The 69198-nt window shown below is 42.8% G+C and overlaps 4 protein-coding genes and 2 long non-coding RNA genes across 9 annotated transcripts in view; 2 read left to right on the top strand and 4 right to left on the bottom strand.

Annotated features, from left to right (window-relative positions):
• The window catches only part of manf (mesencephalic astrocyte-derived neurotrophic factor), a 4374-nt gene extending 912 nt beyond the window's left edge, over nucleotides 1-3462 (bottom strand). Inside the window, exons 1-2 of the mRNA XM_044123502.1 lie at nucleotides 3235-3462; nucleotides 1409-1530 (exon numbers count right to left, since the gene is read on the bottom strand). Of these exons, the coding sequence (XP_043979437.1) occupies nucleotides 1409-1530; nucleotides 3235-3322 (210 nt within the window). The 5' untranslated portion in view covers nucleotides 3323-3462. The remainder of the gene's footprint in view (nucleotides 1-1408; nucleotides 1531-3234) is intronic.
• Nucleotides 3463-4289: 827 nt separating this feature from the next.
• oser1 (oxidative stress responsive serine-rich 1) lies at nucleotides 4290-8044 on the bottom strand. Its single transcript, XM_044121197.1, has 4 exons — nucleotides 7707-8044; nucleotides 6097-6206; nucleotides 5740-5859; nucleotides 4290-5410 (listed from the first exon to the last, which is right to left on the bottom strand). Exons 2-4 carry the CDS (start codon nucleotides 6171-6173, stop codon nucleotides 4588-4590), a joined length of 1020 nt encoding a protein of 339 aa, XP_043977132.1. The 5' UTR covers nucleotides 6174-6206; nucleotides 7707-8044; the 3' UTR covers nucleotides 4290-4587.
• Nucleotides 8045-10734: 2690 nt separating this feature from the next.
• LOC122833541 lies at nucleotides 10735-17960 on the bottom strand. Of its 2 annotated transcripts, none has more exons than XR_006370992.1 (3): nucleotides 17028-17959; nucleotides 16503-16596; nucleotides 10735-15409 (listed from the first exon to the last, which is right to left on the bottom strand). It is a non-coding gene; the product is annotated as an uncharacterized LOC122833541 (long non-coding RNA). The 2 variants fall into 2 exon arrangements; XR_006370991.1 differs by having other exon boundaries at nucleotides 10751-13292; nucleotides 17028-17960.
• A 16597-nt stretch (nucleotides 17961-34557) lies between these two features.
• sdc4 (syndecan 4) lies at nucleotides 34558-45813 on the bottom strand. 2 transcript variants are annotated; one of them, XM_044121124.1, is made up of 5 exons: nucleotides 45520-45813; nucleotides 37463-37646; nucleotides 37354-37379; nucleotides 37086-37281; nucleotides 34558-36566 (listed from the first exon to the last, which is right to left on the bottom strand). In XM_044121124.1, exons 1-5 carry the CDS (start codon nucleotides 45574-45576, stop codon nucleotides 36415-36417), a joined length of 615 nt encoding a protein of 204 aa, XP_043977059.1. In that variant the 5' UTR covers nucleotides 45577-45813; the 3' UTR covers nucleotides 34558-36414. The 2 variants fall into 2 exon arrangements, with proteins under 2 accessions (XP_043977059.1, XP_043977060.1); XM_044121125.1 differs by having other exon boundaries at nucleotides 37463-37643; nucleotides 45520-45808.
• Nucleotides 45814-54738: 8925 nt separating this feature from the next.
• Nucleotides 54739-56340, top strand: LOC122834015. Of its 2 annotated transcripts, XR_006371108.1 has the most exons (4): nucleotides 54739-55068; nucleotides 55511-55670; nucleotides 55763-56009; nucleotides 56110-56340. It is a non-coding gene; the product is annotated as an uncharacterized LOC122834015 (long non-coding RNA). The 2 variants fall into 2 exon arrangements; XR_006371109.1 differs by lacking the exon at nucleotides 56110-56340 and having other exon boundaries at nucleotides 55763-56039.
• Nucleotides 56341-67811: 11471 nt separating this feature from the next.
• gdf5 (growth differentiation factor 5) overlaps nucleotides 67812-69198 on the top strand; it is a 10417-nt gene continuing 9030 nt past the window's right edge. Inside the window, exon 1 of the mRNA XM_044123002.1 lies at nucleotides 67812-68888. Within this exon, the coding sequence (XP_043978937.1) occupies nucleotides 68222-68888 (667 nt within the window). The 5' untranslated portion in view covers nucleotides 67812-68221. The remainder of the gene's footprint in view (nucleotides 68889-69198) is intronic.

Here is a 69198-nt window from a genome sequence, read left to right on the forward strand (position 1 = left end):
TGCCAGAGCATCGCATGTGGCCCTCTAGAGGAGGAGGTCCAAAACTTTTAACCTCTGACCCCGTTAGCAAACCCACAGACGATGTTACAAAATACATAAACAGAGTTTAGAATTTTCTTTTAAATTTTCATTACATTCAGCAAAACCATTGACTCATTTAACTGGCTGTGTTCTGTGGTGGAAATGTTTTACCAGATCATATTATGACTTTACTACCAGATAATACAACTTTGCCACAATACTCTCTTTTTATAAAAAAATATGTAATTTGTCTTATCGCAAATTTTTCTTTATTCCCACATTTCTCATGTTTTGTTTCTTTAATCTGAATGTCAGAAATAACATCTGAATTATTATTATTATTATTTTATTTATCTATTTTTTTTCCCACCAGGGGGTCTTTTTGTGGCTCTAGTGTCCCTTATTCAACAGCAGGCTGACAGGAAGGGAGGAAGGAGAGGGGGGAAGACATGCGGCGAGTGTCGTCGGGTCCGGGAATCGAACCCGCGACGGCCGCGTCGAGGGCTGGGGGCCTCCGGGCGTGGGGTGCGCTGCCCTCTACGCCACCGGAGCACGCCCCACATCTGAATTATTTTAACTCATTTTATTTCAAAAAACAGAAAAAACATTTAAGATTAAAAAGTTGGAGGTTAATTTTTATTCATGTTTTTTCTCATCCCTCCAACATTTTGAGGCTCCAACAGCGCCCCCTGGTGGAAACCTCTCTGAAAACCACGGATCTAGATGAAGCATATTTCTAGCAATTAACTAATTTCATGATAAAGTTTAGTGAGCTCAATAATTTCCATTCTGATTAATATTTTTTGAAGGGAAATTTTGTTTAAATACTGCAAAGCTCCTAGCACATATTTATAATCAGCAGTACAAAATCAGTGCATCTAATTGCAAAACAAAAGAAAATTTTTAAATCACTGATCAGTATGAAAAGATGTTCAGTCATTAATTTTAAGAAGAACTCATCGAATGCAGAGACAGCGATTGATTGATATCTATAGTGATGCACAATATAAAGTATCGGCCAATATTAGATATTTTCTAACATAACATGATAAGATGATCTTGGGCCGATATCAGCCAAAATTTATTTTCATTTTGTTTCTGACCTTTTTTTCCTAAGCTGTCAAAATGGGTGTGTGTGTGTATATATATATATATATATAGATATATATAGATATAATTGCTAAATATTAGTTATTGGCCCAAATTCTCTTACTGGTGTATCCCTACATATTTTAACTGCTAATAATGGGTTTCATCAATACATTCTGGCACAACGTTTATGATGTTGATGTGGCCCAAAATGAAAATGAGTTTGACACTCTAATCTAAAAACAGAACCTGAAGACAAACATCTGACATTTAACTCCCAGAGCAGCGATTTACTCACAAATCGGTTCTCTTTTCCTTTGGTGTCACTGCAGCTCTTCAGCAGCTCCTTCTCAACATCGGCACTGTTGGGGTTGGAGTCCTTCAGCGACTCGTAAAACTTCCCCAGGAAGGAGACGCACACTGGAACAGACGGGAGATGAACACGGTCAATCTAACAGAAGATTGACGAGTCCAGAACCTGAAGACTGAGATTAGGATTATCACTGGAAAACTACGAAGATTAGTCAGGAATATTGGACTAAAACGACCTGGGCTTTATTAACATAATAACACTTATGATTTGAGATTTCTTTAATGCAGGGGAGCCCAAAGTGGCCCCTGCATTAAAGGCATCCTGCACGTTTTATCCTCTCCCTGGTGCTAACAACCTTTTCAGGAAGTCAATCTTCTTTTTGGCCTGTTAATGAGCCATCATTCGGTCCAGGTGCGTTAAACCAGGGAGAGAACTAAAACATGCAGGATGCCGGCCCTCAGGGGCCACTTTGGGCATCCCTGCCTTAATGTTTTCAGAAAACAGCAATGAGGTTGTCCCAGCCTGGAAAAAGATCCGAAGCCTGAAAGTTTTGATCCATTTGAATAAAATCTGCCTGCAGACAAATTCACTGCAGAACCAACTGATTTCACTCGGGTATTTTTCCCTCTGATTGGGGAAATTTTCTCAACTGCACACAATTTGATCAACATGAAGGTTTTCAGAACATTTTTGGGATCATATTCTAAAAGTTGATCACTTTGGTCACATCTTCCTCCGAACTTTGTTCCATAGATTATGGTTTTAAATCAGCTGAATAAATTTTAATGCAGCAAGAGCTAGTAAGCTGGTTTAGTTATTAATAACAATAATAAAAAAGATCATTCTTAGGCGTGTTTTCAGATTTCTGAACATTTCCCCTGATTATTTTACTTCTGATCATCTTTGCATCACGCAGAAACATTTTTTAAATGCTACTAAAATGCTAACTAACTATTTATAACCAGGAGCACAAACATGAAGTTCTCGTTCCTCCAGGCCAAAGACGGATTTGCTTCATTCCTGGTCCATCAGGTTCTGGATTTGTCCAGAACATTTCAGATATTCTAGATCAGATTCTGCTGCAACAGAGTTCTGCAGAATCGTTGGACCCAGAGCCTTGCAGCAAAACTTTGTCCAAAGTCATCTAATCTTCTCATCCTGATGACCATCCACCTGATGATGCATTGGTCCAGTTCTGGTTCTGTGATCTTTAATGGGTCCGCAGAAGGGATCAGCAGCTCCATCTCTGTTCTTAAACCAGGACAGTTCCAACATCCACTCCCAGAACGGAATGTTCACATCTAAACCTCAGAAACATGGCTGCTCAGTTGGTGATGCATTCACTGACTGATTTGTAAATTATTGGCCCTAATTTCAGACCTATTAGCAGCCTTCCGTTAAAGTAGGGGGGGGGATCTTAACTATTAAACATGTTTTACTTTATTTGCTTAATTCTTTTTATTTTTCGTCCTCCATCCCATTTATAATTTTCTATGAAAACTATAAAACGTCCTGCCTGCGATGAACACGTTGAGAAATGTGGTGGAGGAATTAAGATTTCCTCCCTGGTGTCTTCTGAATTTAATTGGTGCATTTCGTCACCAAACTTCGTTCAGATAACATCACTTAGGAAGGTATTGATTTATCCTCTTTGATAAAGAAAAACGTGTACACAAAAATGTAGGATATAGTCAAACACCTCAAAATCAACAAATCGGGTAAAGTTTGAATCATTTTCTCTGCTGCTGGAAAGTTTCTGGAGCTCAAAGCTGGTTTAGCGATCGCTAACAGCAGCTAGCGCCTCGTCCTACCTTCACATTCTCCTTCCTTCAGGCCTTCAACAGGTCCCAGTAAGAAGGCGAGGGCCAGAACCACTGACAACCCGCTCAAACGCAACATTTTTCGGCTTCAATAAAGTCAGAAGGACGTCCGTGGAACCGCTGTTGGACACCGACAATCTGAACTCATGAGTCTCCACCGCTTCGGAGCTGACGGACGCCGGTAAAACTGGTGGAGTGTCGGCTCCCGCACACGCGCCTCCTGATTGGTCACAGCATCCACAAACCTACACGCACTTTCCTCTGATTGGATAGCGGCACCACTTTCCGGGGACAACGTCCAGTTGTCGTGCTCTGATTGGTCCACAGTGACACTGCGTTGTTAAAATGACAGGATCTTCCTAGAGGAAAAATATACCTAAAAAATAAAGTTTAAACCCACTTTGAGAAAGAAAAGCAAACACATTCTTTGAGATAAACATGGCTATAACCAGATTCAATTCGCTGAGATAAAACCTGCTATAGTGTAGCGACATAAAGGAGGAACAAGCTGAGTGCTCTTATTTATTCTTCATAAATATATTTAAAATATTGTTTTTTTACATCTATTTGTATAATTTTATTACATCCACTCAGTCATGAATCAATTTAATTACAAAGGCAAGAAGACCAAACTAGGAAATTGTTTAAATTTAAATTTTACAGTTATGGCTGAAAATAACTGTATTCAACAGTTCTGATGTTTTTATGATTTTAAAACATATTTCAGATGCTACACAATGTAAAATCACAATCAAATTATGGAGTGTTATACTTTATATCAGGTTTCATCTGCACTCAGGACTTCCTGTTCTTTAGTGTTGGATAAAAGTGAAGAAATAATTCCATAACTTCCGAGCTGAGGCGATGAAAGAGTCCTGTGATCCGGACCACGCTCTGCTGTTTTAGAGGAACATTTGAACTTTGACCTTCAGGTGCAAGAATCCTACTGAACCTGCAGGAAGAGGCGGCGCTGTCGAGAGATTTAACTGTAAAGTCTCAGGTAACCCTGAAATCAGCAGATTCTTTTCTGAAGAAAAACAACAACATTCCCAGTGGATCATTCAGCTTCTTTATTCACCCAGGAACCACAGACAGAATCCCAGCTGGGATTAAAACTCCCACGAGTTTTTATCCCAGCTGGGATTAAAACTCCCACGAGTTTTGGCAACTTCATTTGTAAACTTGAAATCTGGAAAACAGAGTGATTGACAGAAGACACAGAAACCAGATGAAACCTACAGAGACGCTCGGCTGAGGCGCGATCCAGTCAGTCTGAAGGGATTATAATCCAGATTAAAACAGCTTTAATCTAACCCACACCTCTCCTCTGTGACTGCTGAAGGTCTAGGTGTACATCATCTCAGCCATGTGCGACATCTTCTTGGGGATGTAGAGGTAGTACTCCATATAGCCGGAGAGGTCCTCTATCGTGATGTCATCGACGTAGGCGCGCGCCTGTTCCGAGCAGGACCGGGGAGAGCCAGAGGCCAGCGGCGACGCAGCGCAGGGGGCGGAGCTACCGGACGCCAGCGGCGACGTGGCGGAGCTGCCGCTGAGAGTTCTGGCCTCGTCCTGCTGGGCGCTGCGCAGCCCTGTGAAGGAGTAAACCTCCACGCCGTTCCAGCCGGGCCCTTGCTGCCTGCAGCTGCAGCCGGATCCGGCTTCGCGCTCGCCGCCGTCCTGTGAGCCGGCGGCAGCATGGAGGGGGCAGCCGCAGGGGGATTGCGTTCCCTCCGTGCAGTGAAGCTCAGATAGAGCCCGAAAATCTGCGGCATCGGACCTCAGCGGCGCCGAGGCTCCATCGGGGGAAACCTTCTCCTCTCCAGAGTGCCCGCCTTCCCACCGTGGGGGCGCTGCTGCCGTGGCAACCTCTGGCGACAAGCCCACCCCCCCCACCCGGGTCTCATAACTCGGACTGACTCCGAACAGAACAGGTGAGCAGCGGCCCGGCACAGCAGAGCAACGCTGCTCCGCCTGGACCGGAATGTCGTCGGCTGCCGGGTCGGACACGGCCAGTCGCTGCTGCTTCAGGCCGCCGCCAGGAGGCGCCAGAGCCGAGGCGGCGCTGCTGCAGTAGGTGAACCTGGGCGGGTGTAGGATGGGGGACTTCGACCGCCGACGGCGCTGGCTCCTCGATGACGTTCCTCTGGAGGTTTTCCTCGTGCAGCTGAAGGAGAAAAGACGGGAAGGATGGGAATATCTGCCGGTTCTGGTTCTGATCAGATGGATTAGTGCAGATGATACAGGAGCTCATTGCATGATCTGTCTCTTATTAAACAGTCACAACATGGAGATCATTTTAACAAATATGTAGAAACATATTTTTATAAAGATTACAAACTGCAGCTTCATAGAAGCTCTGAGTTGAGATGGTGAGAACCTTCCTGATGTTCTCTGGTCCAGCAGAACCCAGACTGATATGGAATCATGTGATGAACTGACTTTATGCTAAGACTGCCTGCCGTATCGCTGCAGCTCCGGGCCGGGTCCACCTACCAGTGCCAGGTGTCCTTGGTGTTGCTGAGTTTGGCCTTCGCTCCGCTGGTGCCGTCCAGACCGACCCGGGCCGGCGCTCTGGGCGTCAACGCATCGGAAACGCTCTCAGCTCCGGACAAACTGGACAAACAGAAGAGAAATCGTCTTGATCCAAAATGTTTCCACAGACTGCAGAGAGGAACATTAAAGCAAAAACTAATTTTCACATCTGGTTCTGATCCAGATCGCATGAGGGAATCATCAGCAGGAACCAATCAGGAGCCTCCGCTGGCTTTCCTGATCCGTTTAGGAAAAGCTGAGACGAAAAACCTGAAACTAAAGTAACAACATCACACTCCAGGGTCAAAGGTCACCTACCTCTCAGCGTCGACCCTGAGCTTCTTGAAGGCCGTCTGCAGCGTCTCCTCCTCGCAGTCGTTCCCTCCGGCCTCCATGGTGGGAGGAGGCTGCTCCGACCAGCCCCCCAGCTGCAACACAAACGTCTCGTCAAAACGCTTCATATTTTCACTTTCTACTGGGATCGAACCCTCGACCCGCTCAGCTTTAATCCCACAACGACTAAACGCTTCCACTTTCTCAACTGTGACCCTTGAACCCATCATATAAGTTATGATTCACCCACCACATGGTGGCGCTGTTTAGATAATTGTTGTATTCCAGTCTTCTTTTTCTCTCACTGGGAGCAGTTACTGGCTGTTGCTATGACAACAGACTATTGTCAGTTATTAGAATATCTCTATCACACCATTTTCTAAAATCTTAAAGATTTGACCACTTTACCCAATCTGGTCTGAGTTTTAATCTGCACAATAAAACATTTGAAAAGCTTTCTATAAAATATTTCAAGGTTTTCCGATTAAAATCTGAACAAGAAGGCCTTGAAATCTTTTTTTTTTTGTCTTTTTTTTCCAAATATAATACATTTCCAAAATTCTACTTTATGTCTAAAGTAGATTGTGGAATATTTCATCCTGATCTGAATGATCCAGGTCACTGTTGGAAACATTTTCCTCTCTGTTCTGCTGAATAAAACCTGCTTAGAGCCACTAACATGAACCAGCATTTAAAAGAAAAGACAACTTATCATTTCTGATAAAGATCTACTGAAACACATTTTTTATGTTTTTAGGTTTAATAGAAGAGGACGGACAACATTTGTTCCATGGGATGTTGATCCAAATCAGCATTCCTGCCACTTTTAGTGTCGTTCTGTCAGAAAAAGTCAATGTAATTAACCCATGAAAGGCTGACAAACTTGCATTTAAAAAAATAATATCTATGAAAGACAGATATTCATTGTATCTTTATGAAGAAGAAAAAATCTTATTGGGATAAGAATTTTGATTTATCAGGACAATAAATACTAACTAAAAAAATTCAAAACCTCCCAAAATGCCAGAATAGTTATATATACTACTAGTCTCATTAAAGTATCAATAGATATGAGAATATTAGTGATAAGAATCACACTTTCCATGTCACTGGTGTCCGTTTGAAAATGAGTTTGTCTTTATTGTCAATTTTATTGTTATTTTCAATAAATATAAAAAAATATTGTGATAAGATTATAAGACAATATAATCCACCTCTTTTATTTATAATTAAAAACATTCTTTAGTTCTTTATAATATTTGCTAACGCTGAAGGTGCCACTGTTGAAGCAACATCTCTGGTCTTTTAAACTGAATTTTTTGTGCTTTCATACTTGAACTAAAAGATTCTCTAAACAATAATTAGGTTTTAAAGAATCTATTAGAAAATGCTGAATAATTCAGTTCCGGATCAACTAGTATAGGTAGTTAGATCTGATCAAATGTTGTCTAAATCTGTGAAATGTGCTTTTAGTTTGGCTAACTTTAGCGCCCGTTAGCATGCTAATGAAGCAGCTAACTGATTAGACGGAACCTTTGCGGTTCTGAACAGCTTTAAACTCTGAATTGGTAGACGGGTAGAACCCCAGCACTCACGGCTCAGGTTGTCCGGGCCACGCCAAGCACAAGTCCAGAAGAGTCCAGAAAATTCTGGCTGGTTCCAAAGAGGCTAAAGGGCAGAAGCTAATGCTAGCTCTGTCTCCGCCAAAACACAATCCAAAAAAAACAAAAAACACGGCAGACTCAAAACCCGGAGCAGGTTCTACAGAACTGCTAATGGACCGACACCAGCGCTAAATATATGCAGCAGCCAAATACTCGGGGTTTTCGAACCGGATCGGGACTTTTCTCCGTCAGAAGCGTCTTGTTTACAGTCGAACCGTCTGCAGTGACTCTGCAACAACTGACGTCACTAGCCCAGAAACCAACCCGACGAGCTGTATGGAAGTCCCGTAGTGTCGTTAAAATGTGCTTGGATTTTAAGCCTTATGTATTAATTAGCATTAAAAATATTTTATTCATCCTGTTTGTTTTACCCTGTACTGTGATTATCGTGTTCTTTGTTTTATTATTATACATTCATAGACCTGAAAAAAAACTAGTATGGTGCTCTACAGGTGCCTACTTTATGTTTAAAATATATTTAGTTTTATCATTTTAATCAAAATTGAACCTATTGTAACATTGATGAATAATGTACAGAATATATTAAGTATTCTATCGTTCAATCTCCACTTCACTTATACTTAAGTAATGGCTGCAGCAAACAATTATTGTAGTTATTTTATTATTCTATTGAGTATTCATAAAAGCATCACTTTTGTGTAATATTTCGAAGGTTTCTTGACAAATACAACAGTATTGTCTGATTATATGTTAGTCAATAATATTACAAACCATCCTTCAGATCTACAAATACACAGAGTTTCTGTCTTTCTCTCTTAAGTTCCTTCAGATACAAAATATAGGACATTTTTAAATCAGCTTGTCATTTCATGTATTATTTTTAGAGCTAAATATTCTTCTTATTGTTGTTAAAACTTAAAATATAAAAATAACTGTCTGACGTTCAGAAAACTTAATAACTCCTTATAAAGATTATTTCAAGTAAATATAGAAATTTGGTTCAATCAATTGAACCAAAAATATAAGTTTTAAATAGATGCAAATAAATCTGTGTGTGAGATCAGGACTTTTGGAAGTGGAATTTGGTCTTTGTACATTTGAGTACTAACCCGGAATGCTTCTCCACCTTTTAACTTCCACCCTTCCCCTAATAAATCCCCACTCCCACTTCAATCATCTAAATAATTGAAAAATAAACACTTTTAAACACTTGAATTTTTCATGTAATTGTGTTATCTTCAATTACTCTTTGAAAAATATAAATTAATGAGTTTCAACAACATTTAATTTTCCTTTGGGATAAATAAAGTATTTTTGAATTGAATTAACTTTGAAACATTAAGTGTATTATAGTAAAACAACAACAACAACAACAACAACAGCAACAACAACAACAACAACAGCAACAACAAAAACAGCTGTCCACAACACAACTCATCACAGATTAAAAAAAGAAACCTTTCATGCATCTTTGCCAATGCTGTTGATCATGTTGCCATGGAAACAATAGAAGCACGCCAGTTTCCAAGATTATTGCTATAAATAACAGCATCTTTAAAAATTATTTGCAGTAGTAATTTTGCCCTCCGGAGAAGAACCTAAATGTTATTTTTTCCTTCTTTCTTTTTTTGCTGCGCACCACTAAAAATGGCCACCAGGAGGCAGCACCTGCTCAGGTTTTTCCTACTGGAGCTGCTCTGTTTGCGCTGCAGGGTTACAGAGTTAACTTTTTTTTGAGAATGGCCCAGAATGCTTCGGCAGGGTGTGCCTGTTTTCCCTCCGGGATCAGAAACAGAATCAGCAAACAGTGAAAGAACTTACAGTAAGTCGCCAAACCTGTTCCATCCTCAGAGAACCGTGAAGAAGAAGAGGAAGAAGAAGTAAACAAAAGGTGGAGAACTGTTCTCATGTTTATCTAACAGAGATTTCTCAATCTCTGTGCCGTCTCTGGGGGATTGATTATGTCCCAGAGGAAAAACCTTCCAGGAAGAAACTCATGTCTGCATTCCCAAAGTGACTCTTTTTATCCAAAAAGGAAACAACTGAAAATGTTCAGATCTGACAAAACAAAAATTAATTCAGCTGCTTTCCAATTAGTTCATGTCCTCATCAAATGGAAATTACATTTCCATCTTACGGTGAAAAAAATGGTTAAGTGTCAATAGGTGGCGCTGTTCTGTGTAAAACAAAGCCCCAAACCCAAAAGAGCCCTGGAGGTTCTCTCTGGTCTCTGATCAAAGCTTCTGGTTTCGTTTTAAATCTGCTTCATCTTCTGGCTGCTGCCTCTAGGGGGCGCTCCAGAGGATCAACTACCACCATCTCAACCACAGCATCTCTGCAAATCCTGAGTCATTCATGAACTTCCTCTTCCCTCTGCCAGGTCCATATTAGAGCTCTGCTGTCTCATTGTCTCTGCCTCACTGTGGTGTCTTCTGGGAAATGTAGTTCCCTGGGGACTTAGGTGTCCCCTCATTGGTCGATCCTAGAACCCTTCCACACACCTCACCACTGTCTCACTGCCACAGCCCTGTTAGCACAGCTAGCTAACAATCTCTACTCTGTTTATTAAAGTGAGACTCACTTTCAAATCAACTCTTTTTGCTTGACAAACTGTCTAAATATGGTACTTAGATTTCAGTCTTTTTGACAATTTTTTTATTTGTTATATTCTGAAAAGAAAGTCACCAGGTCTGAAAAGTCACTAAATGTAGCAGCAAAGTTGCTAAGATGGCAACCATTCTTTCCCGCGACGTGACCACGCCCACTCATCCCAAACTGACCACGCCCCAAACGTATTTGCTCCGCCCTCTTTTGTTAACATTTTTGACATTTGTCAGGGGGCGGGGCTAGGCTCTCTTTAAAGTCACAGTATAAAAAACCTCAACATTTCCGCCTGCTGGCTAAATGAGCCGGCTTGTTGTGTTTTCAGAGTCAGAGGAAGTTTTGCCTGTGAGGGGAATCATTTTTTAGTTTGGAATTTGCTGAGAAATAATCCAGACGGCCAGATGGAGAAATAAGGGAAATACAAGTTTAACAACAGGGGAATTCCCTCTTTATGATGATGGGAATCCCAGTTTATTGTGTTTTTACAGCTGCTGTATCATCATAACTGTGGTTTTCCATGTTTGGCTCATAACTCTGGAAAAAAAAAAAAAATGATGCACCAATAAATAATCCAGAAGTGGAAACTTTCAGTTTCTTTTAATAAAACAAAACGATTTTCATGTTTTAGTCCTGAGTTTTATTCACATAAACCAAAGGGTGATAATGTGTTGAATAACACAATAAGTAACAATAATATTGTTGTTTTGAGTAGATTAACATAATTATAATGGCACCATAACGCAAGAACACATTCTCAAAGATCAATAAACTTTACATTCATTTAATGCAGGAACCTGAAGACATTTTAAATATCCCAAATAAATAAATGAAACAACACAAACAACAAATAAAATTAATTACAAAATTTCTAGAAACAAAGCAGTCATTTAAAAAAAGAGCAGGTTGTGACCAAAATATCATCCAGTTTTTGGAAGAAAGAGAGAAAACATAAATCAAGCAAATGGAAATCATTGAACTCGTTTTAATTTATTATGCGATTTATTGATTTTCGACAAGTTTAGATTAAACTTCAAAAACCTTGAAAAGCGTGCAGAACCATCAGGCCTGTTTATGAACCAACAGGTGATTTACTGAAACGAAGTCTGTGGATCTGGAAGCAAAATGTGCAGAGCAGCATCTTACAGTCGGTTAGTTTCCTGTCAGCAGCTGCAGGAAATCACCTGCTGACGATCTGACGGCTGCTGCTGCAGCAGGTTTCCTCCTGCAGCTGTTTGTCTCCGCGCAGCCACAGAGGAGGAGAAGAAGAAGAGGGGAACTCCGCCCCTGAAGCCCACCGAGGAGCAAACATCCTGACTGATGAGAAAACGTCAGGACTTTCTCTGCCTCAGACTTTCATGTCGCTGCAGCTCTCAGAAAACAAAGCCAGGCGTGAAGCTGGTGGGATTTTTGGCACCGCTGAAGAGAGTCTCAGAGAAACCAAACAGATGCTGCCGTGGTTCCCCAGAAACATCCGGCCGCTTGATGTGGGCCTCGTTTATCATAATGAGTGGACGGGGAAGTACTCAGAGCTTAGCTAGAGTTAAAATTCCTCGAAGTGAAAGGTGTGGACTGAAGCGCGGTACTTTCACAGCGGGTTTTGCTCTGACTGGGCCGTTGATGTGGTTCCTCTCTGACTCGGGTCTGTCTGGATGCTGGTTCTCTGGCTGCAGATGAAACCCGACCCATTAACCACTTTCTGCCTCCTTCTACTAGTTCCTGGTTTTGGTTTCTGTTTTAAAGTGTTTGAGATCCAAAATGTTTTTCTTTCTTTAATCAGTGTGAGGAACAGAAAAGAAGTTCAGCTGTTTGACTCCAGGTCAGATTTATGGGTGAACTACAAACATGTAACTTTTTCACTCCACAAAAGAGAAAAATAACTTTCCCTTCACTCTGATAGTAAACAAGAACTAGAAATGAGCACGAAGTTTGTGATGTCATCTTTATCAATTTGATTAATTTATCGCCGTATTTCTGTTGTCAGTTTTTGATGAAATAAACTGACAAACTGAACAAACTGCTTTGACATGCAGATGTTGTCAAAGTCTTCATGAAATGTGAAAAACAAAACGGTTCTAAATATCGTCATATATTTGCTGAAAGGCCCTCTACAGGTGATGTTTGTATTTCTGTAAGACTCAGGTGACCTATTGACCTCTGCCTGATCAACCTGGTCTGGAACAGAACAGGATGGACCCGAAGGTTCTGGCTCTCATCCTGAAATATTTACTGAAGTTCACAATGTCCTCGACAGTCCAGACAACGAAAGAGCAGCTTCCCTCCGATCATCGACTGCAGCAGGAATGATGGAACATCCAAGGAAAGAGAAACGGAGTCATTAAAGAAACACGGAGCATTTTACAATCTGGTCAACAAGTTTAGAGGGTTTCTAAATCATGCTTTGCATCATGGGACGTCGTAGTGAAAAAAACCTTTTGGATTATTTAGCTGGTTAAAGAGATTAAATGGAAATTTATAAGTGTCACAGTTCCAGATGATCAAAATTTATATTTAGTTTGCAAGCTAGACATTTATTTAGTGACTATATTTCTTGCTAACCAAATATTTAACTTCTTAAACTTACTATTCAGTTTGTAAACTAAGTATTTTGCTCCAAATTAAATATTTAGTTTGCTAGCTGAATATGTTTAGCTTGCTAACTAAATATTTAGCTCATTACTAAATGTAAGTAAACTAAATGTTAAATGCAAACTAAACATCTAGTTAGCTAAATGTTTAGCTGGGAGCTAAACATTTAGTTTTCAAATTAAATATTCAGTTTAGAACTGTGACATTTGAACTGCTGAGTTTTTGACTGCAGAACTTTAAATAGACCATTCTGCCAGCGTGTTCTGGTTCTGATCCTGTTGGAAACGTCCAGAAACCTCCAGAGGAAAAGTCCCAGAGCGAATCCGTTTCAAATGGACGAACGTTGAAGCTTCATCTTCCAGTTTCCTTAAAGCAGAACAAGAACTTTTTCATCAAAGTGAATTAATTGTCCACTTAAAACAAGCTTCTATTGTATTTACACTAAAAACTAGACAAAAATACTTGGTGAGATTTTGTATTTTTGCAGTGCAGCTGGAAATCAGACGTCTTAAACTTATTAAAATATTGTGTTGTGTTAGTTGTATGGTGATGGCCTGACCAGACACAGCAAGACGTCTTCAGCTCTCCTTACCTCAGAATAAATCAAAAATAAAAACTCTTGCAGAATGGATTAAATTATCTGAGAATATTTCCCTGAATTCCCATCATTCCTGCTCTCATTTCTAATTGGCTGAACAGTTTCCAGACTGTCCTCCCTCTGTTCCTTTGTTTGCAGGAATGCAGCTTGTTTCAATGTGATGGATGAAAACAGGAGTCGGGTTCTGTTACCAGACCCGACTCAAAAAGACACAAAGACACCAGCGACAGAAAACGCATGCCGACTCCTGAAGCGCCGCGTTGACGTGAGAGCTCTGCAGGCAGCCAATCAGAGAGCTGTTTACTTAGCTCACGTAATTAGCTCGTTGTTTTGACATGTGGTCGGATTGTGTGGAGGTTTGAGGTCAGAGGAGCAGAACTGAAGCCGAGGAGTCGGCCATATTAACCCCAGAAAAATGTGTTGTTGCAGCAGAGCCTTAATGCCAACATTCGACTGGCGGAGCAGAAATGAAGACCAGCTGAGCCAGGAGAGTCAGTTAGCTTCAGCAGCAAAGCTGCACTGTTCTGTCTGTTCATTTATATTCATAGGAAATGAACTGAGATAAACCATAAAGCTGCAAAATCACAACATATTAAGCAGCAATGTTTCTGCACTTCGCTTAAAGAGCTTTGGCTCATGCAGTCCAGCCTGAACTCGGCTCACACTGTAAAAAACACCAGAAAACACAACTAGAGTCACTAAAGGTGGGCAATCATGTGACCAGGCAGTAACTGGAGCCTCCAACAGTCAGTCAGAGCATTGAGGGAAGAGCTTTAGCCCTCTGTGAATTTCACACCATTGATCCCAATCAGCATGCATTATTCCAACATGAATACATCAAGACAGAACCCGACTTTTTATAAAATTCCTTCATTTCCTGACATCTGGACCCTCGTATCAAACGTTTTCTGATCCCAAGACGGTTGATCAGGAAACCGCAGATTTAGAAAAAGGATGTTGGAATTAATGCAGGAAGTTACGTTTTACGTTACATTCACACGGCTCGTTGTTTTGATGCTTGAAAAGGTCAAACCTGCTAGATTTTACACTGAAAAACACAAAATCTTAACAAAAAGGTTTGGTCCAGTATCTCAGCAAACTGGAAATAAGATAAAACTAACTTGAAAATAACATTTCAGCAAGATAGGAGCTTGATTTAGTCAATAATTCCTTAATATTGATGAAAACGTTCTTGCTCCATTAATTTACTTGTAATATGGAAAATAATAATAATCTGCAGTAGAACAAGATTCTTGGTGAAACAATATTTCTAAGGTAGATTTTTCTTATTATATTTGCACTGGGAACTAGAGAGGAATACTTTGTAATATAAAATATTTTGTATTTTTGGAAATCAGACTTCTTTAAGTTATTAAAATATTGTGTCTGTTAGTTGTGCAGATAAAAATGAAACTTTTGGCTTTTTTCTCAACTTTTAAATGACAGATTTTAAAATATCCGTTACTTTCAGGTTGACAGTTTTGGCTCAGGAGGTAAAGAGTTTGGACCTGAACGGCATCAGCCCACATCCTGCCTGAATCGTGCTGCGCCCGGGACCAGAACTCCGGGCCGGAACTCCGGGCCGGACCAGCCTCTGAGCCGGAGGCCGGGCTGCCCGGTCCAGAGGCCTGCGGTCCGGAGGCCTGCGGTCCGGAGGCCTGCGGTCCGGAGGCCTGCGGTCCGGAGGCCAGCCGGCCGTCCACCCTGGATCTCGGCCTCGTCGCCGCTGACCTATGGTCTGTCGGCGCGGGGACACGGCCCTCTCAGGGCGGTGTCGGGTGACACGCTGATCGGAGGCTGCCGTCTTTAAACGGTTCCACATGTTCTGGCCCGGTGTGTGGGAAACGTTGGGGGGTCGTGGATCCAGTCATGCGCTCTGAGGATTCTGCTCTCGTTTTCCATAAACCAGAAAAATGATCCAATCAGAGCAGAAAACATGAAGACAAACAGTTTTGCTTTCACTGGATAATTTCCTAAAAATACAAATAAACCGTTAAACTAATCAGCTATTTGGAATGATAGAAATATGAGAACAAATAATGATAATAATTATAATAAAAACATGGGAGGAACATTTTTATTCCTCCCAGTTGGTGGGACTGGTTAACCAGTTAGTGGGACTGGTTAACCAGTTAGTAGGACTGGTTAACCAGTTAGTGGGACTGGTTGCCTCTCTGCATCAGAGGCATTTTCATTTTATGGTTGGTCCTGAACCTTCAGCAGCCAGAATTATCCAGAATTATCCAGAATCATCCCCTGCAACGTCCAACCCGACTGGTCATAACTGATGACATCACTGTTGCCATGTCAACTGGAAAACTCAGAAAGATCTGGAAATATAATTGTTTCTTTTGACACTTTTTGTAGATTTGGGAAATTTCTGGAGCCAAAGTTTAACACCCACCAGGGGGCGCTGCAGGTGGAGGCTAACCATTAAAAGTTGAGTCACAACAGAAGCAGATGTTTTGAATTTCCTTCATTTTTGGGCTGAAAATCTGCAAAGTTTTGCAGATCGGAGCGGGTCGTTAGTTAGAAACGGGTCGTTAGTTAGAAACGGGTCGTTAGTTAGAAGCGGGTCGACGGCGCTCTGACTCAACCGCCTTCCTCCTCTCACAGCAGGGAGTCAATCACTTCCTGTTATCAGGGCCGAGTGAGGGTCAGAGGTCAGGGCTGAGGGTGGAGAACAGACGCAGCGTTGACAGGAAGCCTCCGTCTCCTCAATGATAGGAGGAATCATGGAGGAATGACTGGAATTTCCCGACAGATTCAAACCAAATGTTTCCGATTTCTCTTCTTCTCCTCTTTCTGTTTCTCTGATGACCCAAATTATTGCTGTTCATGTTTGACTGTAACTTTATAACCTCTTACCTTCTACATCAGCTGTTGATGGATTAGTATTTCTGCTAGGTAATAAGAGTTACTAATGCTGCAGTAAACCCTTTCTGGGTCGCCATGGTAACCCAGTTTGAGCTTCTCACCTGTCTGTCTGTAAGAAGCCCCACCTGTTCGCCGAATCTTTTCTGCAGATCCCAGGTGAATGCTGGTAACCCATGGCGACCGGTTTCCCAGCAGCTGATTGGTCAGAAAAAAAGATCATATTAAATGAAATCCTTCCAGTTTGTGTCACATCTAGAGAAATGTTGAACTCTTTCTCCACAGAAACAGTTCAACATGTTGAAAGCCCTGATCCAAAGTCACTGTCCCACATTATTGCAATCAATGATTATATTGTTGTTTTTGAGACTATTTTCATGGCATCATAATGCAGGAACACATTCTGAAATATCAATAAACTTTTAAATCCAATCAACATTTAACACTAAAACAGGAAGACATTTAAAATAACCTAAATAAATCCATACAAAATAAAAAACAATAAATAAAATGAGCTATGGAGTTCCTGTAAATAAAATTGTTCTCCAGAAAAGGTTTAATTAAGATCAAAACACCAGATTGAAAACTTTTATCATTCAGTTTTTGGTAGAAAGAGAAAATTAACGAACCTGTTAAACTGTTCAGTTATGGAGCAATTTATTGATTTACTGGGACCTAAATATCTGTAGTCATAATTCCAGATATCTGGAATGTGAGGAAGCAGCCTGCCATACACCTGGAGGCCCGGCCCGGGTCGGGTTCGATCCTGACCCGCCCGGACCTTAGAGGTCCAGTCCAAGGAGAACCATGGCAGAGTTCCTGCTGAAGGTTCTGCTCCGGTTCTGAACTTGATGTTTCGCATTAAATCCACTCGTCGTGCTTCAGCCCAAAGCCGCTCGGCTCTGCCTGGAGGTGTTTCCGTGAAACTGGATCAGGTTCTGATCCTCTCCAGCAGCGTGTTCGGGCCGTCAGAAACAATGTGGATGAGTTACACCTCCTGCATTGTTCCCCAAATCAGCCCGAGCTGCGGGCGGATCCGGTTTCACGCCGCCGGCTCGACCCGCCAAGTCCGGCACAAAGAACAGACGGCAGACATGGAGCCGAGCAGAAACAAGATGGAGCCGCGCCATCAAACACACCGGGTTTCCATGACGTCATCTGCGGTTCTGGAGGCGTAAAACAGAACCAGTCCGAGTTAACGAGCTGGTTGAAAACTATTTCTCACACCTCCTGTTTGTTCAGCACCAGGACCGAAGTCCAAAGTTCAGGTGTGACGTCACTCCTCCACCAGCGGCACCCAGAACCAGAGCTGGGTCCAGATCCACCAGAACCGGTCCAGATCCACCAGAACCGGTCCAGATCCTCCACAGGGGCGCGAACAGAACCAGTGAACTTTTTAAAATTCTCATCATCTGTTTGCTTGTAGACGGATTCCGGTCCAACTTCCTTCCGGTTTGTCCTTCAGCCTCCAGGAGAAAACTCAAACGTCTCTCTGCATCCAATCATTCATCAGAACAGTCAGACTCACAGACACAAGAACCAATCAGCATTAGAGTTCCTTTATGGGGAATCATGCGGAGTTAAATTGAGGCCATAAAGTTTGTTTGAAAGAAAAAACTAAAACTAAACTAAAAAAGGTTTGAATCTGAAAAGCTGTTCTCAACATTTTTTTCTTAAGTTTAAATAATTTTTCAGTTCCATTTTTCCAGTTTCAAACTTAAATTTTAGTTTCATTTTAGTTTTCAGCTTTGAAATTATTTTCAGTTTAAATAATATTTTTTTTCAATTTCAAATTGTTTTTTTACTCGTTTGTTTTACTTTTGAACAAACTTTATGTATAACAAACAGGAACATTGACCAACATTTTTGTGTATTGATTTTGATGATGGTAATTGATCAACTGTAACGTTTATTACAGTTTATTGGTTTCTCAGTTGATAACTGTTTGATGTTTTTATGGCTTTTTATTTTTGTATTTTTATGATGTAAAGCGCTTTCAACTGGTTTGTTGCTGAAATGTGTTGCTCTGGACAGCTTGACTCGACATTGCTGGTGTGGGAAGCTGGGCTTTCCGAAAGCTGACAGAATAATCAAGATCAGCAAAATAAACCAAAGAAACCAGAACCTGTTTCTGGAGGCAGAGACGTTTCTTCTTCTGTCCTGCCTGAACGTTTCTGCCAGGAAGAGGGATTCCAGGGTTGGGTCATGATTTCGCTTCGCCCTGGAGAGGAGCTGAAAGCAGAAAGGTTTAATTTTTTATGTCCATCTATAGTTGAATCATCGGGTTGAGCAGGCGGTGAGTCACTCAGGTGCAACAGGCTGCAGGTTGCTGCGTCATTCTCCCGTCATTCTTTCCAACGCTATAAAGTTTGACGAGAGAGACCAGCTGTGTCACCATGGCAACAAGCAGCTGGGGTTGGGTACCGCCTTCCTGAGATGACCGTCATCCGAACCGAAGTGATTCTTGAACACCTTTTTCATATCACAGGAGTCATGTGATCACCGGCCGAATGTTACTACTGGCAAAAATACAGAAGAAGACAACAGGAAGTAGTTTTCCTCACGGCTGGTTTTAGTTTTGTTTTTTCAGACATTGTGCATCAGGCGCCACCAGAGCTCACAGCTTCCCAGTTCATCAAGTCATGTTGAATCCATTACCAACTACAATTTCCCCAAAACCCAAGTAGGCGGGGCTTGTCGCTCCTGAATGAGATGCTGACGTCTCTGATGGATGAATTATGGACATACTTCATGTTTAGATACGTTGCTGCCATCAATTTTAATGATTTATCATGTGAACAAGTTTATTCATGTGTGATTTTCATTTCATGTCCTATTTAATGGAAACAGAGCAATTACAAAATAGTGATTTTTTAACTTTAACAGAACAGACAAAGATTTGTCCACATTTTTAAAGGAATGCAGTTATAAAGATCTTGCTGGAACATTAGTCCTTTAGTCCTGGAAATGTTCTTCAGGTGATGGAAGGCCGACTTTCTAACCATTTTTATGTGAGTCTGGATGTTCAGGTCAGAGTTCATCACATTGAGTCAAAGTCATGTAACATGTTTGGTTGAAGGTTTGTGGGTGGCTGCAGTGACACAAACTGCTTCTCCTCGTGGTTTTATCGTCTCCAGATCGAGTTACTGCCGGCAAAGTTCAAAGCCTGAGCAGCATGAAGGGCGACATGCAGTCGGCCACCGGGATGCAGCTGCAGCAGCTCTCTGCTCTGCTGCAGCTCTGTGCTGCAGTGTCCAGGTTACCTGAAGCAGCTTTTATCTGAAGGAGCTTTTTGTGAGAGTGGACGCTGAGATTTCAAACACTTCTCAGGTGTCCTGTGGTCCAAAGAGCTGCTCTTTGTTCCTGCTGCTGTAAAACAGAAATATGGAGGTGCTGATTGGAGCTCTGGGATGCCGACTGTAAACGTTTTATTGGGTGGTGCAGCAGCAAGGGGGTCAGCTGGCAGGAGATTACTTGACATAGAAGCTCAGGAAAGGTAAAAATGTTCCCTAGATGCATAAATTAAGCACATTAGTATACTTAACTACATATTCTTTGACCACAAAATGCAAATGTATTATATTCTCTGATATTTTTCACTTTGTCATTTCTGCCTCTTTGTGAAGTATTTTGAATTGTTGGTTGTAATTAAATTCCTTTCATGTAATGAATAAAAACAATCTGATCTGGTGGTGGAGTTCATTGACAAACACTTGAAATCATGAACACACATGTTTACGCATTAACAAAATACTTTTGCATGTTTTTGGCCTTCTTGGTGTTCCGTACCTGAGGAGACCGGAGTGGAACGAGTGTTTATGTGAGATATAAATACTTAACAGCATAAATAGTTTCACTGTGACACAAACACAGCGTCTCCTCCCAGCTGGGGGTCTGGTGCCTCTGGTAAGGCACAGACCAGATCTGTTTGCTAGCGTTTAGCACATTTACTCTGTTTCAAAACAGCTAAAAACCACCTGAAGTGAACATAAAGATTATTTTATTTATTTGTTTCAAACTGGTTTTAAAACAAACAAAACAAGTCACAAAATCATGTTCATACATAACCAAGAACAAAATAACCGGCCGGTCCTTAGTAACACTCATCTGAATTTAATGACATGTTATTAATCCACTCAATAATTATCGGACATTTATCATTAAAAACATGTTGTTCAGTTTACTGAAGTAAAGAACCAAAAAATAAATCACATCATAAAAATCTCAATTATTACAAACTGACTCTGATGTGATATTTCAAAATGTGCTGTTTGTTACTGCGCAATAGCCAGCCCCGCCCTCTCCTCACAACTCCTCGGGCTGACTACTGAACCAGTTCTCTGTCTAACAGGTCCGGAGAATCTCTAAGACCTGGGTCTTACCCTGAACAAGATCTATAAGAGATAATCTATTTAAACTGGTGGCGAAAGGGATTCGTCTAGCTCTGACTACCTCCTTATCCAGAAGTTATGACCCTTCCCAGTTAAGGAACAATCAACCGAGTAGCCCTCACAGCCGCATAGTTCCAATAACCACTTCTGTTAACGGTAGTTCCCTTTCTAAAATTGTAACGTGCACTTGGTAACGGCTAGATAATTTTTAGTGACTAAGACTAAGATAATCACAGGGTCATTATTTTTCTCTCACCAAAGGAAAGTCTGAAGCCACCACATTACTAGAATCATGAATACTGATTTTACTATAAATAGAAGAACTTTAATTCAAATGACTCGATTAATTTCAATGTCCACAACCTAATCAGAATTTTTAAAATATATGAATTTATTAAGCAAGCTTTAGCAGGGAAAATGACAGGCATACATACAAAGAAAATCAATATAGTTTAGATCAATTCAACCTTTACCTAACAACCTCCCTACACTGTCATCTATCTATCAAATAAGGCTTTGGGGTGTGGCACAACTCATACCCATCGATGGTATCGGATCTTGGCAACAGGAGTCCTTGTAGTCCTTGGTCAGAGTCTTTGACTTTGAATCATAAATCCTCTTTGGAACCGAAACAAAATGAACTGTCTGCTTCATCCAGCCGAACAGCCCTTAGTCGATACTTTGACTTTTGATCAGTTCCCCAAGTCTGTTGCGATGTGGTTTTGAGATCGTTGGGTCGAGAGCAGAGTGTGGAAATCCAATGAGGAACCAAGGCAGTGGGTCGGTGGATCTCGCCCTTTGGTCCGGCGTGAGGAGCTCCGTTGTCCTCCTTGTGAGGCGCTTTTCTTGGTTCCAGGGCGTAGTCCTCTGCTGGTCTTCTTACCACACTTGTGTAGAGTCTCAGCGCCGGCGACGAAGAACATCGTATCACCTCGGTCTCACATTTTTATACGTTTCTGCACTTGTGGGCATGTACCCCAGATAGAGAGAGAGAGAGCAGGGGTGCTGCTTGCGTTTGCCCGCCTCTACACTCAGGCCCCAACCGTTGTGGGAGATTGCACACCACTCTGGTGACATTCGTGACTTGGGTCATATTGACCCTGTTGCGAGATAACGTGCTTTTGACACCTGCGACTATTGGAAACTTTCTCAAGTGGCAGGCATACTTGTGACCTGGCAGTTGCACAACTAAACCCACTCTCATGTTCTGACATTTGCAGTTTGCACCCACCTCAGCCTTCCTTCTCTTTCTTTGATTCTATACTCTTATCCATATAATTAACTTTAATCAATAAAGTTTGTTTTATATAAAACATCAATTCATTACATTAGATTATTTGATTTTGGTTCATCGTTACAGAAAACATACTAAAATACAGAGATTACACATTAAGCAATCACTATTAATCAACACACAAAGCTGTAGCAGTCTCCTAGGCATTTTTATAGAAAAAGAACATCTGTAAGCACATCCTCATGACTGCGCAACCAGGCCCCAACTCTTAGCTCAGGCCTTCGCCCTGGTTACTGTTGAAGGTTGCGAAATAATGCACCTGTGACACTTGTGACCTGGGTCACTTTGACCCAGGCACGTAGGACACGACTCCTTTCCGAGAAAAGGAGCAACTGCATCCTCAAACTCACATCTTCGCACCGAGAGTTGCTAAAGTCGCACCACACCCCACTTTTGCTCAACAACCTGTTTCCAAATAAGGTGTTGACCATCTCTGCTCTCCTGTTAGTTCCTCTTTCTCCCTTAACCTTTCACCTACAATCTACCTCCAACACATCAGTGATCTTTAATTGCAGTTACACCTTTGACACCATTTCAAGTTCAGAGTAAAAATCACATTTATAACATTTCAAGTTCAGAGTAAAAATCACATTTATAACTTCTTTTACTTCTCTGATTTATCATTCTTTTATAATGTTATGATAACCATAATTTATCAGTTACTCTTAGTATAATCTTAATGTGAGTTATTACAAATGTTTTCTGTAAAGAAACCAAGAATAATTCATGATTCTTATTATTTGATATCAAAGTTACAGTTACTTGTTTTACTTGTAAGAGTTCCCACTAATGTAAGTGTAAGTGTAAGTATTATTACAAGTAAACCAATATTAATATAAGTATTTTACTTTGAATCTTATCCAATTACTCACAATATTTAGATTTCTTTCTTTAAAACTTTCATGCTAAGTAATAGTCTGAACTATTTTTATAAATCTGCAGGCTGGAAACTTACTTCCTCTTTTTCCAGGAAACTGCTTTTCCTGTTTCATGACTCTCTCTGTCTTGACTATGATTTCTTATGATTAAATAGAAAAAAGTAGAATTAAAGCAAAGTTTGCAGGAGACAGAAACAACACACACAACCAAATTGATTTTATTGACATTTAAGTCTACTGTTGGGTCTAGATTTTACTTGAATAATTAATTTTAAAGATAACTTTATTTATTGTTACTGTTAAACTAAAATCTCCAGCATGGGGAAGTGGGATGATTTCGGATTTTCTTGACACCCTCCACGAGGTCAGACCTTTCCCATGCTGGGAGTCCATCACCCTCCTGCAGTTCTGCGTCGTCATCGTCTGGAAAGAGAAGAGGTTCTTCTGGGATGTGAAGTTGCAGATTCTTCATCCTCAGTTGTCACAAAGGGCTCAGTGTAGTCATCAAACTCCACCTCTCTTGACACCCCCTCCTTGGAGTTTTAATTTCCCCCATTAGGTGATGAATGTCGAAGAGAACTTGGATCGCTCTGATTCTTTCACAGGAACCTTCGCTGGATGAACTGTCGTTTCTTCAGGATGGGGGAAGGAAGAAGGCTTCAAAAAAAAAATCTCGAACATTCAGCAGAGCAAAGCAAAATAAAGCATGACGCTTTCCTCGTAATCGTGGTCCTTTTCCGTAGCTGTGGTCTTTAAGGGGTACTGGAGTTGTCGGAGGCATCAGGAATTGTCCAATTTAAAAAAAAAAACAAAACTGCAAAACTTACAGTGCTGAATATCCAGGACAGGTGCTCTAGATATCAGGACGAAACAGTTGCCAGATCCTTCTAGGTGTTGGGTCTGACTTCAATGCTTTGTTACAGGGTTGATCTTAGTGATTTCCTATGACGCCACTTCTTCCTCACGACTTCAGCCCCTTTTCCAGTTTAATCCATCAGTTTGTGACAGGAGTTCTTCTTTAGCATAGTCCAATTTCTTCACGGCCCTCCCAGTCCAAAGCCTTGAAGTTGTTCTTTGAACGGCAACCATCCTGTAATAGTGGCCAGTCTATTGTAGGATGGCATGATGCTTGATCCTCTGGATATCTTCTTGTAATGTTCTGGTTCGCTTTAGCTAAGAACTGGCTTGAGCACCCTTGGACCCTTTCTTCATCAGTAGTACTGTGTTGCAGTTCAGTACTTACTTTACAAACTCTTGGGCGTTGAACCTCAGCTTAATCACCGTGGCTGCAGGCCGATCTTGACTCTCTGCCCTGTTTCCAATGACACTTTGAGCTGCAACTTCCCTTTTTCCTTCTCTGGGCAAAAAGGGGAAGTGTCTTCGCCTCCCTGCTTTCTGTGACGTGAACGGAGTTCCTCTGCAGGGGAAGACCTGCTCTTCTAGCAGCTGTCACTGTTACTGTGAGTCCATCAGAACCAAGAGGTATTTCTCACCTCTTTTTCCTGTTTTCCCCATGGGGCCCGCAACATCCATGCAGACTGAGCCCCAGGGGACTGTGCTCTTGATGGTCAAACCTTCCAACCGCTGCCCTCGGCGACCTGCGTTGTATTGACCACACACTTCGCAGTCCCTCAGCACGCGTTGGACCTTTTTCACTGGGATCCAAAGCTCTTGCTCCTCCAGCTCCCTACGGGTAGATCACACGCCTGCATGTCCTAGGGCCTCATGCACACTGCGCACAACCTCGTCCACGTACTCTTCTGGGACCTCCCAACCTTTGGGAGTACTGTCCCACTTCTCGGTATCGACAAAGACAATCTTCCGCTGGTGGACATAACAGTCCACTCTTCTGGGACCTCCCGACCTTTGGGAGTTCTGTCCCACTTCTTCATTCCCACGCCAATGAGCTCCCTCATGCGTGTGCGCTCGTTGATGCTCCTCGTCCGTGTTGTCCCCTGCGTCGTCGGAGCTGCTCTCATCCCGATGTCGTGGCGGTGCCGATGGTTTCCTCTCCGTGCTGTGAAGCGTCGGGCGAAACTCGGACAGCTGGGCTCTCCGCGACAACCAGTCGATCGCAGCCGTCTCCATCCCCTCCTCCTCAACCTTCCGCTGGGGTGCTCCTTCCGCTTCCTCCAGACGTGTCGGTCGAGGACTTTCCTGGGCTGGTGACGGAGCCGGTCGAGACGGTCCTTCTTCCTCGACGGCGGTCAGGTCGATGAGGTCCATGTCCGACGTCCCCAGCTCTCCGACGGGGGTCCCTGTCCTGCTCGGGAAACGGGATGGAGCCTCAGCGACGTCAGAATCCTCCTCTCTCGCAGCTGGGGCTGATGCTGGTTCCCGCTCCTTCTTCTCCTTCTTGTAGAAGTAGTGATGATTGAAGAACATGCGCTGCTTTGGCTCTGTCCAGGTGCCGAATCCATCACTGAGCAGCAGTAACTTCATTGGAGTTCTCTGTAGTTGGGACCTGGAGAGCTTAGACTGCTCCCCTCCTCCACTTTGTTCCTCTTCTTCGGGGCCGGAGCCACTTTCTTGTGGAATTCCTTGCTTCGATTCAGCTCTCGCGTATCCATCTTCTTTTTTAGTATCCATTCTTGTTCTTTGTCTTCGAGTTGTCTATCCCCCAAAGCCTCTCTTAACGTTATCGAGCAGGGATGGGTCTAGACCGGGTTGGCTACTGGCTTCACTGTCTGGATCTGGTCAGGTATCCTCAGTAGAAGCTTTCCCTCACCTGTATGCTATACAGTTACTGCAAGGGTTGTGACTGACGGCCCTGCCAGTCACCACTAGCTCCTCTCCCTAAGAGCTAGCCACTAAGTGAGCTATTCAGAATCACACATCTGTTTTTACTGACTTAGTACCTGGGGCCCTCCTACTCCGTTGGACTTGGGCCCACCCAGGGACGCCATGTTTGTTACTGCGCAATAGCCAGCCCCGCCCTCTCCTCACCACTCCTCGGGCTGACTACTGAACCAGTTCTCTGTCTAACAGGTCCGGAGAATCTCTAAGACCTGGGTCTTACCCTGAACAAGATCTATAAGAGATAATCTATTTAAACTGGTGGCGAAAGGGATTCGTCTAGCTCTGACTACCTCCTTATCCAGAAGTTATGACCCTTCCCAGTTAAGGAACAATCAACCGAGTAGCCCTCACAGCCGCATAGTTCCAATAACCACTTCTGTTAACGGTAGTTCCCTTTCTAAAATTGTAACGTGCACTTGGTAACGGCTAGATAATTTTTAGTGACTAAGACTAAGATAATCACAGGGTCATTATTTTTCTCTCACCAAAGGAAAGTCTGAAGCCACCACATTACTAGAATCATGAATACTGATTTTACTATAAATAGAAGCACTTTAATTCAAATGACTCAATTAATTTCAATGTCCACAACCTAATCAGAATTTTTAAAATATATGAATTTATTAAGCAAGCTTTAGCAGGGAAAATGACAGGCATACATACAAAGAAAATCAATATAGTTTAGATCAATTCAACCTTTACCTAACAACCTCCCTACACTGTCATCTATCTATCAAATAAGGCTTTGGGGTGTGGCACAACTCATACCCATCGATGGTATCGGATCTTGGCAACAGGAGTCCTTGTAGTCCTTGGTCAGAGTCTTTGACTTTGAATCATAAATCCTCTTTGGAACCGAAACAAAATGAACTGTCTGCTTCATCCAGCCGAACAGCCCTTAGTCGATACTTTGACTTTTGATCAGTTCCCCAAGTCTGTTGCGATGTGGTTTTGAGATCGTTGGGTCGAGAGCAGAGTGTGGAAATCCAATGAGGAACCAAGGCAGTGGGTCGGTGGATCTCGCCCTTTGGTCCGGCGTGAGGAGCTCCGTTGTCCTCCTTGTGAGGCGCTTTTCTTGGTTCCAGGGCGTAGTCCTCTGCTGGTCTTCTTACCACACTTGTGTAGAGTCTCAGCGCCCGAAGAACATCGTATCACCTCGGTCTCACATTTTTATAATGCTTTCTGCACTTGTGGGCATGTACCCCAGATAGAGAGAGAGCAGGGGTGCTGCTTGCGTTTGCCCGCCTCTACACTCAGGCCCCAACCGTTGTGGGAGATTGCACACCACTCTGGTGACATTCGTGACTTGGGTCATATTGACCCTGTTGCGAGATAACGTGCTTTTGACACCTGCGACTATTGGAAACTTTCTCAAGTGGCAGGCATACTTGTGACCTGGCAGTTGCACAACTAAACCCACTCTCATGTTCTGACATTTGCAGTTTGCACCCACCTCAGCCTTCCTTCTCTTTCTTTGATTCTATACTCTTATCCATATAATTAACTTTAATCAATAAAGTTTGTTTTATATAAAACATCAATTCATTACATTAGATTATTTGATTTTGGTTCATCGTTACAGAAAACATACTAAAATACAGAGATTACACATTAAGCAATCACTATTAATCAACACACAAAGCTGTAGCAGTCTCCTAGGCATTTTTATAGAAAAAGAACATCTGTAAGCACATCCTCATGACTGCAACCAGGCCCCAACTCTTAGCTCAGGCCTTCGCCCTGGTTACTGTTGAAGGTTGCGAAATAATGCACCTGTGACACTTGTGACCTGGGTCACTTTGACCCAGGCACGTAGACACCTTTTCGAGAAAAGGAGCAACTGCATCCTCCAAACTCACATCTTCGCACCGAGAGTTGCTAAAGTCGCACCCACCCCACTTTTGCTCAACAACCTGTTTCCAAATAAGGTGTTGACCATCTCTGCTCTCCTGTTAGTTCCTCTTTCCCTTAACCTTTCACCTACAATCTACCTCCAACACATCAGTGATCTTTAATTGCAGTTACACCTTTGACACCATTTCAAGTTCAGAGTAAAAATCACATTTATAACATTTCAAGTTCAGAGTAAAAATCACATTTATAACTTCTTTTACTTCTCTGATTTATCATTCTTTTATAATGTTATGATAACCATAATTTATCAGTTACTCTTAGTATAATCTTAATGTGAGTTATTACAAATGTTTTCTGTAAAGAAACCAAGAATAATTCATGATTCTTATTATTTGATATCAAAGTTACAGTTACTTGTTTTACCTGTAAGAGTTCCCACTAATGTAAGTGTAAGTGTAAGTATTATTACAAGTAAACCAATATTAATATAAGTATTTTACTTTGAATCTTATCCAATTACTCACAATATTTAGATTTCTTTCTTTAAAACTTTCATGCTAAGTAATAGTCTGAACTATTTTTATAAATCTGCAGGCTGGAAACTTACTTCCTCTTTTTCCAGGAAACTGCTTTTCCTGTTTCATGACTCTCTCTGTCTTGACTATGATTTCTTATGATTAAATAGAAAAAAGTAGAATTAAAGCAAAGTTTGCAGGAGACAGAAACAACACACACAACCAAATTGATTTTATTGACATTTAAGTCTAATGTTGGGTCTAGATTTTACTTGAGTAATTAATTTTAAAGATAACTTTATTTATTTTTACTGTTAAACTAAAATCTCCAGCATGGGGAAGTGGGATGATCTCGGATTTTCTTGACAGTGCGTAAAAAGTCGCTAACAGAAACGTGGTTATCAAGGTGGCGTCTGCATGTGGGCGACTGACCTCAGTCCGGCCTGGAGGTCAGGACTTGGGGTCAGGGATCTTCTTCCTGGTTGGGTCACGTTGATGAGTCCAAACTGGAGAAACAGATGAACCTGGAAAACGTGAGCTGATCAGCTCTGAAGATGACAGGAAGTGTTTTCTTTATGGGGCAGTAGCGTTCCTGAATGAGGTCATGATGTAATGATTTGTTGATATTATGTCACTTCCTGCCTTCTTTTCACTGCCTGAATCCTTGAAGAGACGATAAGAGACTCAACAAAACCGGAGCTTCAGTCAGGAGTCTCTAAGACTTTAGTCTTTGACCATGTGTGTGTGTGTGTGTGTGTGTGTGTGTGTGTGTGTGTGCGTGTGTGTGCGTGTGTGTGTGTGTGTGTGTGTGTGTGTGTGTGTGTGTGTGTGCGTGTGTGTGTGTGTGTGTGTGTGTGTGTGTGTGTGTGTGTGTGTGTGTGTGTGTGTGTGTGTGTGTGTGTGTGTGTGTGTGTGTGTGTGTGTGCGTGTGTGTGTGAGTGTGTGTGTGTGTGTGTGTGTGTGTGTGTGTGGAGGGCGTTTCTGCTGCCGGCCTCCCGGCCGTCAAACAACACACACAGAAAAAATCCTTTTCAGAAGCAGAGTCAGGAACCAGCGCAGAGATGATTAAATTCTCCATGCGAGAAGTTCAAAAGCAATAAAAAATGAAATGAAAACACAGGCGGGCGTGCGGCACAAAGAGCTCATTGTTGCCGGGCAGAGGAATGCCTGAGTGTGTGTGTGTTTGTGTGTCTGTGGGCACAGGCCATGAGGAATGTGAGTTTTTGCATGAAGACAAAAGACGGCCTGTGGCTGAGCGGAGAAGAGGCACAGAGAGGGAAACGGCCAGAGAGAAGGAAAGAGGCTCACGGCGACGTACCGGGACGCCGTGAGCCGGAACTCACCTGCAGCCTCATTTCCTGCATTCCCTCATCCACTGACCTCTGACCTTTGCAGTGGTGTGGACAGATTTAAGACCCTCAGCTTCCTCTGGTTTTATGAGATCTCCTCTCTGAAGGAGTTTCTCTGGTTTCTGAGCTGAGCGGAAACACTTGAAGTCAAATAAACCGTTTGGGTGCAGAAACTGATCCTGGTTCCAGCCTCCAAGCAGAAGTCAAGGTTTCTCCTGGTTTTAGTTAACGTCAGATGATTCCTGCATGTTACGCTTCAAAACGCTGTAAACCACTCCTCAGGAACGCTGAGGTTGGTTCTCACGGATGAAGAACCTCCACAGTTTTTACTTTGGGGAAGAACTGGAAAAAGTGCAGCAGCAGCAAAGTGACACTGATTCACACAAAGGTAGGAATAATATACAAAAACAAAATCAAAATCAAAATACCTGGCAGTAATCTGAATGAAACCTGGAAAAGATCAGCTGAAATGATCTGTTTGGATTTTGTTGTTAATCTGATGCTAGATTTTAATGAGATGATTTCAATAATATATCCAGAATCTGTTTCAAATTACATATTACATAAATTAGTGACATAAAATAATAAAATGAAACCAATTTACTTATGTAGATTACTTTATGTCTGTTCATCAAATTCATCTTTAAAATTTATTTGCAAGTTTTTCATTGAGTTTTGCTGTTTCAACATTATATTCAACATTACAGTTCAAATATGGCAAAACTGCACAGAAATGATATATTAGAGTTTATAACTGAATTATTCCTCCATCACCAACAAATGATCATTTAATTTTATCTTGAAATTTATAACAACAATTTCTGCTATTCAAAATTAATATTACTCATTAAACTAAAGATTTGAAAAAACATCAGAATCCCGACATGTGGATGTAATCCCTGCTTCTTCTGGTCTTCCTCTCCAGAGCAGGAATTTCATTTTCTCTGTGCTCTAGGTGACCTTTGCTCCATAAAGAAATGTTGCTGAAGCATCTTAACCTGAAAACGACTCGACCATCAAAGATTAGACGCCAGACAAAGAGCAACAGATTCAGCAGCAACATTTGGTTTGCTGGATTAACCCGACTCTTTCACCTCTACAGGGATGAGGAGAGTAATTCATGGAAAACTATAAATAGTTATTAATGTTTCCCAGAGCGAACACAGACAGACTCGACCCCACTGATTTGATCCGGCTGACATTTGATCATAACAGCAGAACAACAGCACTGACCCTTTTTACAAAGAACTGCTTCAGGTTCTGCTTCCTCTTTCTGCCTCCCAACATTCAAACAAGAAGAGCAGCAAACAGGAAACATTTGTTTACATGCAAATGATGCAGAAACAATCAGAGAGGTACTGATGGTGCTTTAATGCTCGTCGCTATTCTGTCTGCTCCGTCGCAGGAAATAGACCTGACCAGAAGATAATGTTCAGAATCTGAAGGTTGTCATCAGCAGAACATCTGCAAACCGGGTCAGTTTGTTCTGTTTAACCCTGAAGGCAGGATAGAATATTATCTATTATTGGGGAAATTCAGGTGTTTCAACAGCTACATAAACAACAAACTAGGATTAAAATGTCTGCAGCTGATCAGAATAATTTAAAACTAGAAAATTCAAAAGAGTCCTGTCAAAGTGTGCATGTCGGTTGGATCCCAGAGTTCTGATCTGACCCAAATCAGGGGAACTGAGGCCGAACATTAACAACGTAGCTAACCTTAACGTTGCTAAGGTAGCATGTTGACTCCCAGTGACTTACTCAACCCAGGATGCTAAACATAGCTAATATATCGAAAATGAGATAAAATGCTAATGCTAACGTTAGCATGAGAGCTATCATACAGAGAGCAGTTAGCATATCAACACCATCCGTAGGATGAGGGTTAACATCAGTAGCATGTTGAGATTAAATTCCTCCATTCGGAGAGCAGATGTTAGTGTATGAGCTAAAATGAGCTAAAATACCAAAGTTAGCTTCACTGCTAACCAGGAAGTTCCTGCTCTCCAGAACCATCATGTTCACAGAAATAACACAAAATGGTCACATATATCACGCAGCATGAGATTAACATGAATAAAAACATGAACAAACAATGAAAGCTTTTGGTGAGAACTGGGTTCCTGTTCCAGAGCAGCACTGGAATCTGGTTTCATTGCTTTAATATGTTGGATTTTCACAGGGAAAATGAACAATTGAACCGTTTTATTAATGTTGGAGCAGAATCAGAAAACAGAACAGAGAAACAAGAACAAATCTCATTTAGGGCTTTTAAATCTAAACTAAAGGTTCTTGAGGCCGATTCTCCAGTACTTAGCATTGACTACTGACTGTTTGACATCCGGTGCATCATGTGACCAAAGCCTCAATGTTGAGCCTCGATGAAATGTTTCCAGCTCGGTCAAAGGTTTTAAGATGAATCTGACCATTATAATTGTTGTAGTTGTTGTTACTGGCTGGTGGGTCCAGTGGGCCCGGCAGGTGGAGGGCCGGAGGATCATGTTGACCTCGGAGCTGGCGGCATTGTGTGAAGCAGCTCTTTGACTCTCCCAGCTTTCCTTTGACGTGGCTCCGGGTTTCACATTCCCTCCATTGTCCCACGAGTCGCTGCAGGTCTCACCTGTGCCTCTTTGTCTGCTGCTGGCTGTCAGACACACAGCGCAGGGAGGAGATGTGGAGCCGTCGCTCCGGGTCATCAGAGCCGGTCCGTTCGCTCTGAGACGATCAGCGTTACGACGAGACGCCAAACGCAGTCGCTGCTTAGTCAGGAACATTTTTCATCTAGTTTTATTGATCTATTGCTCTAAATGTTTGTTTATTTCATCAACTTTATAACTCAGGATGGTTCAGTCTTCAAATGTGGACGTTACTAAAACCTGCAATACCGCTACTGACCACAGGGAGCGCTACTTGTGGCAGGAAATGACAAAAACAGTGAAATATTATTAAAGCTGCAATATGGAACTTTTATAAACATTTTTTTACATATCTGTTGAAACTGTCACTACATCTTGACAGTTTGGGATGAGAAAGAAAATCGAGCTTTAGCCTTTGGTTTCTGCTATGCTGCAACTAGCATAGCCTGCTATTAATGCTAATGCTAATTCGCATGGTCAGCGATGTCAGCGGATAAAAGGTTACCCTGTAACAGTAAGTTGTTTCTCTGCCAGTCACACTTAGCAACAAAATTAGCACATTTAACGCTGTCAATCATCAAGAAGGTTGATGGACAGCGCTAAGACCCTCCCCCTGCCTCTGATTGGTTGTTTTTGGTGTATTTCTTCACACAGCAATAACAGCTGTTAAACCAGAAAGTTTCTCCCTAAACAGATAGAAACCTTTAAGAAGTTTTATTTCATTTTAACCAGAACCTTTGTTGTAATGAGAAACTTTCACGTTTTAATAAAATTTCACGAGAAAGTTTGGACCTATGAAATGCACAACTCATTAAAAAGAGAAAGTTTCTTGTTAATCTGAGATATAAACTTTTGTAGTTTAACAGCTTTTATTACTCATTTTAATGGGAAATTTTGTTGTAACGAGAAACTTTCACATTTTATGATATAAAACTTGTTAAAATGAAAAAGTTTAAATCCAAAACTCAATTTTAAAAAAAGCTGTTTCTTATTCAAACAGGATATAAAACTTGTTTTTAGGAAAAACTTTCTTGATTCAACATGTTTTTGCTCCAGAGAAAGTTTTTCTGTTTAAACTGTTCTGGAATTTATTTTCCAATCTCTTGGCAGTTAAACGTTTGAAGCAAAGCAGCGACCAAAAACCGAAGCGCTTCAAACTCCACGACTCTGCAGCAGCAGCAGCAACTGATGTGATGAAACGTAGAAACCAAAACCCAAACAGGCAGCGAGAAGTGAAATCTGTTCCAGCCTCCGACTGAAATGAAGCGGAGAACATGGAAACATGGAAATATCCCGTCCTGGTCCTGGAGGTTCGACTGGACCTGAACAAACCAGCATCTGTGACTCGGACTTGTTGACATTCATGCAGAACCAGAACATGTTGCTGCCTGCCGGGAAAACGGCACCGCAGGAGAAACCTGGATGAATCCTGGGAACAGTCCAGCTCACACACACTGCAGCATCATCTTTACTGACACACACACACACACACACACACACACACACACACACACACACACACACACACACACACACACACACACTCTCTCAGAGGGAGCCGCTGTTTGTTCAGGTGGAGGAGCAGCTCAGCTCTTTCATCCCGTCCACCTGAGTACATACAGAACCGGCTCCATTCAGCTGCTGTAGATTTTTCAATGCTGCTTCTTCATTTAGGTTTCAGCACAGTTCTATAAATGGACTTTGACTAGGCCACCTTGATTCTATATAATCTCCCAGCTGGACTGTTTCTAGAGAAACAGTCCAGCTTGTTGAAAACCATGAAGGCGACATTTGGAAAAAACAATATATTTCTATTAATACTACAGGAAATGTGGAACTTTATTATATAAAATACCATCTTTGTTCAATTTCCAGGTTTAAACAAAATAAATTTAAATAAAACCTTTAGCACAAAAGAAAATATTTTCTTCTGTAAAAATGAGGAAAGTTTCCAAAAAAAGGATTCAGTCGATACTTTTAGTGTCATTCTGCTGGGAGTTTAATTTAATAATGAACTGAACTCTGATTAATAATCAGTATGATAAATATCTACTGTGGGAAAAGCAACACCTTCCTAAAACAAATACTATTTTATTGATGTTTTTGGGTTTTAAACTACAGAGAAACAAAACTTTTGCCCAAAATTAGATTTTTTCCTGTGGAAATGAATGCAGACGAAGTGAATAAACAGACCTAAAATAATATTTTTGGTACTTTTGGCATCATTTCATTTTAACAATGGACCCGTCCTGTTAACTTCAGCAGGATTCTGGGAAGTTTCCTTCTTGGGAAAAATCCGTCCCAAAACGTCGATTCAGCAGAAATTTCAATAATTCCTAGAAAAAGTTCAAGGCTGGACTTTTGTTTTCAGTTCCGCTTCATCATATTTAGTCTAGAAATCTGGAGGTCCAGACGGATCAGAACCAGACAGACGACGGAGTCGGTTTAATCTGTTAATGTGCATAAAAATAACTTTATTTCCAATAATAAATCAGAACCTGCATGTAGAACCCAATGATTCATTGGGTTCTTCGCTCCACTGGTGTTTGACATTAAGCAGCAGAACTTTCTCTCCACGCCGACGGCCCAGACCTGGGAACGACCCACATTTTTATTTTTCCAACTCCAATCTCAGAGCTCCGCCCCCCGGCGCCGCCAGGCGTCGAGGTCGGCTCGCTCCTTCAGAACCTCCTGGACTCGCCCAGGGCGTTTGGGTTCAGTAACAAAAAACAGAAAAACAAAAGAAGGTCGGGTCCAGGTCTGCTGCCGTCAACGCGGCTCATCGCACAACATCCCCTGAATATCGAGATGAACCAACATTTCTCCTTCTGCACATAAAACATAAATATGAAAGCAAAATAAAATGTCTAAAAGATCAAAGAAATTCTTACAAAATAAATCGTTTCAAAACTAGGTCTCTGAAAATCAAACTAGTGTGTAGAAAACTTTGAGGATCACATGTACAACAGCTTAAAGGGCCAGACAGCCAAACCTGAAGGAAGGCAATAAAATTATTTGACAGTTAAATTAATACAAAAAAGGAAGTTGATCTAAAGCAGAAAACAAACCAGGAGGATTAGTACAAAAACTTTACATTTACAGTCCATCACATCAGCGTTGCCGTGGGAAACAAACTATTTGGCATTTAAATATTTGGTAGATATTTCCAAAGTACCGACTGTCAGAAACGTTTTACTGAAGGACTATTTACAGGCGGGTCCAGTCCGGTCCGGTCCGGTCCAGTCCAGGTCCAGTCCAGGTCCGGTCCGGTCCAGGTCCAGTCCAGGTCCAGTCCGGTCCAGTCCGGGTCCAGTCCAGGTCCGGTCCGGTCCGGCCGTCTCCGCCACAGAAACACCAGCTGCACTGAACAAATGAAGATTTCTGCTGGTGGCGTCTCAGGCGGACTGGAGGAAACGGTCGGTGTAGCTTATCCAGGAAAGTCGCGACGAAAGAAAACAGAACCAAAACCAGACAGAAAGGTTTTCCAGAGGAAACGGAGGATTTTCACCTTCCGCACATCGGATTTGTGAAGGGAAGGGGGATTGGAGACGCGAGTCGGGTTGTAACCCTGGAAACTCCTCAGAAAATTCATTTCTGCTAAACATTCGTCCCAAACTGGAGGCACGGCGGCGATCATTCCTAAACATCCTGAGGATTTTCACTCCTTCCCAGCAGCGGAGGCGCTCTGCGTTTTCCTGCCGGGACTCGGGCCGTTGGCGGCGCTCCGGATCGTCGGCGCTCCGGATCGGCGGGCAGGAAGGGAAACGGAGCCGAGGAATCAGAAGTCCGTTTTAATGAAACATCTTTTACAGAAGAGACGCAGGCCGGCCTCTGGGACTCCAGCAGATGAATTCAAATTATTAACATGATTGTGATCTAACAGCACAGCTAACGGCTACACGCCTTTTCAAAATAAAAGCAGTCTGAAAAACTTTTCCATCCAAAAAGAAGAAAAAAGAAAGGAGACAGAAACTGCAGACGGAGGAAGACGAGCGAATAAATAACATCTGTTAGTGTTTAGCAGGAAAAGTTCATTCTGTTGTTTTTCCCGGGAAACGCGGCGTACCGCAGCGGAAACCTCCAACCTGCCAGGAAACTCGGCCTCCGATTGGTCAGTGAGATTCGTACGCATCAGGAGGCGGAGTCAGTCAATTGGTCGAGGCCACGCCGCTGAAGAAACACCAGCTGATGAAGACGAGGCACTGCAGGGCCGCCGGTCGGCCCGTCGGGTTTTTACGGCTGAGGTGTGTGTTTGTGTGTGCGTGAGGTCAGGGAGGAGGAGGCGGGGCTGGGGGCGGGGCCTACGCGTAGATCTCTGTGGTGGGGGCCTTCTTGTAGATGGGCTTCTTCCCCAGGTCGTAGCTGCCTTCGTCCTTCTTCTTCATGCGGTAGATGAGGAGGAGGATGAGGAGCACGGCGAACATGAGGCAGACGGCGCAGCCGGCGATCACAGCTGCAGCAGACAAACAGAAACACGTTTTATTTCATTTAATCAAACGCTACGCTCCCTAAAATCCACTTTCCATAACGGTGTGCAAAGCGAGGTCCGTGGGCCGTTTGGGTGAAGAACGGCAAAAATTTGGCCAATAAAACAAAAACGAGACAGAAAACCGTAAATTCCTGGATTTTCCTTTCATTCTGCAACAGTTGGAATCATTTCTGATCCGGATCTTAAATGATTTAGTTTCCTGTTGACAAACAGTAAAAACACCAGTTTAACCTAAAATTATTTCAATGCTGAGTTTTGAATAAAATTATTGGGGAATAAAACAGTCGCAGTGTGAGGCTAGAAATCAGGACCGATGCATAAAACAGACTTCAAAATAAAAGCATGAACGTTCCAACCAGCTGACGATCAAACGCCGACAGATTTAGGATTTTACAAAACAGCAGAAGGAAAGAAGAAATTATCATCGGCTCAACATTCTGACAGTAGAAACGGGCCAAACCGAGCCGGCGGGTCGGTACCGACCTGCCAGGACCTCCGTCTTGTTGAAGATGCTGTCCCCTCTGGCCTGGGACATCAGAACGTTGGACGGGTTCTCCTCCTTGGCTCTGGGTTCGCCGCCCAGCCGAGGAAACTCGTTTCGGTTCTTCACCAGGTCCACCTCGTCGTCTGTTGGTCGCACCGGGTCCGGCAGGTCAGGGATCCGGTTGTCAAAGTCGGGCTGCAGGGGAAAACGACCGGGTCAGAATACCATCCAGAACCTCACAGAACCTGCTTTCAGAACCGTTCTCACCTTGGCTGAAGGTCTGGACCCGGTTTCTAAAGAGAACAAAAAGAAACAAACATATTTTAGATCCCAGCAGAACTTAAAGAACGTTTCCTTTTGAAGAACCGGAACCGACCTCCTTCTCCGGATCCGGACACGTCGTCTTGTTCATTGTAATAATCGTCGTCTTCATCGTCTGTGAAACCGAAGTCGGAGCCGTTCGAAGAGTCTCCCGATGCCTCCGGGTCGCCGCCGTCCGTCGACATGGCAACCGTCTGCGTGGTGCTCATGGGCATCCAGGTCTCCGTCTCCCTGACCTGCTGGGACACAACGGGCGGTTCAGGAAGGACTTGACTTCCAAAACTACAGATCACCAAGAACTGGACCGGACCGGACCGAAGAACCGGACCGGACCGGACCGAGAACCGGACCGGACTGAACCAAGAACCGGACCGGACCGAGAACCGGACCGGACTGAACCAAGAACCGGACCGGACCAAGAACCGGACCGGACTGAACCAAGAACCGGACCGGAGCGGACCAAGAACCAGACCGGACCGGACCAAGAACCGGACCGGACTGAACCGAGAACCGGACCGGACCGAGAACCGGACCGGACCGGACCGAGAACCGGACTGAACCGAGAACCGGACCGGACTGAGAACCAGACTGAACCGAGAACCGGACCGGACCGAGAACCGGACCGGACCGGACGACACTTTAATCACATTTCAGGATCCCACTGGCTGCAGACACACATCAACCTGATTAACACACAGACAGATAATCAGCTTTAAGGATGAAGGCGTGTGTGTGTGTGTGTGTGTGTGTGTGTGATCCCAGCGGATCAAAGCGGGAAACGGTTCTGCTCCCAGAGGAGAATGAAGATTTTCTTCCTCTCAGTGGGTTTTAAATGTGGAAACTGGGAATTCTGCGTTGGAAAACAGGAAGACAAGAGGTGCAGCCAAACATCCACAGGATTCCTTCTTCCAGACGTTTTCCTCTCAGAACAAAACCATTCCTGCTTTATCTTCTTCCTGGTTCTGACTTCACACGGACCGGCGCTGGTATCAACAGAACCAAACGGGTCTGCTGAATGGATAATTCCCGACTGCTGTGGTTTAGTAAGTCAGTTTGAACCAGTGCAGGGAACTGAAACAGGAATAAAACCTGGAGCTTTTATATATAGAAACGGGAATTTCTGGGAATAAAAGTCGACCACAAACTCCACATCCTCCCGGGCCGGGCCGGCAGCGCCGACGTCATGGTTCTGGTAATGGCTTCCATGTGCGTGGATGAACACGGCTCTGGAGCCGGGTCCCAGCGGAGCAGCCGTCTTCCTGTCGTGGTTCCTGCTCTCGGACTGGGAATGTTTTCTGGACGGTCCTGAAGAGCCGTCGGCTCAGAGACCCGTTTCGGTTCTGCCTCGGACGTGAAGCTGCGTTTCCTCATGCCTGCCGGGTTACGTTACAGGAATCCCGTTCCTCAGAGCCGCGCCGATCACAGCCGGAGTGAGTCACAGGTTTCCATGGCGACCGTTTCTCCTCTCTCTGCGGTTTCAGCAGGTTGAAGCTCCGCTCCGTTTAAAACAACAAACCTTCCCGCCTGGCGTACGTCAGCCGGATTTAACTGGAAACCTTTTGGGTTTGTGAGTAAATATTTATTCCGGCGCTGCAACCAGAACTAAAACCAGCAGAACTAAATAAAGAACAAAGCTTTGCTTGTTCCGCCTACTGGAAGAACGTGGAGCTGCTCCAGATCACTTCTGGATTTGGCTCCAGGAAAATGGAAAGAAAAGAAGAACATTTCAAACCATGCTTTTATTCATGCTCTTATTCTGAAGGGCAGCTGTGTTTTCTGTCCGGTCCGATTCATCAGTTAATGAAAACATTTAAGAATAAAAGTTTGACAAACTGTAAACAATCTACCTGCTGAGTTTTAAAAATGCATTTTTAGACCCAAATAAGAACTGAGGTCCGATTGGATCCGACCAGCAGAACCTCAGGCACCAGTTGATCAGTAACTGGTTAAACTGAAGACCTTTAATGGTTTCCTGTGTGGCTCCACTGGTCAGCCTGGGCTGAACTCAGACTGGAGCTCATGAGGTTCAGCCACACTTCCTGTTCCAGTGCATTAGGTTCTGGTCCAGTTAAAGTTCAACTGGTTCAACTGGTTGGAATCGTCACCATGTTAATGTTTACCATAACAGCTCCTGAACCTGCCGGCCCCTGACCTTTAACCCCCTGCAGTTATGAAACTCCAGTCGGAGCGGCAAACCCAGGATCATCCCAGTCGGACCCAGGGCGGGAAGACGGGATCCGTTACGCAAGAGGAGACCAGAACCGGGCCGAGTCCGTGACAAAAATAATCCCAGTGAGCCTCGGTGGCTCTGAGTCCACAGAACACGAAACCCAACAGAACCCACAAACAATAAGATCAGCAACTGTAATGGATGGCGCTATGAATACCGGGCTCCACCCGGTCCGGTCCGGTCCGGCTCAGGAGAGGAAACTGAAGCTGCGAGGAACGGCTAAGCAAACCCGGCTGTTGCCCTGGAAACGCCACCACAGCCAACATCAACAGGGAGATCGGAACCAAATGTGTCGGCGCTGCAGAACAGGAACACAAAGCCGGGCCGGCTGCGGTCCAAACATCATGGAGAACCGGAATAAACGACACCATGTGCCGCAGAGACACGATGTTTACTGACAGAACCATCAGCGGCCGTCCGCCTTCGGTTCCGACTGTAATGAGCAGCATGTGACCCACAGGAGGCTGTGGAGCCGAGCCAAACCAGAACCTTGCATCCAGATGGACCCGACCAACAGGAAGGGGGAACTAAGAAAGAATCCAGAGTTAAAATCTGTTATTTGTCACTCTGAACCCAGACAGTCATCATCATTCCGACCCGGATGAACTCCCACCATCCGGACCGTTTCTGCCGAACAGAACAGATCTTTGTTCGACTAAAGCTTCTTAATTACTGAGCTCACTTGGTCTCGCCGATCATGTGACTCAGAGTCCAAGACGTGAATCGCCAGAGATCCAAACATGGCGGAATGTTGGCGACTGAACCCTCATCAGGTCCAGGACCCTGATCAGGTCCAGGAAACCCTCATCAGGTCCAGGAAACCCTCATCAGGTCCAGAACCCTCATCAGGTCCAGAACCCTCATCAGGTCCAGAACCCTCATCAGGTCCAGAAGACCCTGATCAGGTCCAGGAGACCCTGATCAGGTCCAGAACCCTCATCAGGTCCAGAACCCTCATCAGGTCCAGAACCCTCATCAGGTCCAGGAAACCCTTATCAGGTCCAGAACCCTCATCAGGTCCAGAACCCTCATCAGGTCCAGAACCCTCATCAGGTCCAGAACCCTGATCAGGTCCAGGAGACCCTGATCAGGTCCAGGAGACCCTGATCAGGTCCAGAACCCTCATCAGGTCCAGAACCCTCATCAGGTCCAGGAGAGGAGCCGTAGAAACGGCAGGCGGCCGATTTCCCAACCCGGAGGCTCATGACCCCCAGAGTCCAGTCGGGCCTTTCAGGACGCGGTTCCAGTCTGGAGCAGAACATCGAGCCCGGTCTCCCTACAACTCCTTCTGGTACTTTTATCTTGCTTCTACTCAGATGGACTCTCAGGTGGTTTGGTCCAGAAGTAACTCCATCACCAGGTGTTGATGCAGTGAGTTTTCTCCCAGACTTCCTGTTTCATGGCGACAGACTCAATGGGAAGAGGAGGTTCTGGGCTTAATGGGTCTGATGGGGTTCTGATGAGGATCCTCCTGCGGGTGGTACGGATCTTATCGATGCAGCTTTTATTGGACTCTTCCTGCCAGCGATGAGACCGTCGGGCCACAGTAACCAGACGGTACCGGGTGGCTCCTGCAGCAATCCGTCCGTCACATCCGACGTTTCTCCTCCGGGCAGAACCGGATAAAGACACAGAAAGATGCAAGAAGATGCAGCTGCAGCACTAAAGGCCAGGAAGCATCAGGAAGCATCAAATCCTTTCAGTGTAAATCAAAAGTCCCAGGAGACAAGAAGAGCTTTGACTTCCAGAGGAACTCTAACTGGGCAGAGGTCCGGCCCAGTTGGAGGCAGAACCTCTGGTCCAGAGGAGATGGGTTCTGATTTCTGCTGCTGAGGGAAAATACAGAACATTTAGAACCAGAACATGAACGCCTGCTGCAGTCGGTTCTGGTTCTGATCAGAAGGAATCTGCAGCGTTTAGATTCTGATATCTGACCCTGAAACAAAAACAGAAATATCAGCCCTGGAGGCTCAGCTGGTCAGCTGCTGCTTTATGCTGACTGTAGCTGTGTGTGTGTGTGTGTGTGTGTGTGTGTGTGTGATCTGACGGAGGAATGTGCCTGGATGTGGGCCGGCTCGCCAGTCGAGGTCTCGGCTGCTCAGTCAGCCACCACATTCCTGTCTCGGCTCTGGAGGAGCCAAAGCAAACCGAGAACCGACGTCAGCCTGCAGAGTCCGGCAGGAAAACAGTCTCACAGAACTTTCCAGAACTTTCTGGAAAATTACACGCCGACACTCGGCTGACCACAGAAACAGGCCGAGTCCTGCAGTTAGAAACGGCAGAAACACTCGGATCAGCGTGAGGACTTTCACCAACCTGATTTGCTCTCATTTACAGAGGAAATTTCTCTGAGCGCCACGGCAACCGGCTCCGTTACGCAACAGCTGTGAAAACCAGCAGAACCCGAGTTAGTTTGCTCCCAGAGCCAAACAATAAAACGTCAAGCAGAACCACAGCCAGGCAAACAAACCCAAAACCAGCAGTAAAAAATGAGGTCAGAGTTCAGCTGAGCAGAAGTTGTCAGTGATTCTGGACGGTCAGTGATTCTGGACGGTCACTTCCAGAGGAGGACGACGATTTCTGTCAGTTCATTTAACGTCACACATTTCAAGATATAAAGGCGTTAGCTTAACAGGCGTTAGCTTAACAGGCGTTAGCTTAACAGGCGTTAGCTTAACAGGCGTTAGCTCATCAGCGGAGCTGTTCAAGGCTAAAATGGCGTCTCAGCACTAAACATGATTCAGACGCCAACGCCAGCGGAAACCGTCCCTACTTCTAGAGGATTTGCTAAAAAAATGCATTTGATGGTGGAATAAATTTAAAATAAGAAATGTCTTTGTGTGTTTGTCTCATATGTTATTCAATAATGGTTTTTGCTGATATAGTTTGATTCAATTGCGATAATCACTCTACAATTAACTTGATTAAAAACTTTAATCCAATCCAACCGCTACAGAAAATGTCTCTAGTGTCCAGAGTTCCCGGTTCTGTCCAGAGTTCCCGGTTCTGTCCAGAGTTCCCGGTTCTGTCCAGAGTTCCTGCAGGATTCATGGAAGTAGTTTAATTACAGTTCTTTCAAAGAAAGAAGAGGGTTGAAAGTGATACGGGGTTTAAAGCTAAATGCCCCCGTATGGCTGCCAGAGTATGCAGCGGTCAGACGGGGTGGAGGGAGGTCGGGTTCGGCGGCCCGCCAGAACAGCCAGGAAGGACAAAAAGCTCCTCTCTCCGTGCCAACATTCCTGGACCCAAAGGGATTTTATAGACCAGCGGACAGCAAAGCAGGAACCATTATTACATCCTAGTCATACTATTTATCACGCTCCCCTCCTTCCCTCCTTCCTTTCAACGCGGTGGTTTTCACGGCGCCCCGTCATGCAAAGGAGACAAAAAAGAAAAACTTCCTTTAAAAATCCTGCCTCATTCTCTTGCAAATGATCCAAGAGGCTAAATGCCAAACCAGCCACATTCCTACAAGATCCACCAGAAAGGAGCCAACAAGCTGAGGGTTGCTGGATTAACTCCGCTGATTAACAGCCTTTAATCTGCATTAATAGAGCCAATTAAAACCGATCTGAGATCAAACCGGAGCGTCACGCCTCAACGAGCCACAGGAAGTTTACTCTCCTTTACTCTCACATGTGACAATAACCTCTTTATTTAAAGGCAGGATAATTTTCCTCAGATCCTCGGGTGCTTTCCCGTCTCCCACCCCCATCCTGCGCAGGAAGGACCCGTTCCAACTTGTATCCCAACAGGAGCAGAAAACATTCAGGCTGACGAAGCCGGAAAGCTGGAACAGCCGGATGCGTTTGGCTCCTTCTCTCCAGACTCAACCGAAACAAAGAAAAGTTGGATCCTTCGATTCCACAAACTTCCTGTTTGGTTTCCAGTGGGTTAGAAATCCAACTTAATCCTCAAACACATTCCGATCATTCCCATGGCTCTGCCTGCATTCAGAGCGCGTTCTTTTGTCAGGTGAGGGAACATTGTTATCGATTAGCGAGGAACGCCGAAGCCACATACCAACGATGACCTCAGCAGGAGATGAAAAGGCGGCGAGTGAGAGGAAGGCGGAGGGAAGGCTTTTCAAAGAGCCGGGAAAACAGGGAAGAAAGACGGAGCGACGGGCCGAGGAGGAAAGAGCCTGGAGCTTCCAGAGCAGCAGAAACGGGATGAGGGAGAATGTTTGGGTGGGAAAGCTGTAGGTGTTTCCACACCAGGCCCAGCCTGTGAAAAGATCTCTATTGAGATCCCTCCAAGTGTGTAAAATCCCCCAGAGGGCCGGTCAAGACCACCAGAGGTCACATTCCAGCATGAAGGAAGAAAAAAGAGGAGGAGGTGAGGAATATCGCAGACTGTAAAAACGAGGTGGATCAGATCATCTTAGAAATTCCTGCCGGCTTTTGGATGATTGAAGACAGGAGGGTGAAAACCCACCAGGCTAAACCTGCCATTACTGCCATTTCCCTCCAGTGGCTCAGAGGAACTGGGAGGAGGAGAGGACTGTGGGTGGCCCCCAGCACCACTCCTCCACCTCCTCCCAGAATTATCACTCAGTGAAAACAGACAAAAAAACTATTAAAGTTTTATTTACTCAATCCAGGAAAATCAGCAGAACCAGCCGATCACATGACCAATCAGCTGTTCCTGCTCAGACAACAAGGTCACATGACTAAACTCAGGAACAAGAATATAACCCAAACCTCCAACGGCTGGTCAGAACCAAGACATGGCGGTTCTACTACGACCCAAAGGGACCAGAACCAGGAACTTTATAGAGGTTGAAGCAGGTTGCTGGAGAAACTGGTTGACCAATCAAAGAAATCCACTCCCGTCCAAAATACCCAGGATTTCCACCAGCCCGACGTCTTCACCAGGACGACTCACTGGGTCGATTAGTTCGGGTCAGATTGATGCCCTCAGGGTGCGTCTGACCCAATCTAGATTGAGCAATTTCTGTGTTCATGTGTCCACAGAGCCCACAGCATGACACATGAACATGGGCGATCGTCGACCACACTAGACTCACCCAGCATCGGTTTAATCTTGGAAATTTGAGTCTTTTCTTACAAATGTCTTCTCTTGCTGAAGGAAAATTCCTGTTTAAACATGAGCAGCAGTGAAATCAGCTGGTCTGAGCCAGAATCTGACCGACAAACTGTTGGTTAGTTAATCTTTACAAACTGAGCTGAGGAAATATTAACAAAATGTTGTTTATGACAGACAGCAGAACAGTGTGACATTTCTTTTTGCAGTTTTAAAATGCAGCCAAAGCTGAAAGAAAAGTCTGGATAGTTGTTGATTTAGCTTCTTTTTTTTTTTTTTTTTACGGGAAAACCTGTTTGGAGAAGAGAGGTTCTGGACTGAGGAGAGCTGCTGGATCAGCAAACATCATGGAAAAGCCCAAACCGACACCAAAAGGTCCAGAGAGGGAATCTGGTCCTTCCAAACCCGCAGCACACACATTCTTTCGGGATTAAGTCAACCTTTTGGATCTGGGAACACAGGAAGTCCCTGTTTAACTCTTCCCAAATGTTTGGAGGAGGAGGGAAAACTTGTTCTAACCTCCGGGTTGTTCAGGTTTCTCCTCAACATTTGTACTAAAACAGACATCTATCAAGTTAGATTAGGCTGGATCCTAGATGAAACGTTATCTGGGTACAACTGAGCAGTTGTGGTTCTGGTTCTGGTTCTGGAGCCGCCCCCCAACCCTTCCCGATCTGGGCCCCATCTGGGATAATAGGAGCAGGCTGTGGGAGTCCGAGCCTGAAACCCGCAGTTTTACAACAAACCAGATACAAACCAACCAAAGTCACAGCTGAACCCGTTAAACAAGCACAGAAAGCAGTGGGCTCGGTTCGGTTCGGCCTGGATGGACTCACCGACTCTGAGAGGACGGAGGCGGACAGCATCAACACGAGGCACAGGGGGGAAATCATGGCTGTCCTCTCACTTCGCAGCTTGTTCGGATCAGAAACAGGAGAAATTGCGCAGCGCGGATATTTAACACCTTCTACCGGCTCCGGGTTCGGACTGGTGAGTCTTCACTGCTCCTGGGTCCAACTTTAGTCCAGAAAAGGTTCCGTCTGCTCCGGTGTTGGTCGCTTTAACCGTCTGTTCTCTATTATATCTGCCTCCGCTGACCGCTGGAGATCTACTGGGGCTCACGCGCCGGCTCGTTCCTCCTCTATGCTTCACATTCAGTGACGTAGCCAATCAAAATTCGTGACGTTACGAAATTTTCCGTAATCCAACAAGTTGACTCCGCCCCTTAGCAGCAACAACAACAGATTTGCCTTAAATATCTGTACATGTACCACAGATTTTTATTCCGTGGTTTTGCGTTTATACTGAATCATGTAAAACAAACAGTGTTACCATGTGTATGAAAATCTACTTTATTTACCTGAAAACCAGACTGATAAAGTTTTAAATGTAGTTTCCACTGTTCATGGTGCAATGTTGTAATGATGTATGTGAAATAACACAGTATTTCTATTTTTACCTATTTAGAAATTGTCATAATAATAAAGTAACTAGTCCAGAATCTGTTGTTTGAGAACATGTAATGCCATAGAGCCACTCAGACAGTTTATGTTCCTTCAGCATTAAAACATCTTTTTTTTTTTTTTTTTTTTTTTTAAGTGGAGCTGCTTTCTTTCTCTGTATTCTTCTGTCTCAGTCAGTATCTGTTTTTATGACAGTTAATAAAAATACAAACCTTTAAAACAACCAACCCCACAGGTTATCTTATCTAACTCAGGGTGTTGGACCACTTTCTCTCTCCTCCAAACAGAAATAACTCTTTGAATGATAAGAGAGAGCAGGTTGAATTTCCCTGAGTAAATCAGTCATGAAGGCGCCATTAAAGGGTTTTCTGTCTGTTCCAGGAAAAGCTTTAAGCAACCGACAAGTTTTTTCTCTCTGCTGCTTCATGGAAACTCAGGGTGACGGCATCTTCTTCCTCCTTTCTACTCTTTCACTCTCTCACCACTAGAGAGCAATTTATTTCATTTTCCTGTCTGTATGCTTTTCTTTTCTGATGAGTGGTCTCTGTTTTCACGTTCATAAATCACATTAGTTACCTAAAAAACTGTTTCTCTATCAAGACCAAACTGGAACTTTGTTGTTCGGAGGTAAATAGATTTTTTTGAACAATTACTAAATCAAAGCAAAATGTAGACATTAATTATGTATAATCAATAAACGTGGAAATCAAACTTTCAGCATAGTTTTATTAAATGTTTTGGAAAATTTGTATTTTCCTCTGAGGCTGAGTTAACCCATTCAGTCAATTTATTTGAGGAACTGTATCACTGAGTGAAACACTTCACATAGTTTAATTACACAAAGATGCCTTTATTTGAATTGTGATGATTTTCTACATACTTTAAAATTTAAATAATACATCAAACCAATAAAGAAATTCTTTATAAAAATGTGGATTTAATGAAAGTACCTGCTTAAAGGTTATTTTCAAAAACTAATCTGATAAACCTGACTCATTGGGACGTGTATCCTAATGTGCAGTAAATATCTTCTTTTTCAAAGAAAATAAAAATTATTTGACAAAATCAGGCTTAAAACCTGCTGCTGTTTTATTTAATCTTTCCACATTAAAGCCAACATGTCAAACATCTTATCATATATTTTTCTCTCACATCCTTATTTATCAACCTATTCATCAGTTGCTGCTTTAGCATTTATTTTTTGTTCCATCTACTGTAATTAAATAATATTTTCACCATCCTAAATATATTTTTATATATTTGAACTAATCATAACAAATGGTTCATGCAGACTAATCATAGATATTTTCTGTATCTTTTGAAATACAGCAGAATGTTAATGTGTAAATTCTGCATGGCTTAGATTTGCTTATTTATAGAAACTTTTAGAGGTTTTTGGTATTTTATTTTTTCATGACTGAGTTTCTGCTGCTAAATGCCAATTAAACCCTAAAACTGGGTATGCAAATTGACACATGAAGAGGCTCGTCTGGAGGCTTTCTGTGTGGAGTTTCCACCTTTTCCTGAGTGGATGTTTCCTCCCACAGTCTGGAGGCGTAGGCCGACCGGCCCCCGGTGTGAGTCCGTCCTGGAACGGACCTGAACGATGCAGCACAGCTCAGGAAGTGAATGGAAGAAAGGAAAGCCTCACTCTCAGGGGACAGTCTGTAGTAATAACTGCTTGTCTTCAGAAAATGATTGGAATCAGTGTTTCTATTATTTGTGACAGCTGGGACACAAGGTGGGGATTTTCCTGTTTGCTCTTTCATTTCATCCATGATGAGAAGGAAACGAGTTCAGATAAGATGCTGAAGTGGGAAAAACCCAACGGTTGTACCTGCGCGAGCTGCGAGCTGTTTGCCTATGAAAACTCCTCCTGAGCAGATTAACATTAGCAGCATGAAGGGAAAGTGTCACAGAGCTGCTGGAAACCCCAAAACAGTTAAAGTGACTGTAGACGTACTGTTTGCTTTGGAGGGAGGGAAGTTTCATTCCCTGCCAAACCTGCTGGCCTTATCAGCTCCGATCAGGCTCTCAGACCTGCTGCGGATATTGCTTACATACGGCCTCGCTCACAGAAAGTGCTCCTTTTCCCCGTTCCAATGTTTCACTGTCAGAAAATAATGAAAGATTATCAGATATTAAAGGAAATACAAGATGTAAAAACAGAAAAGTGAGATTTTAGACTACTGAACAGAAATGAAGCAGGAAACGGCAACAGTATGTTGATGATTCAGCAGTTTGTCATTATTCTCTGGAATCTGTTTCTTTTCAGTCTCTAAGTTTTGATGCAATCTGGCCGTCGACCCAGAAAAGGTTTCCGTACTGGTGTCAAGAAACTTGATCTCATGTTGTTTTATCCTGGTTAAATAAAACTTTAATGGAAAAACCTGAGTGGACTGAGTGGGCTTATTGCTGTCAGTCACATTTCTGTATGCGCTGCTCTCAACCTTCCCGTAGTTAGCATGGTCACCAATCATGACAGACAAACAGTTTTAGCACATTGGCATCGCGTACTTGAGGATGATTGACAGCGCTAAGACCCTCCTCCTGGCTCTGATTGGTTGTTTTGCATTTCTTCAGATGGCAGCAGCTCAATGTTTTCATCTTTTCTCATTTACACTGTCAGAACATGGTGACAGTTTATGTGTAAAAAACATTTTTCGGTTAAAGTTACATACTGCAGTTTAACCGTTTGTAGATAAATAAGACTGTTTAGTCTCTTATTTATCATATCTAGTTGTAACTTTAGCATGAATCTGCATGTTTCATCTCTTTGCTGCGACCAAAATCCAACAGAATAAACCTGAAAAGAGCAAATCAGGAAAATCTCAAAGATAAATATGACTGACTGAACAGAAAAATCTTTATTGAACACCAGATCTCTTTCTCCAAAGACTTGATTTGAGATAATCTGATTGATTTGTTCAGTCTGACTGAAACACTTCATAATTATTTACATTTTTACACGACTTATTTTCCACCTGAAGCTGCTTTCAGCTCATCTTTAATCCAGATTTTAAATAATGTGGAGAAACTTTGTTTACATGTCAGAGACATTAATGGATGCAGTCAGAAGTGACAGAGTTTATGTCAATATCTGCTCATCTGCTTTTCTTCTACTGTAATATTTAAAGGGGATTTCTGCCCTAATATTTACATGAGTCTTAATCATCTGGTGTTTATTGTGGTTTTACATGCAGAGACAGGAAGAAAAAACTGATGTGAAAGAGAGAAAAGGTCTCCAGCATTGACATTTAAGATGACATTTTGGAAAAGTTTCATGATGTCAGAGAAAGCAGAAGTGAAAAACAAACCCAGAAGTTTCTCAGCAGAGTGTGGAGGAAGTCAGGGGCTGATGGCAGCATAAGGCATCAAAAAGCAGGAACTGGACCCACCGCAGCCATATGGGGCGTTACGCACACCGACAGCCTGAAGATGACTCTGAAATGAGAAATTATTTTAAAAATTAGGAACCAAATAAACAGTGGTTGGCTGATGGATGAGGAAGCATTTCAGCCTGAGGCGTGTCTGTTCATAACACCCATGTTTTATGAAAACTCCTGATAAAACCAGGACTCCTCTCTGCCTCCGGAAGCAGAAACCTTAATGAACCAAGATCAGGAGTAAAAATAATCAAACCTTTTGGTTTAAACTCAGTTTGACCAGAAACTCTTTAGAAGTTCTGAATCAGACAGTTTACATTTTAAATCAGTGAAATTCTACTTGACCAAACGTCAGAGTCCAGCAAACATTTAAGATGAAGAATAACAGATTTTGTGTTTTCTCAGTTCTTACAGTTCAGATACATTAATAACTATAAAACAAATAAGCTGAAAGTAAAACAAAACTGCAAAGCATCTTTTGTCCTGAGGCCGATGTGGACAGCAACATAAAACTGTTTATTCACAAAAGCTGTGAATTCTGTGTTTATATGTGTGTTATTACTAATATAATGTTGTAGATGAATCACCAGTTCAGGTGTGAGTCCCTCAGTACAAAGAAACATTTCACAGTTATGAGAAAGTTTTCTTATCCATCCTCTAATAGTTTCCCCGGAGAAAAGCAACCCCACAGGATGATGCTGCCACCGCCATGTGGTGCGAAGCAAAGATGGAAGAACCTGGGTTCCTCAGTAACTCAATGCCTGTAAGGTTTCATTCTGATTTCATTGAGAGTATTTTGAGCTTCTGTAACATCTGTTGGAAGAAACTCTGAAAAGGCCAGAATCCTGTCAAAATCAAAAACTGCATGTTTGAGAAAACCTTTAATCGCCATGGCAACCATTCAGCTGTGCAGATCGGCTGCATGGACCCAGCTCCACCTTCGAGGCGCAGCTCCTCCCCCACGCCGCACCTTCAGACTAGCCAGCAGCAATTAGCAAACATCTGCTGAGCTCATGATAGGAGCTGCTGCTCAGAGCAACACCAGTAAAAATGTCAAAGGGTTAATAGAGCAGCCATTTTGGATCGACTTCCTGGAGGCGGAGCTTCAGAGAGAACAGGAGCTTCTTAAAGAGACAGAGACCCAATTTTAAGGCATTACATCAGGAATTAGTATTTATTTAAGTCATATTTGATATATACAGCATTTTTTATAACAATGTAATGTAACACAGTCCTTTGACAGGAAACGTTACTAGATTATTAGATACAAAGTGACGGCATTAGGACCGCCTTGACAAGTCTGGAAAATGTCATCTCTCTGTCTATCTACGATGATGCTAAAAACTTACTGGGCTGCAGGAGGAGATTTCTTTATTCAAGTACAAATTAGTAGAATGAAATAAAAGACAACGTCTTTTATTTCTCCAGGTTTGGAGCTGCTTCCTGAATGATCAGATTCCAGCTCTGAAAACACGTCAGCTGTGAAAAAACACCTGAGAGACCAGTTGACCTCTGACCTTGTGCATGTAAACACACAGCCTGCAGCACATTCAGCAGAGAACGATATCTGACACCATGCAGAACTAAACTAACAGATCTGCTGAAATCCAACCTCAAAGCGTCTGAATTCACATCTACATGAAAAAGATGTTTAAAACCCAGAATGGGAGAAAAAACTGATTTATTAAACAACCTGACCTGGTTGTTTACTCTGGTTCTCCATTTATGTAATCTAAAGGTTTCTTTAACGCCCCCTGCTGTTCAGATCAACACCTGAACATTCATTGACTGAACTTCTGGGGATCATTTTCATCTTTCATCCCAGTTTATGACTGGTTATTTTTATTTTTAATAAAAATCTGATGCATTTTTGTGTTTTTCTCCAACAATTGAAAGAGTCGGAAGTTGATTTTTATATTAAATGTTCATGAATGATTCTGGAAAAAAAAAAAAAAAAGACTTTTTCAAAGGAAATGCTGCCATCTACTGGACAATGAGCGGAACAGACCTCAGCCGAAATATTAAGATGGAAGTAACATATCCAGAGATGAAAACATTCCCTGGTAAACTTCTCTTTAGGATTTACTTATTTAATACAGTCCACCGCTTTTTCTTTATTATTTTGTCATCAATATTTCAGCAGCATCTCCAACTGTGATTAAAACTCGTGGACTGAACCTCAAACCCTCCCGACATCAGCGATGAAGCAAACCCGTTTCCAAACCTGTGATGGAGGCAGAGCTGCAGATTTCATCAACATCCGCTGCTGCAGAGGAACTTCAGTTTATGAGTTTAAATAACGATGTTTGAATTTTGGCTTCAATGTTTGGTCACTTAGTTTAGTTTATCTGCTGAAAGCTGCAAACCTCTCAGGTTTCTGGTCTCTTCTGCCGTCATACCCAAAGTGACCAGCAGGTGGCAGGATTGTTTCACAAACTGTTTTCTGATGACGTCTCATCTCAAAACTTTAACTTTCTGAACCAGTCAGACGTAAATTTAGTTTCTTTTTCTTGTAACAAACTGAAATATTTCCATGAAGTTTTGGAGAATATTTACAATTCAGTCAAATTATGATACTGTTAATATTCTGGAACAAACTGCAAGCTTCTTGATTTTTTATTTTTCAGTTTTTATTTTGTGAAACACTTTGGTGTTGAAATGTGCCATACAAATAAACTTGATTGATTGATCTGAACAAGCAAGTGGCAACAGTGGAGAGGAACAACTGTGGAGCCAGAAGAGACTGAAGGTCGAAGTAAATTCACTTTTCTCAGTGAAATAAGAAAAAAAAACACCTTTAAATGATCAAACGATCACAGGAAGAGGAGAAACGCACCAGAACATCTGGGTTTGTCTTTGGTTCTCCACATGGTGGCGCTGTTCCTGCAGCTAATAATAAAAACCCAGAAAGACCCAGACGGTCCTGAAGGTCTGATCCCGGATCAGATCGGATCAGCCACGACTCTCTAAACGTTTGCAGCTTCGTTCATTCAGACGTGATGGCAACACCTTCAGCTTCCCTCACACTAACGAAAAGCAGCAGCAGAGAGTCAGAACTTTTCATTTTCACACCCTGCAGCTGCAGCGCTGCGGTTCTGTAGAAAACCTTTGATTCAAGTTGGGTTTTCAGGAATCCGAACCCAGAGGGGATAAAAACTGACATAAACAGAGTCAAAAGAAACAAAAATGACAAAAGAAATGTTTCCACCCTTCTGCCCGGGTTTCATCTGAAGTTTCAGAGGAAATGAAAACTGCATCTAGAAAACATGTCAGCCTGCCTTCTGGGACCAACTGGGCTGTTTCAGGGGGAAACGGGTCAGCTGGAACTGTGGAGGCAGTAAACTTCTACATTCATTCAATCACATCTGACAGAGACATTAATCAGCTCCCAAATCACAGCTTTCCAGCTGCAGGAACATTTTCAGCTGCATCTGGGCTCCTGTACAAACATTAATACATTAAATGGCAGGTTGTGACCAGTTTTCAGCATCAGGAAGTTACAGTTAACTGACTGGATACTGGGTTAGTTTAAGATCAGGTGCAGATTTTAGTGGACTTCTTTAAATGTTATTCTTTATTATTTTGAAGATTAACCAGATAAACTGCCATATTCTGCAGATCTTTAACCACAAATACATTAAATGATGCTTTCAGGATCACAGGCTGTTCATTTGGATTTATTTTCATTATTATTCTGAGTTCCTTGGTCTCTTTCTTTCTTCAGGTTGTACTTGTTTCTGTTTACTCAGTTAGTGATTCTACTTTATGATGTTTAATTATTTAAAGCGTCCAGTTATTCCTTGCTCCTGTAGTTTAATTATGTTTAGTTATTCTTTAATGTTCAGATCCTTTTCTCCAGCTCTCACTCGTCGCTGTTTGTCTGTTTTCGGTTTTTCTTCTCCTCTGGCTCCCTGGGATCTTTCTACATTTTTCTTCCTCTTTTTTTTATTGAATCTTTAACTTTTCCTACAGCCTGAGCTTCTCTGCATCTGGGTCCGCCATCAACATCCACCAAGAAAATAAACATTTTACTGCCTAAAATGAAATCACTGCAAAAACACAGAATCTTACTCAGTTGTTTTTGTCGGGTTTCTAGTGTGAATATTTTAGTACATCTGAAATAAGACAAAAGGAGTTTGTTTTAACGGATAACCTCTCAATACTGATGAAAAAGCAGTAGTTTTTTCACTTCTAAGACGGGAAAATGTTTTCTTATAAGTCAACTTTTGACCCAGCAACCTTTACTAGTTGAGTACATTTTGACCATGAATACTTTTACTCAAGTACTGCAGTTGAGTATTTTATCCACCACTGTTTATCTGTGGTTGGGATTCACAAACATGTTGGTTCAAGCAGCGTTTTAAAAGCAGCAGCCCTGAGGGGAACACAGCGCCTGGTGTTGCGCTCCAGTCATTAAGTGTGCCTGACGCATGGATGCGGACGCACGCGGTCCGTCCTGCGTAACCGAAGCCTGCGGCCTGCCAGAACAGATCCATCATCATTTACGTCCTGCTGAGCGCCATTTGTCTCCGCAGGGACCCCGGCACCACCCCGCCTCCCGGAGGTCAGCGCATAAGAGGGAGCTTAGAGGCTCCGAGCCGCCAATGAAAGGGCCGCCTTGAAAAGCGGAGCGAGAGGCCGCAGGAAATGAGCGTGAAATGGACGTCACGTCCTAATCAAAGCCGGAGAAGACGAATGAGAGGTGGCTGGAAATCACCTGAGCTGAAAGAGAGATGGATGGACGGACAGATGGAGCGGTGGGTGGAGGGATGGATAGATTTACAGACGGATGGATGGTGGGTGGAGGAATTAATAGCCGCTGCACAGCCTCCCCTCCTCCGCGCGTTTCATTAGCGGCGGCGGTTCTCACACAGTCTCCTCTCTGTTGGGCCGCGGCTCCATCTGAAGCTCCACAGTTAATACCTGCAGGTTTCCAGAATAATATTGTCTCTGGCAGAGAGTGCCAGAAAACGGAGCCGCGAGAAAATAAACAGCAGCAGCAGCAGCAGGGTTGGCATGCAGGTAACTGAGGGGCCGCGTACCGAGCGGGCCCCGGGGCCGGGGTCCACAGGTGAGGCCTGAAAACCATCAGCACGCGTCCAAACTGCTAGGTACCGACCCAGAAGCAAGAAAGATAACCACAACCGGGACATTTCATGCTAAAGGAGCCCGTTGCCATGACGACAAGCGGCACAAAGAGTTTCCACTGCCAGCAGAGAGGAGAACTTACAAGAACCTCCAGGTCCAGTTTCTCCAGAACCAATCAGAACCAAATCTACCGGGAGAGAAGGAGAGAGTGGGCGTGTCTCTGTGCTCCCTGGGCCCTGATTGGACAGAAACCAGGAAGTCCTCCAGTAGTGGAAGACTGAAGAAAGAGCTGCAACGGGAGTCCAGAAAACTAAACTGGGAAAACTGGAGGATGGATCAGAATGGTAACTGGGTTGGATGAAGTCCAGCTTCCTGTGACCCGGTTGGACTCTGACTGATGGTTCTGATGGACAGGCCGGCTGAGACACGCAGGTCCAAACAGGACCAGGTTGCAGATTCATTTACTCTTTATGCGAATTTCAAACGTATGAAAAATATAAAATTATTTATTTTATTTATTATCAGTTGATCCAATTTTTTAAAAAGTTAATTTCTTAGAACTAATCAAATTAAGTTTACCGAAGTAGATATAAGTTTATTAAGTTGTTGTAAATAAATTAAGTTTGACAAATTTAATTCGATTCCACAAAGAATGATTGTGATAGATGGAGATTCTTTATTTGAGAGTAAAGTTTTTGTTCTTGTGTTTCTGTAATCAAGACATTTATCCAGAAACTTTTACTGAAATTTGCTGCCCTAAAATCAGTTTTTAGCTCATTTATTAAGCTTAGTAATTTAAATATGATTTTAAAACAGCAAACGTTCAAAATCCTTTAAAAGTTTTGGTTCTATGATGACCAACATCTCTTTCCTGTTTGGTCTGTTTGTAGTTTTTATTTTCTTGGCCAAAAGGTTTCCAGATGTTACAAACGAGAGAAAAGCTCGTCTCACAACCCAACGTCCGTCGTTCTTCAGAGGAAAACGCTTCATCAGCTGGAGGGAACCTGAAGCAGCCCAACATCAGAGCAGCAAGCAGGCTAAAGGTTAAAGGTCAGGACACCAAACCAGCATGGCTGCAGGACCTGGGCGACTTTTTCACCCCAAGACAAAAAAACAACAATCTTATTCTATTTTCTCCGCAGCATGATACGACCTCTCCCATGTTCTACTGCAGCTGCTTGCTGTTTTCTTCATCACATCAGACAGTTGGATGTGATGAGCCGAGCTTCTCTTCTGCTCCTCATCCTCGACGTTTCTGTTTCCTCCCACGTTTCCCTGAGCCAGAGCTCTGCAGACGAAGGTGTGGTGATTTTCCTTCAGTTCTATTTGGTTTCCTCTGCAGTAATAAAAGGGTTGGTGATGATGAACACCTAGGAATCCCGGCTAAAGGTCAGTTCCAACGTCCACAACTGTCCCCCCATAAAGACAACAGGCGCTGACGTGAATGCGGTCGGCCTGATTGCACCTTTGTTCCTGCTTCTGTTTGAAGCCTTTCCTTTCCAGCGCCGCTCCGATCGAAGGTCACCACCAGAGCTTCACAGCTCAGTGGCCGTGTCCGGCCGGGTCACACTTTCCACGACGCTCCTGCCCTCTGCCTGGAGTCCAGTCCTCCGCCTCGTCCCGGACCGATAACCGGACTCCGTAAACGCCTTACTCAGGCTGCGACTCAAACCATGAGAATGTGTCGAAAGCAAGAAGGAAAAAACAATAAATTCAGCCAGTTGGCCGTTTGCTCTGGACTTTACGCTCTTCAGAAAGCAGCTCCCTCTGCCATGAGACGACACGACACTGTAACTGCTGTCAACCCGTCAAAAACCGTCGGTCACATAATATTACCTTTACTTAGTTTATTAAAATTAAAATTGGTCATAGGATGCATAGACAGACAAATCGTCTGAGAACAGAACTACGTCTCCTCCACTGTTTGGGCAAAATGAGTCGATCCTCAGATAGTGATGTGTAATTTCTGCTGGGTGGGTCACTGCCACTCTGACCAGTCCTCACTTCTGTCTGTCTGTCTGTCTGTCTGTCTGTCTGTCTGTCTGTCTGTCTGTCTGTCTGTCTGTCTGTCTGTCTGTCTGTCTGTCTGTCTGCCCGTCTGTCTGTCTGTCTGCCCGTCTGTCTGTCTGTCTGTCTGTCTGTCTGTCTGTCTGTCTGTCTGTCTGTCTGTCTGTCTTTGTTTCTTGTTCACAAAGCAAACAGCACTAATGACACAACGGCTGCAACATGATCTTCATTTACAGGACAGGAAGTAACGACAGAGTATCAACCCAGGAAGAGAAAAGAAAAGTCAGAAGTTTGCAGAAGAAAATAGTGAGAGAAAAACGTCAACATGAGGAAAAAGGAATAAAGTCCTTATGATACGGGAATAATGTCAAAATATAAGATAAAAATCAGAATAAGAGAAAAACATCTTTGCTCTCAGCTTCAGTGCAGAACTCAGGAAAGTTCAACTCTGACCTCTGACCTGTTGAGTCAGCTCCCTTCTGGATGAACATCATTTTATTGATCTGATGATCATTTTATTGATCTGATGATCATTTTATTGATCACCACATGTAATCATGTGACTTGATGTTTTCGATCTTTATCTGCCAGGCCGTTTCTTTGACCGTTCTGCTCTTGTCTTCTTATTTAAAGAAATAAATGTGGTCAGCTTTATTTTTGTCCACATGTTGGAAGTTTTTACAGTTTCTGTGGATGTGAAGGCCCTTCCTGTATCAGAGGAAGCTGGGCGGCGCTCCGATGTAAACGGATCATTCGGACGTCCAGCTCCAGGCCAGGATCGTCCAGCGCAGCAGCTTCGGAGGAAATGTGGTTTTTCACAGAGGAACTTTGGCCTTCAGAGAAGACTTGTTGATATTTCTGAGTTTGGAGCATCCAGCGAAGAAGCCGGATCAGATTGAAGCCAGATGACTTTTGGTCCGGAGGCAGAGAGCCGGTTCTGTTCTGGATTAGACGAGGCGACGGTTCCGGCCCGGTTCCGGCTCCTTCTTGCTGAGATTCACTTTCATTCTCACTTCCAGTTTTGTCCACTTCCTCTAATGTTTCTGGGCCGGTTCTGCTCTGGCACCGGATCCTGGATCACAACCTCTCTGGATGACATGAATGTGAGTTTTGACTAAATCTCATCCGGTGTTTTTTTTTATCCCTTCATCATCATGTGTTCATAACCAGACTGCTGGATTTGATGAGCCATGAACAGAAACTTCCTGCCAGTTCTCATTTCTCACATTGATATTAACGAGGTTCTGTTTCTAAGATGGACTGCACAGTGGTGCAGTTGGTAGAGCTGTTGCCTTGCAGCAAGAAGGTCCTGGGTTCGATTCCCGGCCCGGGGTCTTTCTGCATGGAGTTTGCATGTTCTCCCTGTGCATGGTGGGTTCTCTCCGGGTTCTCCGGCTTCCTCCCACAGTCCAAAAACATGACTGTCAGGTTAATTGGTCTCTCTAAATTCTCCCTAGGTGTGTGTGAGTGTGTGTGAATGGTTGTGTGTCTCTGTGTTGACCTGCGACAGACTGGTGACCTGTCCAGGGTGACCCCGTGACCCCGCCTCTCACCCGGGACGCAGCTGGAGAGGAACCAGCAACCCTCCTGACCCCATTAGGGAAGAAGGGTGTAAAGAAAATGGATGGATGGATGTTTCTAAGATACAATTCATGCTCCACCCTTTTACTTTGTCTAATTAGAAAGCTAAATATTCAGTTTGGAGCTAAATATTTAGCTCAGAAATTAAATGTTCATTTGAAACTCTTTATAATAAATATAACTGAAAAGTTAAACCCCATTTTCTCCCTGAGGCTAAATAACTCAAATTACTGCTGGTAATTTTTCAGTGGGTAGCTTCACAAATTTTCATTTGAATTTCATCTTTAGAAGTTCTGGTCACCACCAGGGGGAGCTGCAGCCCAGCACATTTCCTTCTCTAGTGGGTAAGATATTGACTACTCTATAGTCCTCCAGCTGCACCAATTTGTTTCTGTGAATCCTCCTGGTTCTGCTTTGGCTGGTATCTAATTCTTACATCATTTTACTGATCTAACTGCTGAAGCTTCTGTTTCTTTTTTCCTTCCACCTTGGTTTTGTTGCCTCAAATTACTTTTCACATTTGATTAGAAATTACAGGTTTGAGGCTCTCTTTACTAAATAAATCTAACCTGCATGGTTTGGATGACAAAATATTACAGCAGAGAGAAAATGTGCAAAACAGCTAAGAAAAGCAGAAAATCAAACTAAAGTTGAGCTTTGGTAGGACAAACTGCTCTCTGTTGCTCCTCGTTTCTGTTTCACCAACAGCAGAAGAAGAATCAAACGCAGCAACCTGAAAGAAACCAGAGGTGTAAAACTAACATTCATGCTTTCACTACGAGGGAGAAGAAGGTGTAAAAAGTGTGTTGAAAGAGGAAGAGAGAGGAAAGGCCTGCTGTGTAGCTTCACCATCAGTCCAATCCGTGTTGTTCAGGCTTGTGCTGAACAACAGCCAATTTTAAAAGCCAATTTTGAATCAGTGACTTAGTTTTCTGTTGCGTAATGAGCCGTAGAGCCAAACAGAGCCGCTCTGAACCCGGTCACAGTAACCTGCATGTAATCACCCTGCCAACACAAACCCGTCAGCGTCACCGCAGCCGGCCGCATCAGCACCGGCCCGCATCTGATCAGCGACAGCTTCGTAATATCCAATCGCTTCACCTCATCCATCATCTCCACGTTCTGATGCTGAAAAACACGAGTCAAGAGAACAGAAAGACAAACAAGGCAGCACCAGAACCAGAACCAGCTCCAAACCACCTGGGACCGCCGCCGCTGCCAAGAGTTCTGGATTTGACCCAACTTTTCTGGCTGCTAATTACTCCTAAAGCTTGGTTGAAACTATGTTTATGGCTCCAGACTGGCGCTGTTTGTGATGTCATAAATTAGAGTCCGAATCAGAACCAAGATCGCTGTAATGCTGAGAAAAAAGGACGTTTAAAAACTGTAAACCTGACAAACCCGGCATGATGTGATAAAATGAAGCCTTGCACTGATTACTCCAAATGACAGGGTCAAGACTGCAGTTCAAGATCCAGACATCAGGGGGCGCTGCAGAGGTGACCAAGTTCAATCTACCAGCCTGATCAGAGGCAGAAGGTAAAAACAGCAGCAATAATTTGGCATATTTAAATATAGTTATAAAATGTGTCATATTTTAACCCTATTATTCCTACATAACTGTCAGAAACTAAATATTTAACAAGCTAAATATTTAGCTTACACACTATATACTTATCAAATTAAATATTTAGATAGGGAAATAAAAATATAGTTGTGAATGAATTGTTTAGGTTTGAGCTAAATATTCCATTCTCAAGCTAAATACTCAGCTTCAAACTAAATATGTATTTTTCTACCTAAATATTTCGATCCAATATGGCCGCAGTTCCAGTCCGTGCCGACAAAACTTACTTCTTACTTTCAACACAAACACGCGCGGTTGGTCGTGGCGTTTCCGCCTCAGCCGCCATTTCCGTTCAAGTTCTTCTTCTTGAAATTTATTGGCGGTTGGCAAAAACGTTGGGTGAGCATTACCGCCACCAACTGGTAAGGAGTGCGGACCACATGACAAACAAACAAACAAACAAACAAACAAACAAACAAACAAACAAACAAACAAACAAACAAACAAACAAACAAACAAACAAACAAACAAACCTTATATTCTAATATATCCTGATATCCTCTGCTTCCAGAGTCCTTTTGCAGCAAATCAACAATAAAGATGGATGGATGGATATTTCCATATTACTAAGGTTCCTTATTAACTTGTTTCTCTAAATCATTTATAAAATAAGATGCTCCACTGTCTCGTCTTCCACAGTCACATTTCCCTGTCTGATGTTTCCCTATCAGAAACAGTGATCTATTCAGTCTAGTGTGTCGATTCTAAGTGGTGAAATAATTAAAATAATTATCTTTTCTCTTCTGTTTCTTTCCGTTTGTTCTCATTTGTCCTACTGTCTTTTGGATTTTATAAAACCACCTTCCTTTCTTTTCCTCTACCCATAACTTTTGCCACCTCTCTTTTATTTTCTGTTTAATTATACCCTTTATTTCTGTTATACTAAAACTAACATTAATATCTATCCTTACCAGGTTGGTACTCTCCTCAGCCATCCTGTCTGCTATTTCATTCCCCTTAAACCCTTGATGTGCTGGAACCCTGTTAACCCATCATATTGATTCTGTAAAGTGTTTGTTGTATTTAATATATCTGATCTAATGTCTGACTGATTAAACTGACTAATGAAGAACTAGAATCTGAACAAATGATAGATTTTAATGTTCTGATCTCTTCCACCCACTGAACTGCTGAAAGCAAAGGAAACATTTCTCCTGTATGAACCCAGAGACTCCGTCATTAATCCTTTTCTCTACTTTAATTTGAAACTGTGGGACAATAAATGTTATCCCTACCCTATTAACTGAATTTTTGATGCATCAATGTATATTTGTATATAGTTATAATATTTATTTAAGTATTCTTGTACTATATATTTATTCATAATGTGATATTTTTCTTTGTTTTTCTTTTCTAATAATGAAAAATGCAGGTAATGAACAGTCTGACATTTATCTAACTGATTTAAATTATTTGATTATATTATTATATAGTTTATTACCCAGCCAAAGCTCTTTAATCTTTATTTTCCCATCCAGTTTAAGCTCCTCTAATGTTGGATGATCATTTCTTTGTCCCTGTAAATTTGACCAGCAGTTTAAAGATATTTGATCCATTCTAATTTTAAGAGGTTTTTCTCCCATTTCAACCAGTAATGCTGCTGCTGAAGATGTTTTAAAAGAACCAGTAGATTTTCTAAAAGCCTGATGTTGGATAATATTTAACTTATGAAGGTTTGTATTTGCTGCTGAGTTATAAACTAAACATCCATAATCCAAGACTGACCTAATTAATCCAGTATAAATTGTTTTTAATGAATTTCTATCAGCTCTGTTCCAACTAAACACCTCATTATAATTAATACCTTCCTACATTTATTGATTATTTTCTTAATGTGAGCACCCCGTGTCATTCTTTCATCAAACCACATCCCAAGAAATTTAAATTGTTTAATTCTTTCCAAATCCTGACCGTATCATTTTAATTTAATTTTTCCATCAAGTCTTTTCCTTGTAAAAACATGATTTTAGTTTTCTCTACAGAAAGTTTAAAACCACATTTATAAGACCATTTTTCTCCTTGAAGCTTCTTTACAATAAAGTCTAAATTTCTTCCACACAACCTCTGTTTCTTTAAACATTTCATTAGACTTCCCCGTGGCGTCTCATTTTCTATATTCAAACTCTCACAATAATCAATCAGAATAATCAATCAGAATAATCAATCAGAATAATCAATCAGAATAATCCTTCCCTAAGTTTATTTGTCTTTCTTCTAGAACATTTTTAATCCATCTGATCATGTGACCATCTATTCCCATTCTTCTCCTTTTAATCAATAATCAATAACTCTTCCCTCCACATCATGTCATCTGCTCTCTATATCATAAAATAAAGTTAATTGATGAATAAAGGCTCTTTAATCAGGTGAGTCTTTTTAATTTTATGCTCTAAACATAAAACTGGATCCATTCTTCCTCTCTGATAAAAATCATATCAGTCCCTTATTTTCCATATAACATATTGATCTTTAATTTGTCATTATTTTACAGAAGTTGGATGTTAACGCTATCGGCTGATAATTTCCTGGTTTCCTGATTGGAATAATCACGGCTTCCTTCCAACTCTTTGGTGATTCCTCCTCCTCTCTGATCCGATTATACATTTCTAATAACTGATCTTTTTTAAGAGTCCCATTCAGTTCTGTTACTGTAAACAACGGATCATTTTTATCTCCCATTTGCTGTAATAAATCCTTCTTCTCTAAAATTGACTCTTCCTTTTTTCCTTCTTCACTAATATTTTCAGAACTATGAATTTTAATAAAAGTATTGACCAACATTTTGCCTTTTCTCTGTCATTAACTGCTGTTATTTCTCCATTATTAATGTTGGATTTCCACTCACTCTTTTAATCCCATTCATTCTTTTAATTGTTGCCCAGACTTTAGAAATATCTTCTCCCTCCAATAATCTCTTTTTGCATGTTTTATGAATATTATACATCCTCCTCCAGATCCTCCCTCTCTGTCTCTTCTAATGCTTCATTTACAACAAAATCAAGACTTAAGCCAAGTTTCCTGAATTCATATAATATCTAGATCTTCTTTAAATAATCTAACAAATCCTTTAAACTCTTTTCAATTTGCAATAAAGTTTCTAGATGATCAGTTTTTATCTTCCTGTCTTTCTGTCTCTTATTTGTGTCCTTTATACCAAAAACTTCTCTGCTCCTTTCACAATTATTTACATTTTTTCTGTTTTATCTGAACAATTAATTAAATCTGCAGTGAACAACAGAATCTGTTCAACAGTTAAAAGTTTCAGTTCCTCTCCGTTTTTGTTCTGGTGTCGGATTCAGCTGAACTTTCCAAACATCTTTTGGTTTCAGTTTTTTAGCAGCTTCTGCTGAACTTATATTACTATTGACTTTAACTGGTTGGATTTCTGTTGCTTTTCTTCTGACCTCACATCCTCCACAAGTCGCCCTGTTTTCCCTCATCATAATTAAGCTCTCCTGCACACTTTGGACATGTTTGTTTCCCCGTACATGCTGCGACGTGTCCATAACTCTGGCAATATAACACTGAGAGGAGGACGGATCCATGGCCCTTCAGGAACACACAGTGACCTTTACCCTTCAGGAACAGACAGTGACCTTTACCCTTCAGGAACAGACAGTGACCTTTACCCTTCAGGAACAGACAGTGACCTTTACCCTTCAGGAACAGACAGTGACCTTTACCCTTCAGGAACAGACAGTGACCTTTACCCTTCAGGAACAGACAGTGACCTTTACCCTTCAGGAACAGACAGTGACCTTTACCCTTCAGGAACACACAGTGACCTTTACCCTTCAGGAACAGACAGTGACCTTTACCCGTCAGGAACAGACAGTGACCTTTACCCTTCAGGAACAGACAGTGACCTTTACCCTTCAGGAACACACAGTGACCTTTACCCTTCAGGAACACACAGTGACCTTTACCCTTCAGGAACAGACAGTGACCTTTACCCTTCAGGAACAGACAGTGACCTTTACCCTTCAGGAACAGACAGTGACCTTTACCCTTCAGGAACAGACAGTGACCTTTACCCTTCAGGAACAGACAGTGACCTTTACCCTTCAGGAACAGACAGTGACCTTTACCCTTCAGGAACACACAGTGACCTTTACCCTTCAGGAACAGACAGTGACCTTTACCCTTCAGGAACACACAGTGACCTTTACCCTTCAGGAACAGACAGTGACCTTTACCCTGCAGGAACAGACAGTGACCTTTACCCTTCAGGAACAGACAGTGACCTTTACCCTTCAGGAACACACAGTGACCTTTACCCTGCAGGAACAGACAGTGACCTTTACCCTTCAGGAACACACAGTGACCTTTACCCTTCAGGAACAGACAGTGACCTTTACCCTTCAGGAACAGACAGTGACCTTTACCCTTCAGGAACAGACAGTGACCTTTACCCTTCAGGAACAGACAGTGACCTTTACCCTTCAGGAACAGACAGTGACCTTTACCCTTCAGGAACAGACAGTGACCTTTACCCTTCAGGAACAGACAGTGACCTTTACCCTTCAGGAACAGACAGTGACCTTTACCCTTCAGGAACAGACAGTGACCTTTACCCTTCAGGAACACACAGTGACCTTTACCCTTCAGGAACACACAGTGACCTTTACCCTTCAGGAACAGACAGTGACCTTTACCCTTCAGGAACAGACAGTGACCTTTACCCTTCAGGAACAGACAGTGACCTTTACCCTTCAGGAACAGACAGTGACCTTTACCCTTCAGGAACAGACAGTGACCTTTACCCTTCAGGAACAGACAGTGACCTTTACCCTTCAGGAACAGACAGTGACCTTTACCCTTCAGGAACAACATTTGTTTGAAACTCCAACATCACTGAGAGACTTTCCTCTCTTTCATCTTCCACTGTTCTCATCAATCTTTCATTTTTCTGACTTCTCCTCCATAAAAAGTGCATCTGAACTTTTCTAGATCTTCTCCATGTGATCATCTCTCTTACTACTTTATTCTCTCCCAAACTCTTTATCTGAATAATCATTTTTTACAGATACTCTGGTTGTTCGTCACTTTGTGTTTCTGTTCTTCGTCTCTCACTGTAACCAACAGATTTCCATCTCTAAGATCTTAATGTCAGATCTCCACACTTCGTTTTTAATTCTCTCAACAATATTTTATATTATATCAACTCAGAGTCAACAGACTGAGTTAAACACCTTCATCCAATCAATCATATTTTATTTGTATAGCACATTTCAGCATCAAGGCATTTCAAAGAGCTTTACATCAAATCAAACACAGAAACACAATGCAACATAGAATCAATAATCAAAACACAACATCAAGTCAGATTCCGTCAATAAATTTATAATTGATCACGTTTCAAATAAAATCCTAAACAAGTGGGTTTTTAGTAGAGATTTAAAGGAAGTCAGTGTTTCAGCTGTTTTACAGTTTTCTGGAAGTTTGTTCCAGATTTTTGGTGCATAGATGCTGAATGCCGCTTCTCCTCGTTTGGTTCTGGTTCTGGGGATGCAGAGCAGAACCAGAACCAGAACCTGAGAGGTTCTGGAAGGTTGATACAACAGCAGCAGATCTTTAATGTATTGTGGTGCTAAACCATTCAGTGATTTATAAACTAACAACAGTATTTTAAAGTCTATTCTTTGAGCTACAGGGAGCCAGTGGAGAGACTTTAAAACTGGTGTTATGTGCTCTATCTTCCTGGTTTTAGTCAGAACTCCAGCAGCAGCATTCTGGATCAGCTGCAGCTGTTTGATTGATTTGTTGGACAGACCTGTGAAGACGCCGTTACAATAATCAATACGACTGAAGATAAAGGCATGGATGAGTTTCTCTAGATCTGGCTGAGACATTAGTCCTTTAATCCTGGAAATGTTCTTCAGGTGATAGAAGGCCGACTTCATCCTCCTTCCAAAACTTTACGGTTAGTTTAGATTCCTCCCTATTCTCCTCGTCATCATTTTCATCTGAACTATTTCCTTCCAGACTCCTTTTACTACTTTGTGTCTCTGATAAATTATTTTCTTCTCGTTCTCTTCCTGGTCCTCTACCACCTGAACTGGACTCCAGTCACAAACCAGTTTAATACCAGCCGCCCCAGATCAGAGATTTTTGTCGATTCTGTTCTGTCACCTTCAGATTCTGCTCCAATCTCCGTCCAGCTGTCCTCTCACTTTGTAATTGTCAAACATTTTCCCTGTTCAGATACAAACAAAGCTACTTCCTGATTGAAGCGCTGGATGGAGTCACGTGATGATGTCATCAGGACGTTTCATCAATGGAGTCTCTCTGTTACATTTTTCAGTTCCATGGTTACTTTATTTACTTTGAATACTTTGAGTAAAGTTTTCCTAAGGTAGAAGTAAATGCACGTCATATTCAATAAACCAGAATGATATTGTTCTGATGTAAGATTTCATTCTAACATGTTTGAATTAAAATTAGATTAGAAATCCTCATAATTAACAGAAATAAAGGCTTGACAATGTCAGTCTGGGTGAAATTAATCTATGTATCCAATGTATTAGTGAAATATATAAAAATCAAAACGATATTTTAATTTATTAAATATGACTAGATACAAATTTATTCAGTAAATTTGAATATTATTAATATAATAATTAACTTTTTGCAGCTTAATAGACTTGAAGGCTATTAAGGCTGTTAACACAAACCTATTAATTAGGTCTGATAATAGTTTGTCTTTAGGAAGTGTTGCTGTTTTTCTTAAATCACTGAGAAATGGAGGATTACTCATACAGCTGGTAAATAATAAAAATGATTGATTTTACCGGATTCTACAAACTTTGTGAAGCTTTATTCAGTGAAATATTAGAACACAAATTGTTGAGATGAAGTTTGTTAAAGCATCAATCAATAGATTAATGGACTAATACTGATCATTTTTATACACATTTCATAAATCAGGACCAGAACATTTTAAATTTTAACACAATGTAATCTGTTAACACAATTTTAACAAAATTTTAACACGTTTGTTCTCACATGTTTCCAGTAAAGCTGTAAATGTGACACACAAACCACATCCTATCAACAGTGATGGATGACGAAGCTGCATCTCTGATTGGACGCTGGGAAAAACTATTGCTGTGTTAAAAGGAGCTAGGCTATCAGCAAAGCAGGTCAATGCTAAACATGTAGCAGCTAATGCTAATGTCAGCCTCCACATTTCTAAAGAATTATGGCTTCAGAACACCGGAAGCTAATCTTGACAGAAATCTGATAGTTGAAGAATAAATTAAAATCTATTTATTTAACAACTTAGCAGCTAAATACAATTTTTAATTAAAATTTTTGATGATTTTGCTTCATTTTTGATTAAAAACTCAACAACTCACATAGATAAAACATGAACATCTTGACTTAATATTGTCTGAAACAAATATTTTTATGTTCATGCTCAAGTTGTTTTATGATTTGTTTGAAACTTTTAAGAACTAAAAGATGCAGCTGCACCAGGGGCCCTTCAAGGGCCTTCGGGGCCTCTGACATGCTGCTCACATCACTGTAGAGCAGTTAAAACAGTTCGCCTTCAGCGCCATAAAGCACTCTCCTCTCCTCATGGTGTTTGCGCGTTGAGGGGGTCACTCTGTGCCATTTCGTGCTGCAGTCTCAGTGAGTCATCGGTGGAAAAGAGGGAGGAAGATTTGGGGTGAAATATTGCTGTTAAATGAGTCTGGACAGCATGACATCACGGAGTAATTAAAACCGCTTTCTGGAATTCCGTCCCCAATTCCTGCGCTCAGGTCTGCTGCAGGATTTCTGGAGCACCTGCAGGTTGGCTTGTGTGTGTGTGTGTGTGTGTGTGTGTGGGTGTGTGTGTGTGTGTGTGTGTGTGTGTGTGTGTGTGTGTGTGTGAGAGAGAGAGAGAGAGAGAGAGAGAGAGAGAGAGAGAGAGAGAGAGAGAGAGAGGTTGTGTGTGTGTGAAATATTTTCACTGGACGGAGTTCAAACTTTTGGAGGAAAAGAGAAAAAACGGAGGCAGCGGCATTACGCCATTCTTGCCTCTCATGGAAGAAAAAAAGTGGGATTTAAAGAAGTTTCTTCCAGAAATCCAGCAGAGCAGCTCTTCTGGCGCTGGCGGGATTTCCACTGCGTTCTGCTTCCTTCTCCTCAACATGACAGAGGGAAGAATACAGTCTGCAGGAGTTTTATAGGGTCGGTTTGATTTGCTTTGATTTGAGTGTTTTTCTCTGTTTCTGATCGGATAAGACGTTTTTCCTGCAGCGCGCAGAATCTGACCTGAGGATGAAAGCCTCCACATCTCTGCGCTCTGCTCCGCTTCCAGCCCAGCAGTTGCGCTGATCCTGAAGTGACTTTGTGCTCTGTACCATGACGGCCGGCCGACGCGCTTCAGGGCTTTAGGATGAACGTTGTGACACGTCTCTCTCTGCTGCTCAGCTGCTGGACTCTCTTCTACCTGCATCCTGTCTGCGGCTCCCTCAGCCGGAGCGGAGCCACAGAGCGCACAGGAGGAACCCACCGCGGATCCGCGCACCCAGCAGGGAGGCAGCCGGTCCCCTCTGCAGGGAGCTGGAAACCCCACGCAGGACCCCCTCTGATTACAGCCGAGACAACCCCGATAAGAGGCAAACAGACTGCGGGAGGGAACCCTGAGCATCCTCATCCTCACCATCATCAGCAGCTGGAGCAGCCGACCGGAGCGCTGGACCTGGGGCGCAAAGAGGCTGCGCGCTCCTGGCCTCCCGCTGCGGATGCACGCGTCAAACCGCACGCCCCCGCACATGCGGGAGGAGGTGTCGGAGTTGGAGGTTCACCGGGGAAACCTGCAGGAAAGGTCGCCGCCAGGGCGAGCGCGGCGGCGGCGGCGGCGCGCGGCGGCTTTCCTCCGGCGGCGCAGCGCGGAGCCGCCGCCAGGAGGCAGAAACTGGGCGACAAGCAGCCGCTGGTGACCCCGCACGACTACATGCTGTCCCTGTACTGGTCCCTGAGCAGCGGGGACCTGAACAGCAGCGCGCTGCATGAGGCCGGCCTGGCCAACACCATCACCAGCTTCGTGGACAGAGGACACGGTGAGTTCCCCCCGAAACCACAGAAAATCTGCTTCAACTGTGTTCATGCGAAATAACCGTGACCACTTAATACAGAAGGACATGACGAGATATTAACGTGCTTAAAATGGGGAGGTCAGGGATGTCCAAAGTGCGGCTGGGGCCCATTTGGACCTTGGAATTATTCAAAAACAGCAGAGATTAATTTCACCATGAGGCTGGTGATGCAAACTAAACTAGAATTTCATTGATCAAAAAAACATGTAAAATAATATTTAAAAAAGAAAATGTAAGCAACACCACAAATTTTAAATCTTTTAGTAAACACATG

This window comes from Gambusia affinis, linkage group LG07, assembly GCF_019740435.1.
Source record: "Gambusia affinis linkage group LG07, SWU_Gaff_1.0, whole genome shotgun sequence".
In the NCBI taxonomy this organism is placed as follows: Eukaryota; Metazoa; Chordata; class Actinopteri; order Cyprinodontiformes; family Poeciliidae; genus Gambusia; species Gambusia affinis.

Excerpts from the sequence above, each read along its gene's own strand:
- oser1 (XM_044121197.1), bottom strand. The coding sequence starts at position 6,173 with ATGGAGGCCGGAGGGAACGACTGCGAGGAGGAGACGCTGCAGACGGCC. Across the intron at positions 5,860-6,096 it reads CTCAGGGTCGACGCTGAGAG|TTTGTCCGGAGCTGAGAGCG; the intron begins GTAGGTGACCTT and ends CTGTTTGTCCAG. Across the intron at positions 5,411-5,739 it reads ACCAAGGACACCTGGCACTG|CTGCACGAGGAAAACCTCCA; the intron begins GTAGGTGGACCC and ends TTTCTCCTTCAG.
- sdc4 (XM_044121124.1), bottom strand. The coding sequence starts at position 45,576 with ATGATTTCCCCCCTGTGCCTCGTGTTGATGCTGTCCGCCTCCGTCCTC. Across the intron at positions 37,647-45,519 it reads CCTCCGTCCTCTCAGAGTCG|CAGGTCAGGGAGACGGAGAC; the intron begins GTGAGTCCATCC and ends GTTGTGTCCCAG. Across the intron at positions 37,380-37,462 it reads GTCCGGATCCGGAGAAGGAG|AAACCGGGTCCAGACCTTCA; the intron begins GTCGGTTCCGGT and ends TGTTCTCTTTAG.